A 64,158-nucleotide genomic window follows, 5' to 3' on the forward strand; every position below is an offset into this window, starting at 1 on the left:
GACTGGGGGCAACAGACTGCTCATCTGCCCCACCCCTCCTGGGAGGCCAGGGGCACCAGACTACTCACCCCACATCCCGCCTGTTGGAAGGCCGGGGAGCCGCAGACCCCTTACCAGCCCTGCCCTATGTGAAGGCCAGGGGACTATAGACTGCCCGGGAAGCCTTCCCCACCTGGGGGCTGGGGCTATAGACTCATAAACAGAGAGCTTATTCCCCTTGGCGAAAGGCACTGTGGCCTTCCTTGGAATCTGGGCCCAAGGAAGGGTCGCGACACCACTGGCTGGACCGTACCACCAGCGTACAGGCTGCCACTATGTATGCTGCTAAAGAAAACTCTGGTTTAGGTGCACGAGGCACACACACACACCTACAGTGCAATAGACATGTGCAAGCACTCAGAGAAACACTTTTTCGGTAATCTACATCCATAGATTCTTCAATACCTGCTAGTTGATGGAAAAACATCTATTTTTCCAAAGAACAACTGTTCTACTAGATGTTGCATGCAACATAAATTTAAGAGGGGTTGTAACAGCTTAATATTACACCAAATATTAGTCATATGAATAAGTAATTTCCAAATACAAGCTTTGGGAGTACATTACATATTCTTCTCATTGGTTGGTTGATGCAACTGGTTACCACCAGTTGTATAAACTGTTTCCAAGTGGTGCAAATCATTGTATAGATGCTGCTCCCATGGTCTTGAATGAAATGCATATCACTAATCTATTAAGTGTAATTTGTTTAATGATGTAATTTTTTATGATTTGCTAAATGTTAATGTATGACTTGTGAAATGTTTAAGTAGTAAATAGCTTCTTTGAGCTCATATGCACTAAATTTCACTTTGTAACCCTGAGCATTTAAGGTAACAGTCACAGGGTATTAGTCAAAGGGAGTGTTCTGTAATCTCATTGACTTTAATTTATTATTGTTAAAAAATGGTCATTAAGGGTTGATGTCAGTAGAACAGAGGAATAGACCATGGTCCCAGGATAATGGTCTTCTGCTGATTGGTTAATATTTAGACAGTTATTAAAAATAAAAAATAAATGTTATGAAATTTGAGTGAAATGTATCGTACAATATCATAATGTTCTATTACGGTGACTTTGTCAGCTATTCTGAATGACTAATGTAGATGTTGTCATTGCCTGAGGAATGTTACTACACTTGTTTGATAGTCATTGATATATAAACCAGTTTGAAAAGATTTTTCACAAATTCAGGTTTTAAAGTTTTAAAAGTTTTTTTTCCAAGTTTTACCATGCAAGTATGGCTATGTTGATTTCCATTTGTTTGCAATACTTTCCTCTATTTGTTTCCAACGTTTCCTATATTTTAAATTTTATTTGTATCTAAGTATCAGCCTGTGAGCAGGATTTATTCTGGCTGAAAACGTCAGCAGGATATGGCTATTTGTTTAAAAGGGTGCTAGCCAGAGGCTATGGCCTATTATAGGAGTGGGTGGTTGAAGTTCAATGGCCTGCGATATTCAAGAGGTCAGGGTAGACGATCTCGATGGTCCCTTCTAACCTATGAGTCTACTGGTGTCTGGAGAATGTTGATGCTAAACTACAGTGACTGTAAAATGCTGAATTCAGTTCTGATGTAAGTGGGTGGAAATCTATTGATACTAATGTAGCTGTAGCTGCAAACACTAGGGATGAATTTGACCCAAATTATCTACTACGAATATCTAAAAATACTAGAAGATACCCAGTGTTTCTGAGCAAATATTAGGCTAAGTCCTAAAAAACACAAAAGGGAGTAAACAGAAATGCAGTTATTCTACATACCCCCTCCCTGCTTTAAGGCATTGCAAAGTTATTTCCGTATTAAGAAACACATTCTGATATACTCCTCAACAGGAGTAAGGCTCTTATTCTACAAGAAGTCCAGATGAAGTCACGTGGTACTCTTTTGTGGAGTAAAGTGTCACTTGTCATGAGTAAGGATACCCGAATCTGGTCTTTGGTGAAAATTATGCAAAACACTTTCATCTTTTAGAATATATATTTTCATGCTGCGGCAATTGTTAATAACATTTTGATATATTATATAAATGTAATTCATTTAAGTAAAAACCAATAGTTTTAGCTGCAGCTTTTTAATCACTTAGTGCTAAATACTTTCAGCGCTCTTCATCAGGGGCCAAATACTGTGGTGATTTACAATCTGATTTACATTCTATCCTATTGACTCCAGTGCATTTAAACATACTGTAAATCAGCATAGATTTAGCCCCAGGGATTTCTAAGTGGCATAATTAAGAATGGAGAAAAATCTGCTCTCAGTTAAAACCCCATAAAGGTCAATACAGAAAGAGAGAATGAGATTTGGCCCATAATCTCTTATTTAAACTGCATAAATGGGTTCATGAGTCTTCCATCCTCAGAACTGCATTCTGCCCTCATTTACACCCATCCTCCGGTGTTTTATTCCAGATTCACACCACTTCCATACTGAGCGTAGTATAAGTCAGGTTTTGGCCGAAAAGGGGGCATTGTTAACACGTTGTAATGCATTACTGAATCCCAGCCCAGCATCCTGGCATTAGTTTAAATGAAGGTGAGTTCAAGTGAAAAAAACAAATCTTGCTTTCAGGTGAATTAACTGTTGTGCAGCAGCCTTCCCAGATATCTGAAGATTATGATGAGGAATTGACACACATATATCTGTTAATGTAAAGGTCTCAGTATTGAATACTAGTATTCAAGAACATATGGGACATTAGCTGGAGGGTAATTGTAAAATGAGCAATCCAACAGTACCAGAGAGGCTTGTAATTCACAACACTGAATGACCCTATGTTTGTTGCAGAAAGATTTCCTGCAAATAATAGTATCTCCTGGTTTGATCCATCATATCATATCTATAGACGGTAGGAATTTGTAGGCTAGGGTTTGACACATTTTACTCTCTTTTGGTGATTAATCGGTGGTCACCCAAAGCATTCAGGACTGGTTGCCAATCCAGCTCTTTGTGCTGGCTGCTACATTGTGGCAGGAATAAGAAAAGACACTAATCTGGGTTGTTCTTGAGCCATATGAAAAGCATAGCACATAGATAGATTCACAGCCTTGGAAAACTATATTGGCGCTCCCTGGGCTTTCCTCAGCAAATGTTAGTGCTATTTCTTTGTGCTGTATGTTATCTTTTTCAAACATTAGACAACTGCAATAGTACTATTCATACAGGTTATTATATAATAAACAGAGGAGACCTAACCAATACTATCACTCAGTAGCTTCAATCTGCCAGTAATATGGGAGCTATATTCCAAAGTAAACTACCATGCCCAAAGACCCAGGTTCCTGACTTTGCCCTAGGTGCAAGAGATCAGTGAAATATATCTTACAACAATGTTCACATAGAGGTACCGTTAAAGTATAGGATGCACATCGGCTTCCATATAAGATATGCAGTGTATTGCTGGGTTTTTTGTTTGTTTGTTGCATATGCAAAACATGTACAGCTACATCTCCTCCATATCCAAAAAAGTGTGGAAAGCCCTTTTAACTGTGGAATAGGCAAAGGTATCTTTCATAAGCAGTTTCACAAACTCCATGTAACATGCCATAGATTCTGTAACTGGAGAGATGGGACTGTACCTTTTCCATAGTAGTAACAAGACACAGTGAATATTTGGTGCATCATACTCTATGATGCATATGAAACAGCAACTCAGAGACCAAACATCAAGTCTGAAATGACAACTGAATTCTAGTCTCAAGGATGCAGAGCACTGGACTTCTCATCCTGAGGTGAGGACAAGCAATTTTTATAACAAGTCACCCAAAAGTCTGTCTCTTTTAACTGTAATTCAGAAAAAGCTGTTCAAAGTGAGATGAGAATGTGTGTGCATTCAGTGAATTAAAAAGCCACTTTTGGGTTTGGAAGCCAAAATAATGTGTACTCAGGATGAAATTCACCCTAGTGTAGATTGACAATACAAGGTTTATGCATCGCTCAAAATAAGGATGAAGTAAGACTTAAGTAGCACAAATACCTTGTGTGGGCTTCTGCATGAGGGGAATTTCACCCTCAACAAGATATACTTTATTTTATGCCAGATAGGAGACTCACCATTTGTTTGAGCAGCTAGGGAACTTCATCCACAGGCAGGTTCACAAATGCAAGACTTCCATTGTAGGCAGGGAAAGGGTTAAGTTTGCTTTCCTACACCTGCCCATGTTGGGACACAGGCAGTCGCAGACAACTAAGTAATCTGCCCACATATCTCTCTGACATTGGGTCCAATCCTCCAAGGAGCTGAGTACTGGCTTCAAAGGGAATTCAGAGCATTCACCACTTTGCAACATATGCTCAGTACCTCACAGGGTTCCAGTTTTTTAGACACTAGCCTTTAGCCATTGTTTCAGTGTGTGCAAAAGAGAAATATATATACAAGCAAGATCTTCCTGTAGTCATAGTTTCTAGTATTTGACAAATAAAATAAACCAGTTCTACTAATAGTAGTTAACTCTACAAATCTCAAGTTCTTGAGAAGCTGATCTACAATAGTTGTGTATTACACCTACGTACATGTCAAATTGATTTGTAATTAATATTGTCATTGCAATCAATATCAAAACAATGGACTATGATTAACCTCTTCTTTTGAAGTGTTGCCATTTAGGATGGAATTCACTAGGTAACTAATTCTGAAATTGTACTGGATTAGAATAATTCTGGTTATATTTTTCCATTTTTTAAAAATTACTGAGAAACAAGTTATCGAACCATTTTAAACTCATTAATATAAAAGAGATGGGAAAGTGTAGCAACATATATTGAAATATGCTATCTGCTTCATTAACAATCAGCTCCATATGAAACAGAAAACAGGGAAATAAAAAACAATTCTGCCATAAAACCTCTGTTCCCATCAAAGGTGCTAAAGCTGTTGGTACCTCACTTTAAATGGGAGGATATTTTTGTCTCTGGACTCTACTCCCTCCCATCTTGGTGTGAAACAACTCAAACCTGTTTACCATCAAGGCATGCTGATGCCATTTGTAACAAAGTCCATTTGTTTCCTCAGTCATTAAATTATCGCTAATTGAAAGTGAAAGTACGGTTCAATGCAGCTTCCTTATGTCTTCTTTGCTCAAGTCATTTATGGAAGAGGAATATATGCCTCTCCGCATGCAAATAGTTTTCTTGTTTTCTGATACTTCCTTAATGTTCTTGTCATTTCAATTCCCCTCCCCTCAAATAAATTGATTCTAATAATTTCCACTGACTAGAGCAGTAAGTGGCTAATTTATATATACAGATGTTTCTATATAAAGTGTCTCACTCTCAGGTAACAAGAAAAATTATGCATTGGGGATTCCCTTACCCTGTTCAGATTTGTCAGAAGGAAGCACTGCACTGATGCCAGAACTGTATTTCATCAATGTCTCTGAGACTAGTTTCATCCTTGGCCAGCCTGGAAACAAGCTAGTTTGCTTAATGGAAATTAAATTGTGGGTTACTCAGAAAAAAAAAAAAAAAAAAAAAAAAGATGGCGAATTCATGGATTGACTGTTCAATTTAACACCATTGCTTCACTTCAAGAATCAACTTTTTAATACTAACCAAGCACAAAATTTGTCCTTGGAGGGCTTCAATGGGCTTCAATGGAAATCAGTGAGAGCTGTGTCTATGTAACTGAGGACTACGTTTGACTCTTAAAGCACAATATTCACATTCATCCTTTCTCTCACTCTCGCACGCACACGCGCGCACACACACACACACACACACACACACAAAATAAGAGGCAATTTGGATTTCAGCCTGCCAAATATCTATTCTGAACAAGCCATAAGAGAGCAACCTGATCACTTTTCAGTGTGACATTAGGTATTCAAAAGAGAAACAAAAATGATATAATTTCAAGGGATAACATTTTGCATGCCACACGTTCTGTTTATTATTTAATAGCTTTGGTAAAGCATCACTTCAGTTCTGTGTCCAAAAAAGCAATAAAGCAGAAGTTGTTTTTACAAAGCAGACAGAAAATTGGTTCACTGAATGTTGATCATTTTTCAAATGTAATTCAGTATTTCTAAACTGTTGAATATATAGTAATGGTTTGTTTTGTATTTTAAATAAGCCTCCCAATGAATGGATTGTGGGTGAACTTTGGTTATGAGCTACATATTGATTTTTATTGTGTCTGATTCAACTATCCGTTCCATTGTTCTGTTTGCTCATTTCTGAAAAGTCAAACTCGGAACATTTTTGTCCAACTTTAAATGTATTTTGCTTCTTTTTGCTTACCCCCCAATAAAGTACCATGTAGCTGAAAATAAGGATCTGAATGTAATAGTATATTGCACGTAATTCTCTTCCATTCTTCTTTTGTCAAGTTTTTCAAATTCTTTGAAGGGAATGAAATTTGCATTTTCTTATTAATACTGATAAGAAGTTGGACATTATAGTTATTGAAAACACAAGCCAATTTGGTCTGCCCTTCACACAAAATACTCTTGTATTAGATTTGGCAGCTCTCTGTTAAAAGATTGATAGGTCTGGATGCTGAATTCCCCATAACTGAAAGGTTACCAACAGAGACCATTTATATTAGAGCTGAGACAGAATCTGATGCTACCTGAAGGGAAAAATGTATTGGATATATATGTGTGTATTTTAATTTTAAGTGTTTCTAAAAAAAAACCCCACAAACAGAATTTAGCCAATGTACTCAATGTACAAAAGAGCTTAGAAGTGTCAACTCGAAGGAATTGTTATTAAAGAGTTATGGAATAATGGGGGGAAAGCCCACAAAACTACAAATGGTAACAACCAAAATCTATTTAGGGAAAATGGATTTTATGCAACATGTGATAGATTTTTGTAGCCAAGGTCACATAATTTTCTTAAAAATCAGGCTGATGCCAGATAAATAATCCTCTGATGTCTTCTGAAGAATGAACATCTTGAAGAATTAAAGACGAAGCTGATTCTATTTCTGTTGTGAAGAAATTGTATATTTTATCTGGCAAATATTGATAGACAAAAAAGCATTTTTTTATATGAAATTCCTTCCTATCCTACCATATCTAACATATTTTTCTTGATTTAGGTGTACCATTCAAATAAGACTAATGTGACATTATTTGTTTTAAACTGCAAAATAAGCATTTTTGTTTATTGTCCTGGTTTCCAGTCAAGTAGAATGGGACAAGCAGGAGACTATCTAGAACAAACTGTGAAAGTATTCTACTCCCAAGTCATTGCTTTTCTGTCTATGATTAGCAATACTTCCAGGACAACTTGGATTTTTGAAGTATTTAATTTGAGTGGATGAGGGACAGATTCTCTTGTTTAAATCATCTCAAAATAAATGCCTCTTTTCCCTGTTAAAACAAACCCCTCCCTGTCCCATTCCTACCCCTCTCTCCTCTCTTTGAACACAAACTTATACATTATGAATTCTTTCCTGCAGATATAACCAGGGAAAAAAATCAATGGTCTTATCCTTCTCCCGGTGATGTCAATAAGAGTTTTGACTCTGACACCAATGGAGCAGGGCTGGATTATTGTGTCCATTAAGTCAATTTTTGTCCCTTATGAAACAGCTCTTTTTTTTTTTTTAAAGCAATAGACTTGCATTTCTTGAAAGAAATGTGCCTGAATTCCTTTTTCTCCACTGTGAGTCTCTGCCCCAGGTAAGATTCAGAAATGACAGAGAATCCAGTGTCTCATAGGATTTGCACGTGGGTATGATTTATGTGCAGGTCATTGGTCACAATATATTCTGGGGTGGTACATGAGAATATGTGACAGTGCCCCTATCTATAATGGAGAGAAATGTTTTTATCAGATTATAAGTATGTAGAATTACAAAGGAATAGAAAGAGATTAAACATATCTCTCCTTCACTTAATAGAGCTTTCAATTTAAGTTTAAAGAGAAGATGCATGTATCTTTAGGGCATGGGCATCATGTGGTTTATACTTGGCTTATGTAATTAGCTCTACTGTCTGCTTTTGTAAGCTATACTTCACTTCAAGGACAGTGCTACAGAGGGAGCAACAGAGTGTCTGGTACTCAAATAAGCAGAACATCTTGGTTTGTTGTTTTGTTTATCTATTTAGTATACTTGCTAGTTTTTTTTCCCCAGGTTGACCCTGAAATTCACCTCATTAGCAATGAAATCTATCTGCATAAATAAAGCCGTCTGCTTTGAAAAAAAAATACAATTTTACAGAACAACAACCAAGGAGACCTTTACACATTGATGACCCAGTTCCCGAATACTAGCTCCTTCACAGAGCAGAATGGAACCTTTGCTGATGGTTACAGATGACAGACCAAGGAGTATATTGGCATCTCTTTCTAATCAGTCTCCCAAGCTTCAGTCTCCCAATCTACGATCAGTGATGAACATAGAATTACATTATATATCTATATTTAATATGAAAGATTTCTATTAATTTTGTTCTGCTTTCTTATATATTCTCCTGGAGTTAATTTTTTTCCATATGACAGTGGGTCTATGCAACACATGAATGGAGGAAAGGTAGCAATATTTTTGCAATATATTCCTGGGCTGACTATTTTTTACTGGGCCTTATGTGAAGTAATATGTACAGTTCCCATTCAACTCCCTCAACATCTGTGACCTGGTTCTCCCTCTCCATTTAATTACATCTTCCCCAGCCACCTTCTGCATGTTTGTGACCATCCTTTCTGAAGCAGCAGTGATACCCCTCCCTCCAGCATGTTTAGGAAACAGCATTGTCTCCAGTTACTCCCCCAAGAAGCCAGGCATTGGAACAGAATTATAATTTGGGGCATGGAAGAGGGCAATCAGAGTATTCAGTCTATGCTTTAATTCATGGGGAGCAGCTATAATTCAGCTATATAAGGAATAGAGCATGGTGTACTGGCCAAGATTTCATGTAGTACCCTATGTGAGCACCCAGATAACATAGGTTTAGGCTACCGCTGATACCTGAGAAGTCTGACTATGCTGTGCATGTGTTTTTCTTGGCTTTTAGAGAGTGACAAGGTGGAGAACTTCTATCCTTGTTACTTTACCAGGTGACATTCCTTAACTAGGATCTGTTTTACTGATTGTCTCTTGACCTTTTTTCCCCCTCCTGAACAGTTAATAAACAGGTAGCATGATGCCGCTTCTCTCATTAAAGTCCATGGAACTTTTACCAATGCCATCAGCATCAATGGGAGCCAGAACAGGTTGACAATCAGAAATGTTTTGTTTTCTTGATGTAATATTTACATGTTTACATTTTCATTTTGGATTTAGCTCAGCTTAATTAGATTCAAATTTTTAAAAACAAAGCAAGCTTGTTGTTCAAGTGGATTTTCCAAAATTCTGGTAAAATATGCAATTTGGCTTTTTGATATTGTTTTGGTTTTTAATGACAAAGCCTTCTATACAAAGCCTCTATTCTATAACATTCTGCATTCAGTCAGCTCTATATTAAAGTTAAATCACTCGGTGATAGAGTTTTTTTCAATATCAGTCAGAACCATAAGACATAATAGGTAACTAAAAGTAGGAGTCAAGATTTTGATTGACAGTGAATAGCAAATAATACTTCCAGCTCGATAAATGTCAGAGTGGTTTTGATAAGCAAGATAAACTATAATAATCTCTAGAGAAGAACATGGTACAAGAACAGTATTAAAAAAAAACCCTCAAAATGTAATTTAGGTGAAAGAAGAAAACCCAGGTATTTGAAATGTAGTGATTACTTCTGCAAAATATGATGCACAATTTCAGCTTAATATTCAGAGATGAATTTTGAGGCAGAAAATGTTGAGAATAAATTTTTGTTAATACGCTAGATACAATGAATTGACCTGAAATGAATGCAGAAAGGGGGGAGAGAGGTAGGTTTTAATTAAAAAATAATAATTTTTAGTTCTTTATAGAATTATTAGGGGAAAAAAACAATTTTAACCACCATATAGGCAAAGTCTAAACATAGCCTTTATAAAAAACTATAGTGAAAATGTTTAAAGATAATTTTCAAAAGCTGTGAGGGTAAAAAGTAAAATTAAAGAAATAGTGCAAAAGAAATCCAAACTACATGAAAACACTCTTTCTCATTGCACTTTCAGTTAGTACTGCTGACCATCATTAGGGACAGATACATTTGCTGCAGTTGTTGACATCTATTTAAGTTATTAAATATTGGCAAAATTTGTTAAACTTTAGAAGCTCAGTATTGCTTTGAGCACACAATCTTTTTCTTTTTCTTTCTTTCTTTCTTTTCTTTCTTTCTCAAACACACAAACACACAGCATTGATTTTTAATGTTTAGAAGGCACCATGTCATCTTTTCATTTATCAGGGCTATGGCCAATCTTGGACGCTTGTGAATTTTGCAGTCAGTTCTTATATTTTCTGTCTCTAGAGATCTTCTCAGGGAGCACAGCAAATCAGCAGTCAATATTTGGATTTAGGCATACTTTGATTAATGAAGAGGATTGCTCTGCGCCTCCTAAAACTTGCCATGCAATGCCACCAGTTTGCAAAATAAAACACCAGAATAATAAATCATGTTTTTAAACTGTCTACTACTTTAACTTTTAGAATGTTTCCCCTAGTAAACCTCAGATTTAAATAGTGAATTCATAATTTATTCTCAATTAAACAACTGTTTTTCTTTTTCTACAATATGCCATAACAGATTGCAAATAGAGAGGGTTGAAAATTCTCCATGTGTATGTGTCTGATGTGGGTAGAAGGGAAGGATTGCATGACTGACAGCCAGTTTTGGATGACTGGCATAATAACTTGTAGAGATGATTTTGCAGTGGAAGTACATTATTTATTTCCAGGTGATGTACAGCATTTGTTTGCACTGTGCAAACAATGATAGGAATTGTCTATCAGGTCAAAGTTCTGTGACTATAAAAATCTATAATGAAACAATATTAATTAGGCTTATAATGACATGCTAGTATCTCTGAAGGTTGAGAATGGCATCCCTAGACCTGGATCTAGTTTAAGTAGTTTTTTGTCAAATATTTATTCTCTACAAAATTATATATTAAACAACCAATAGTGAAGGAAACTCACCTATTTCAGCCACCCAATGTTGTTAGAGGGCTGATACAATATAAATCAAAGACATCAGTAATTTCCTCTTGAAATTTCAGATGTATGTACATGTTCTGACAACAATGCCTGGCAGTTATATAGCACATTTCAACTTCAAAGTGCTTTATAAACATTAAGTCAGATTCTTGACCCCATTCTGTTCACTCTTAGCTGTTCTGATGGTATAAAACTGTTGGAAACTTGGCAGATTTGGCCCCTGGGATTCCCTAGAATAGGGCTCCCTGGCCACTGGAATGGACCCTTGTGGCTGTGGTTTCCTTTACATGATGTTAGGAACCAAATTGGTCCCAGGATCAGACAATCACAAAAGTGGCTCTAAGCAATCTTTCTCCCCTTTCAGCCACACTAAATGTACCTTGGCCACAACTGAGGCCCGTCAATTTATTTAGTCTTAGCAACATCCCCATGAAATAAGAAAGTATTATTATCCCCATTCTATAAATGGGAAAAATGAGGCAGAAATTTTAATCCCAGAATTTTAAAGAATGGCACCTCTTAACGAGTGGTGCATCAATTTTTGGGTGCCCATCTTGAGAGACCTAGAATCAGATTTTCAGAGGAGTAGAGCTCCCATAGCTCTCACTGACTTTAAGTAGAGCTGTGAGTGCTCAGTTCCTCAGACAACACCCAAAATTAGTAGCTACTTTTGAAAATTTGAGTTTAAATTACTTTTCCAAGGCCATGCAAGGGAGGACTGCTAAAGCCTGGAATAGAACTCAGGTATTTCTAGCTCTCAGTCCTTCACTGAGACCACTAAAAGTGCCATTCTCTCATTGTTTTATCTACTCGCAGATATTTTAATCTGGAACCCACAGAATATATGCATAATTAATGATGGATGAAGCTGGAGTAGTTGATAGTTGGGTTCTGCAGCTGATTATAATGCATGGGAAATTTCCTGTGCCCTGGGAGGGAGAGTCCTACATACAGTGTCCTTGTTCAATTGCATATAGAAGTGTCTGGTGATTTTCTTTTCCTGACACCAGGGCTATGTCTACACTGGCATGCATACTCAGGTACTGGACCATGCACATATAGGACTTTGTCTATATATCTATTTGTCTATATGGATATGTCCCCCATATTTATGGCGAGTGTCCCCATTATGCTGTGCTGGATACAGGTATAATGCTGTGTACACGTGTATATCATGTCCACACTGTAACTGTCCTTACGTGACGTTAGCAGTGTCCCAGGGCTCTGTGCAGACAGGAACACTCTATGGGCCACTTTGTGTTTTTGATATTGTTCCCCCCACTTCATACATTTGCTGATAGTAATTCCTGATCACATTGTCCCTTCACTTTTATTTTCAGTCAATCTGGGTGGAAGACATGGAGCAATGGGATGATCTGATTCTGCTTCTGCTCCCTGTTGTGGGAAAAATGGTTGTGCAGCAAAGAAGGCAATTGGTGACATGCTGAATGGAATTTGGCCAGAACTTTCTGACATGTCAAAGACAGCTTACCTTGAGCATCACTGACAATTCATTCAGCTCACATGGTACAGGTGTGGTGACTGCCAGTATTGCCACAGTATGGTGGATTGTCGCTTCTGGTATAGGAGAACCAGCATGGTGTGCTGGGATCACATTGCCCTGGGAACTTGGGATGACCAGCAGTGGCTTCAGAACTTCAGAATGAGGAAACAAACATCCATTTAGCTGTGGGAGGAGCTTGCGTCAAACCTCCAGTGTCCAAACACTTGATTCAGGGAAGCCATACTGGCAAAGAAGCAGGTGGCTATTGCCCTGTGGAAGCTGGCATCACCAGACAGATATAGGTCCACTGCAAACCACTTTGGAGTTGGAAAGTCCATTGCCAGGATCATAGTTGTGCAGGCCTGTGAGGCAATTAACACTGTAAGTTACCCATGCGTGGTCTCCATAAGAAAAGTCCCAGAAACAATAGCAGGATTTGAGAGGGTTGAGTATCCTAACTGTGTAACTGTCAATAATACCCATATCCCAATACTTTGCCCACCACAAGCGGTTAGCATGTGAACCAAAAAGGTTACTATTAACTCTTTCTGCAAGGATCAGTGGACAACAGAGGCAGGTTCATGAATGCAAAATGGGAAACAGTGAAATCATGATGCCGGGATGTTGAGGAGATCAGGATTATACTTGAAGGGAGAAGAAAGCACTTCGCTCCACAGAACTGATATTGTTTGATATGGTCTATTGCCAATTGTTATTGTGGGGACTCTGCAGACCTGCTCCCAACTTGGCTCAGGAAATTGTACTCCAACATCAATGACCCTGGAAAAACGGAATTCCATTACAAGCTCAGAATAGCTACAGAATAGTCATGAAGTGCACATTGGTACTGCCTATGCACTCATCTGGATGCCAGTGTGGCAAAAGCTGTTCAAATAATTGTTGCTTGCTGTATATTCCATTACAGTTGTGAGGGCAAAGAGGAGCATCTACGTCCCAAGGGGCTCAGGATAAATCTGATTTACAAACTCTGAAAGGTAGCCAGATCCCAAGCACATGTACACTGGTCCTGGTTCCCATTCAGAGATGCCATATGTGTACACATCTTGGCACAGCAGGTGGCAGAAGATGGCAGATAAAATGATGAGGGACACCTTCATACCCTGAAGGACACCTGAGGGATACCGTCACATCCTATATAGATGCTGGAAAAGCACATGGAGGAACACTGGCACATATCTGGGGGCTACATAGCTTTGTGATGGTTTTGTTCCCCTGTAGCTGAAGCTCATTGGTTGTTCAGTCCTGTGACATTACATATATTAAAAACTATTATAACAGGACACCTCCACTAGGTTATCCAGGGTTCGGTTTGTGCTGTGGAGGGTGGCGGCTGAGTTGTAATACGGTCATTGTGTAATGCTTTTGTATTCACTAGTCACAAACAAACCTCTGTTACTGGGAGCACTCAATCTCTTTTAATGACCTCATCAGCATTTGCTTTGGAGGGGGGCGAGGGGGCATGGAGCCATTCTTTTTGTTAACCATTCATTGTCAGCAATGCTAACTGCACTTAGCAGCTGTTATTGAGCATTAATCCCTACTGAGGTTGAAACTGGTCTAGGTTGGGGGGGAAGGAGGAGCTGTTTAATCACTGGATAGTAGCAGGTGCTATCTTTGCCTGTATTGTTACTGGAATTGTGTTTAAATTTTCTGCATACGAACTAAGCCATAAAAACATTTATCTACCTATATTCTGTGTTAGATTTCTGCTGCATTGAAAACTAGTAGTGCTTTCTGTTAAGCACATAATATTAATTGTACTTTCCCCATCTCTCCCGTATGTCCTTGGAACTTCAGATATTTCTGAATATGGAAGTGTGTATAGGTGTGGGAGAAAAATCGTGACACCAGATAGTTACATCATTCCATTTCATGTGCTGTGAATCATGTGGCCCAATCCTCAACTTGAAAACATCTTCCATTCATCATATTTAGGAAGGAGGGTCCACACACAAATCAAGGAAACTATAATAGTTATTGAAAATATTATATTGAGATGTAATTAAAATATATTTTAAAAGATATGTCAACCAAAAGCCTTTAAAACATTAAGAAAATGAATCTGTGACCACTGAAGAAATATTAATGTCTCTGCTCCAGTCTCCTTATCCTCCCTCCCACACACCTGGGGAGAACAATGAGGGAAAATCTCTCTCGGAGAAAACTGGAGACATCTCCTGCATGGGTCTTGGACGTGGTGGGATTCAGGGGCTCCCATACGCTCATCATTCTCCTCTCGGAAATACAGATGGGTTCCCCTGTGAGGGTTCTTGGATGCTGATGGACTGTGGGGTCCCAGAAGTCATGTAGGCTCTATGTTCTCTTCCTAGTTACATGAGAACGAGTTATAGAAAGAGGTCCTTCAGTTCAGCTGCATCCTGGGCGGTCACTGGAGGAGGTGGTGGTGGTTCATGGTCAGGTATAGTGGCTCCTGCTGCAGGTAGACCCCGAGTTCATTCAGTCATCAGTTCTATGAACCTTTCCATCAGGGAATGCTCTTGTTACCTATGGCATGCCTCCTGCTCCATGTACCAGTTCATCAAAGTCTCTTCCTGCCCAGTCCTTCCATGCCTTGAGGAATTCAAACTGCTTCTGTCCTATAAGCAGATCTTCCAGGGTCCTTCTCCATCTGTGTCTGCTGTGCCCAGGATGCTGCTACTGCCCTCATGGCAGAATGATTTCCTTTTAAGGAGCCAAAGGTCCTTCCTGTTTTTTTTTTTTTTTTGCTTTGGAAGAAGCTGAGAAATCTACCCACCTAACCTAACTTTGCTGGAGAAGGCCACAATTTTGATATTTTTCAGCATTTGAGGAATGTGACAGTTAGACTATATTTGGTTCTAGGACAATTTTTGCAACCCAGAAGGCAGGAACACAGGCTAGAAATGGAAAAAAAAACCCATACTAAAGTTTTTAAAAAATTAAAATGTTCATGGTGTCTTGACGGCAGTAAGGTGGCAGTTCCTTTCGGTTCCTATGTATCAGTTTGCAATTTGTTCTTTAAAGGCTGGCCAACATTTGGAGAACATAGATGTTTTCAAGGTACTGGAACGGAAGAAAGAGATGGCTTTCCAGTCCTGGGGAGGAGATCTGCAAATCTATGCCAGAGAGATGTTTGTGCTAATTGGTCATTCCTTTATATGTTGCTGAATAGAGGGGTTTGGCCAGCTACAAGGGTCCTGAGTCTCCCCTTGGAGGAAGGAGGACAAGGCCTGTGCTGTGTCCACAGCTTGTGCCTGCCTGCATCCTGGAACCCTAATAGTAGCACCTTCTCTTGGAGTGGAATAATCTGGGTTTGGATTATAATCAGGAGTTAGTCTCCTGGCAACCCAAGAAGCACAGCTGGCCTGACGCAGGCTACCTGATGGATTACAGCACTTGATTGGTCAGGAAAGGCTGCTGACTGGCTTTTAGCTCAGCAACAGGGCTCTGGTTGTTTGATGTATTCACACCTACAGCTGCGATACTGCCTGCACCCGCAGCTGTTTGTCATGCCTTAGATCTGACCCTGCCTGTTTCCCAGCCTTGCTCTGGCTCAGTCCTTACTATCTCAGCTTGTTCCTGTTCCTGGATTCTTTACACTCACCCTGGCTCTTGACTCTGACCTTTGTTATGGATACTGGTTTTCAAGACTGGTGCTGATCTGTGGCTTGGCAACTGGTCTGTGATTCCGGCTTTGCCCATGGTTTGACTGTTAGTTCCTGGTCCTGGCTTTAACTTCTCTTGTGGTTGCTGATTCCTGACTCCTGAATTGGATCTGCTTTCTGGTTCTTGCTTTGATCTCTAGGCATGACTCCTGTGCAGACCATTATGTCTGTCTGCCATGACCCAGCCTCTAACAAGGCTCCATGTTCACCTATATTGATCTGCAAAATGCAGTGGAAAGCTGTTCTGGAGTGGCCAGTGCTACTAGTGGTGGAAAAAGGAGGGACAGGAACCTTTAACAGGGTAAGGGTCAAGAAGTACAGGGTTCAGTGCATTCTGGAAATGGGGGTAGAGGACTATTGAAACTTGAGGTCTGGTATATGCCTCTTACCCCTGTCCACACTGCAAATGGACATGGTTTGGGGCCATAGCACAGACTGAATTGTATACTTACCTACACCCCTTAAGCATGTGAGCTTACTCACCTTCTATTCAGCTCCAGATACGTACTTCTGAGGTTTAGGAGTGGACAATAGTGCTAAGTCGATGTGTAAGGAGAAATTACATACAGGTGTCCTACCTAATTCACATGGCAAAAATTGTGTATATAAGCACATCAGTAACAACTCTGAGACTGACAATAGTTCATTTTATTTAGTTAATACCCTTAAATAAATGAGAGAGCGAGACTGGGCCCTAAATATAGGGCTCCTATAGCCATATCTACCCCACGAACATATCTACCCCCCAGATCAAGTAGACCTTAAGCTGGCCCCTCCTGTCCTCCCTCATAAGTATTTTTGGTCTAGTCTAGGATCTGTCAGCACAGAGCTAGTCTTCTCCATTTTAAACTTTCTGAATGACTGGGGTCTGCCTCTACCCTTCTCAGGACAGCTTCAGTATGGGCTGGTTTCCTATGTCTGGAAAATGCTTCTCCCAGGATGCTCTGACTCTGGTCTGGTTGGCCTCACCTAAGGCACATTGGTGCTCCTTGCAGGATAATCACAGTCTGGTCCAGCTTCCCCTTTCTGCAACAGCTGCCCTGGCAATGTGTTAAGAAATCAGTCAAGATTAGTCTTCCTTATGAAGAGTCCCACCTTTGACAGATATGTCAATTTCCTGCAATATGCTGGACAAATGTTATTGATTAAGTTAAATCTTACTGAATTAAATTTAAGTATTTTAGGAGGTCATTTTTTTAAAATGCAATTGTTTGTGTGTCATTGTGGAACTCTGGTGGGGAGGAGACTTGACCAATGTAAACCCTGAAAAGTGTTATGAACTTCAAAGGTCTATTTGAAACAGTGAGATATATGTGACTATAATTCCTCTGGTTATGCAGAAACCCAGCCTTTTGAAGCTAGTCCTTGAGAGGAAACCCATTGTCTATGAATTACCTATTTCCCAGTGAAAAACTCAGATTGTATAAAGGAAGGACTAGGTTATTCATGGGTGTGCTTGTTCTGAGCCAAGGTGATTATGGACTAGGAACCAGAGAAAAAACCCTTAGTGGGGTTTGAAAGCCTGATGATCATTGACCGGAGCCCTGATAACCGGCTAGAGTTGGGATGATAAGCTTATTAGAATGTGTTTAGGTTCTCCTATTGTTTTTAATGTTTCCTCTGTAATACTTTCACCTTAAGGAGAAATGTACTTGCTTAGAAAAATTGGTAACTGATTGGTAACTTATACCTTTGGGCAATTACACTGTTTATAGCCTCTGAGAAGAAGGCAAAACAGGCTAGTTAAGGCAGTGTGATATGCTAGGAAATTCATGCTGTAGGTAGAGAGCTCTGCAGCCTGGAATAAATCCACTCAGGAGAAAGCCAGACACAAATGTCTGCCCAAGAGAAGTGATGGCTGTGAAGCTGGAAGTGTGAGAGTGGGTGCCCTTGTTGGACCATGCAGGGGAATACAGGCGCAGTTGACCTGAACTGTGACACCACCTATGGAGTAATTTCATGAAGGCCATTATACAAATCCTGCTGAAGATCACAGGAGTCTTTCTGTGGATTTCATTGGGCATTGAATCAGATTCCAAATGCTTTAATTGCAAATAATATAGTATACTTATATATGAAATTCTGCTTAGTGGAATATTTCCTAGCAAATAATTGCTAAAGAACTGAAAGCTATTTATATTACTTTTTCCTCCTCACAATGGATACCTGGCTGACTGTAATACTTGCCTGTTGTCATAATCTTGGTATTTTGGATGCTCAGATAACTATAATTACATACTCTTTCCTCAACATTATGAAAATGAGTTTATGAAACAGAACTGAGATCTACTCTCAGTGGTCAGGAGAGGAAAATGAGCTGTGAGCAACGAAGAGAGGCTATGATTGGCAGAAACATAATCATCTGGTTGTTTAAAACCCACCTGTAGGTTCATGAAAACAGAAGCAATCATAGATGTCTGTAAGACTAAACATGAGCAACACTAACAGATAGAGGGGAAATGATGGCACAAGGCTTCTGGGGGAAAATAGCAGGGTTAGTTGTGATGACAGTAAAAGAGCAAAATATCCCTTTTTTTGCCAGCTGAAGTAATCAGATAAGGTACTGTTTTTGTGCCAATATCCTGATTGCATTTTGTTTTCCAAGCTATATAAATGATAATTTGCAGAATTTTAGGTTTTCTAATGCACTATAAGGGTGCAGGGTTTAGCTTCAGGTGCTCATATAGTTAGTACCAAAAACCTACCAGTAACAAAATGAGCCAGTCAGGAGATGTGATTTATTGGACCATGGCATGTAGGGATTAGGAGAAGAGTGAAGTTGAAATAGGGACAATGTGGGAGTTCCAAGGAGCAGAGGGAGTCAGCTAGGGCAAAGGAACATCTTAGTGGTCTACTATGGGAGCACAAGAGAGACACTAGTGCTTCCATAGCTTCTTCCTCTATTGGACCTGATTTTATTCACAACGTTAACATTCCCAGCCACTAACCTCAATAAGTCTATCAGGCAAAGAAGGCAAGGGAAAGTTAGTTTGGATCTTGTAACTTGTGTTAGTGGTTTTATGTAGAGTTAACTATTGTAGCAAACTAGAAGTCACTCACAACTGTTTTCACAAAGGGTGGATTTGAAATTACTGAGAATTGTCCAACTGCACCAGAATGTAGCATGTAAATTAACTAAAAAATTCAACCCCTTTCTTGAATGGTAGAAATTTGGAAATGATCTGTGATGTTTCATGATAATTTAAGGGAGTCAAATCCTACATTAAATATAAAACTACACAAAGCTAACTAAGGAGTCATTAGCATTTCTCCATAATCTGCTAGTGCATAACTGGTGGCAGGCTGTTTATCTTCAAGAAGAAGGCTGCCAAGACAGTACAATACTTATGAGGCACAGTTAGTCACACATCTTATCCCTGGTCTACACTTACCAGGCGATTCGGCAGCAGTCGATGGGAGTTATGCAAGCTACACAGAGCAACTTGTGTAACTCCCATCGACTGCTGTGCTTCCCTTCTGCACGGCATCTTCACTGCACTGTGCCACTTAAGGGGGTTGTTTAACTGCGTCGACTTCTGGATCGACTAAGTGGGTCTTCGCTGACCGTTCAGTTGATCCAGATAGGTTGATCTGATGGTGGCGACTTTGCCGCCGTCAGTGTAGATATACCCTTAGAAACAGCTGAAACTCTGATTGTTTAGATGTGAGCTCTAACCCAACATTGTAGCTTTTTTTCCCCCTGAATGCTTCAAAGACTTTGTATAATTTTTTTTAATTATGATGATTATTGAACAATGTGTGTGAATCTCAATTTACAAATCAGTTTTTTTGAGAAAAGGGGTAATTATCTAGTACTGAAGCTAATAAATATGAAAATGAAAGGGTTCCACATAGGTGGCAAGTACAAAAGCAATATTCATACTATAGCTTAGTTGTACCTGCTTTCATTTAATAAAATTGCTTTTACAGTTGCCGTTTGAGTTTGGTAGAGAGCTTTGGCACGCTGAACACAACTGATGTACTTTGATTTCTTGCCAGTTTCATTTAAAGGAAGAGAGAGAGAGAAATTGACTCAAGCTACAAAATTCAAATCTGAGTTGGGATCTAGATTTTAACACTTCCACCTTCCCATCCATCTTCATAGCTTTGAGGTAGGTGGAAGTGAGTTCTGGTTCAGCCCAGTTGAGAACTAGGCCCCATGCTCTGGGGATATTTGCATTCAAAGTAACGGTTCAAGACTTATTTAAAAAAAAAAAAAAAGTCTGTGAAAAATAGACAATGTTTTGCTGGTATGGTTTCACTAACTTTTGTCATGAAAAACATCTGATGCTGTGAAAAATTTCTCCCAAAAGCAAATGATGGGAATGTAGCCAGGGAAAAGCTAAATATCAAAAGTTAAACATTTCATGTAGAATGACATAAAAGTGTGTCAATGTGTGAAGAAGACACCAAGCACACAACCCACTTTCATTCCCCTGTCCCTTTACTAATTCACCCGAACTGGTGCCATTTATTCCAACACTTCCCCCTGGCCCATTAAATAATACAGCTTTGCTGCAATTTTTGTTTTTGTTTTGCAAATCAACCTATGAATTTTCTTTCTTTTTTTTCTTTTTCTTTTTTACTATAAGCCATTAGTACATGTTGGGGGGGGGGGGGGAACCTAGCAATTAGCAAACAATGGTTATGAAAGGTGTTGGGTTGACTGACAGCACTAGGGACTGCAATCCTCATTTTACTCCAGAGATGAGTTACATCATGGCCAGTGGCAGTGAAAGCTCCCCTCAAATCTCCCTTACCAATATCTTTCAACACTGATGCTGTGGGATCATCTCTATAGGGGAGAAGATAATTAAACTCCATTTCCATCCAGTTTTTGCCCTCTCAGTTGAGATTGTCAACAAGAATGGCAATTAATGTCAGTGGTTTATGTGGTGTAGGCATATGTCAGGGATATGGAATGGAATGATCAGACGGTTTGGTGGACCAATTATCACATGATATTAATGACCGTCTGTCAGTAGTAACCTCATTTATATTCAAACCAATGACTCAGATGGGATTTTTACACAAAAAGCTAAATATGGACTTTCACTCTAGATTACACATATTATAGATAAATTTAAAATAACAAAGAAAGAATAAAAATGACATCTCCATGAGAAGAAAAGAATGTGTCCTTTAGTCTGCAAGGTACTCCATCTTGAATCCCCATACCAGCTCCGTTGTCAAGGTGTAGGTCTACACTGCAATTAGACATCTGTGGCTGGCCTTTGCCAGGTGACTCGGGCTTGTGAGGCTCAGGCGAAAGGGCTGTTTGTAGTGTAGACATACCCTACTAGTTAAGCAGGAAGATTTCTTGTGTTTAAAGCTACAGAACACATACAATCATAGCAACATGTAACACAAGAAATTCTTTCTTCCACTTTACTCTTGGACATGGAATGCCCTCCCTGGACTGATCCGTACGGTATACGTATGCTTTTTGAAATCACTTTTCAAGTCTGACCTCTTGTGGCACCTTCAAGAAATCTGCCAACAAATGATGGTTAGGCTTGGGAAAGAGGAGATGTAAAAGAAGGTATATTTGTACATTAAAATGTGTATAAACCCTGTGGTCTGAAGATCTACAGAATAAGAACCTCTCTGTTCCCATCTGTTGGTAAACAGGCTGGGGAATAGCTACTGAGAGAGCTTTGTTTGCCTAATCTTTCTACCCACATTTCCTCCAGCAACACTTTGGAAGTCACTATAACTGTACTTAAACTCAGTATTGGTTATGTAGTAAAACTGAAGTGAAAAGGGGGAAAAGAGTTCTTGCTTTGTGGCAATGTGTACAGCCCTTGTGGAAAGGATCCTATAAGCTACTCGTTTCCATGTTAGTTTTCTTCTGTTGACAGAACTCTGGGAGATGACACCGGTGAACTCTAATTAGGGTTCTCCTATGTAGTACCTAAATAAATCTTACATCACTACATCTAGGTTACTTGATACAGCCTCAGGACAGGATGAGGCAGAACTTCCCAAGAGAGAGCAAACAGGCCTGCCTGCGTGCAGCTCAGATTTCTGGGACTATGCTACTCACTGACACCAAACTGAGAGTGGAGTTTATTGGATAGGGAAGGAATAAGTAACGTTAGAGTCATTTCCTATTGGATGTTCACACTGGCAAATGGGGAACCCAATTAATATTGCTGAAGTTACCATGGGGAACTCTCTTAGTTATCATTCATATAGATAATATTGTTTCTGTGTTACCTTTCCTTTGGGATTCACCTGGCAAAGGCCAGCCACAGAAGTCTAAATGCAGTTTAGACATACACCTTGACAACAGGGCAGGTGTGGGGATTCAAGATGGAGTATCCTACAGACTAAAAACACATTATTGTCTTCTCATGTAGATGTCATATTTATTCTTTCTTTGATCATCCTCATTCCTCAACCAAATAAAGTTTTCTTTGTTTCATACTCAGACTCACTGTTTATGAGTGGGGAAGGATTGTCTATTAAGGGTACCCAGAGAAGGTATTTAATGATTCCAGAAATTCTCGGTGAGGCTCAGACTGATAGTTTCTTAATTGTAAGAGGAACCCCTGGGTAGCATTTTTAACCCAGTTCAATGGACTGCCAACAACACCTGACAGAAGGGTTACATATGTGCGTGTGTGTGTGTGTGTGTCTATATACATTGATATATATTGTAATTGCTCCAGGAGTGTTCTAGAGTCTCCAGGAATTAAGGATCAATCTTTAGTTAAAGATTGTCATGTGATGAAACCTCCAGGAATACATCCAACCAAAATTGGCAAACCTGTCCCTAGCCCCCACGCAGGTGTTCCTTATTTTCTTATACTGTAATTCCTTCAGGGCAGGGAGTGTGTCAACCCTTGTGTTTGTATACTATTTAGCATGATAGAATCGTGATCCTGAATGGAGTCTTTGGATGCTACTACAATATAGGTAACAATTACGATGATGACTGTGTACCCTGAGTAGCAAGTAGAGCCCCGTTATATTACACAATATGCAAACTATTGCTACTATTCCTAATACAAGAGGCAGAACGAATAACATTCAGCCATTAATTCCCAGTCATGAACCTAATTGGGTGTGTTAACTGGATATGATTATTTTGCAAGTTCCTTTAACTTTATTGTTCATAAGAATGTTTGATGTTGTACTTTAGCAGCACCTTGGACTCCATTAGGAAGCCAGGTTGTGTGTCTTTCATCTACTATTCATTCAGGTGTTCCTGTGCTCGGGGCATAGAATTTTTAAAGGTTTAAGAGAGCTTTGAAATCCCTTTGTTGTCCTGAGGCTCTCTTGCTTTCTACCTTGTTGTTCTGTGAAGAACCGTTTAGTTTAATTTTCTTTTTTTCTGTGTTTTACTATGGTGGATCCAGAACAATAGAAGGCAGCTTCTGAAGTGACCTATTTTTAATCAGACTTTAGAGGGCTGTGGATAGGATTTTGATTTTGGAATATATTGTTCTGCTATCTGCAAAACATATTTTGGCACTTCCTTTTTAAATTTGCCATAAAATTAGCTTCCTTGTGAAAAGTATCACATATGATCTTTATTCATCCTCTACTAAAGAAATTGTTGCAGATGATATAGTGAGGTTTAATAAGTTGTTCATTAATAATTGCATTCCTTAAATGATATTGAATGATTTTTAGGAAAGAATGTACCACACAACATGTAGTGACAATTGATTAATTATTCCTGATTGCTGCTTTTTTTTTCCTTTGAAAGGTTTGCTTTCAATTGCATATTAATGTATGAATTCTGTGTGCTTTGCAACACAAATGATACAAAAAACTACAAAGCCCTTCAGTGAACTAATTACCCACAATTTCTAACAAAAATATGAAAATATATTCTTTCTTACTTTTTACTCTAAATTGGAGGAAAGTATAGCTACAATTTCTAATAAATTAAAAAAAAAAATATCAGTAGCCATACATAAAAAAAAAATCATCAAAATAAGCACCCAAACATCCACATAAAATATTTATTAGCTTTTAAATGTGTTTTAATTTGTAATGTTTTCTTACTCTATAGATTTTCTATGTATTCATATATAGACTCATTTTTACACATAATAAGAGGGCAGGAATTACTGAGTGAGGTTCCTAGGTCTATGTTACATAGGAGAGCACACTAGCTAATTCTAATAATTTCTGGCCTTAAAAATCTATGAAGCTGTAAATGACTTTGAATCATGAAATTACACACATGAGTAACATTACTCATGATAATCCCATTGACAGTAACTGTTTGCAGGATAATGTCTATAGATTGCAAATTCCTTTTGAAAAACAACAAAATACACATATCAATTCCCATCATCTCCAAAAGTAACCTAATTCAATCATCTGTTAATCCTTCATTTCATTATAATGCTATTTCTATCATTTGTAATCTCATAAGAACACTCATACTGGGTCAGACCGATGGTCCATCTAGCCCAGTATCCTATCTTCTGACAGTGACCATGGGCAGGTGCTTCAGAGAAAATGAATAGAACAGGTAATCATCAAGTGTCCCATCCATTCGGCCATTCCCAGACTCTAGAAAACAGCAATTCCTGCCTATCCTGGCTAATAGCCATTGATGAATCTATCCTCCATGAACATATCTAGTTCTTTTTTGAACCCCGTTATAGTCTTGGTCTTCACAATATCCTCTGGCAAGGAGTTCCACAGGTTGACTGTGAGTCATGTGAAGAAATACTTCCTGTTGTTTGTTTTAAACCTGGTGCCTATTAATTTCATTTGGTGACCCCTAGTTCTTGTGTTATGAGAGAGAGTACATAACACTTCCTTATTTACTTTCTCCACACCAGTCATGATTTTATAGACCTCTATCATATCCCTCCTTAATTATCTCTTTTCAAAGCTGAAAAGTGCCAGTCTTACTAATCTCTTCTCATATGCTTTTCCATACACCTAATCATTTCAGTTGCCCTTTTCTGTAGCTTTTCCAATTCCAATATATCTTTTTAGAGATGGGGTGACCACCTCTGCATACAGTATTCAAGATGTGGGCGTACCAGGGATTTATAAAGAGGAAATACAATATTTTCTGTCTTATTGTCTATCCCTTTCCTAATGATTCCCAACATTCTGAAAGCTCTTTTTTTTTTTTTTGGCTGCTGACATCCTCAGCCATGAAGACTGATGCAAAGAATTAAGTCTATTGCGGACAAACTAAATTATCTTCCTCAAGTGCTCCTTTACCATCTCAATCATCCAGTCGCCCCACTGGTTAGTTAGCAGGCTTCCTGTTTCTGATGTACTTTAAAAAAAAATTTGCTGTTATTTTTTTAATCTTTGGCTAGCTGTTCTTCAAATTCTTTTTTGGCCTTCCTCATTATATTTTTACTCTTCATTTGCCAGAGTTTATGCTTCTATCTGTTTTCCTCAATAGGATTTAACTTCCACTTTTTAAAGGGTGTCTTTTTGCCTCCAGCTGCTTCTTTTACTTTGTTGTTTAGCCACGGTGGCACTTTTTTGGTCCTCTTACTATATTTTTTTAATTTGGGATATACATTTAAATTGAGCCCCTATTATTCTGTCTTTAAAAAGTTTCCATGCAGTTAGCAGGAATTTCACTTTTGGCACTGTACCTTTTAAATTTTTGTTTAACTAACTTCCTCATTTTTGTGTAGATCCCCTTTCTGAAATTAAATGCTACCATGGGGGCTGCTTTAGTATTTCCCCCCCCACACACACACACACAGGGATGTTACATTTTATTATGAATAGTCGCTATTACCAAGCGGTTCAGCTATTGTCACCTCTTGGACCAGATCCTGTGCACCACTTAGGACTAAATCAAGAATCGCCTCTACTTTTGTGGATTCCAGGACTAGCTGCTCCAACAAGCAGTCATTTAAGGTTTCAAGAAACTTTCTTCCTGCATCCTGTCCTGAGGTGTCCAGTCAATATGGGGATATTTGAAATCCCTCATCATTGAGTTTTTTTAATTTTCATAGCCTCTCTAATCTCCCTGAGCATTTCAGTTACTATCACCATCCTGGTCATGTGATTGGTAGTCTATCCCTACTGCTATATTATTATTATTCAAGCATGGAATTACTAGCCATAGAGATTCTATGGCACAGTTTGGTTCATTTAAGATTTTTACTACGACTATATGCTTTTTTTCATATATAGTGCTACTCCCCCACCAGTTCCACCTATTCTGTCCTTCTGATATGTTTTGTACCCTGGTATTATGGTATCCCTCCTTCCACCAAATTTCTGTGATGCCTATTATATCAATGTCCTCATTTAATATGAGATACTCAAATTCACACATCTTAATATTTAGACTTCTAGCATTTGTATGTAAGCACTTAAAAAAAAATTGTCACTTTTTAGCTGCCTGCCATTATGTGATCTAATTGAATAGGATTCTTTTTCATTTGACTGTTTCTCATCAGATCCTACCCATATTTTATCCTCTTCCATGCTCTCCCCCTTACTAGGATATAGAGAATCTTCATTAATAGATCCTCCCCTAAGGGATGTCTCTGTCTGAATCAAGTGCTCCTTCGCACCTGTTGGCTTTCCCTCAGCCCTTAGTTTAAAAATTGCTCTACGATCTTTTTTAATTTTACGTATCAGCAATCCAGTTCCATTTTATGTGGAGCCCATCCTTCCTGTATAGACCCCCCCCCTTCCCAAAAGGTTCCCCAGTTCCCAATAAATCTAAACGCCTCCTCTCTACACCATAGTCTCATCCATGCATTGAGACCCTGCAGTTCTGCCGGTCTAACTGACCCTGCACATGGAACTGGAAGCATTTCAGAGAATGCTACCATGGAGGTCCAGGACTTCAATCTCTTACCTAGTTTGGTCTCCAGGACCTCTCTCCCATCCTTCCCTATGTCATTGGTACCATGTCATGTACCACAACCTCTGGCTCCTCCCTAGCACTACACATAAGTCTGCCTACATGTCTTGAGAGATCTGCAACATTTGCACCCGGCAGGCAAGTCACCATGCAGTTCTCCCGGTCATCACAAACCCAGCTATTTATGTTTCTAATGATCGAGTCCCCCACTACCATGGCCTGCCTTTTCCTAATAAATGGAGTTGCCTCCCTTGGAGAGGTATCCTCAGTATGAGAGGATACCATGACATCATCTGGAAAGAGGGCCACAATTATGGGATTGTTTCCCTCTGCTCCAGTTTGGTGTTCTTCTTCCCTGAGACTTTCATCCTCCTTAACAGTACAGAGGCAGTCATATCATGGGTGGGACCGTTCTACTGTGTCCTGAAAAGTCTCATCTACGTACCACTCTGCCTCCCTTAGCTCCTCCAGTTCAGCCACCATGGTCTCCAAAGCCCATGTGCAGTTTCTGAGGGCCAGAAGCTCCTTGCACCAAATGGATACATATACCACCTGCCCATAGGGCAGTTAATCCTATATGTTGCATTCAGTGCAATAAACTGGATAGCCCCCACGCTGTTGCAGGACTTCTGCCTGCATTCTCTTTTTTACTCCTGCAGCTCTTTCTTTTATTGTTTCTTTTTTACTGGGGAAGGTTATTGTCTTTCATTTACAGAATGTTAATGAAGTGTATCTACCCCCCGCTGTCCCACTCCTCTTCTATACTCCCTCACAAAACTTCTCTGTTAGCTACCCTGGTTACTAGCTCCTCTTGTTGCCTAGGAGTGGGCTTTTTAAACCCTGGCTGCCCCTAAATAGCCCCACCCTCTGGTTAAGGATTGATGCATGCTAAAGGGCTTGGGGATCAAAGCCTTGTTAAGATGTCAGCCTTGCCTAGTTCATGATGAGAAAAGAATACCAAAACAAGACAGTTTTATATTAATTCAATCCGAAAAGCACACAAAATATGTTATCTACATTAAGCCAGCCTCTGTGACTCTCTTCAAATATTTAAAATTAACAAAATTGATACACAGTGCTCCAGAAGAAAGATGGGTAAATTTTAGTCATTAATACTCATACTGGCCAATCCTGTATTATCTTTCCAAATACATTTTAACTTTTCCCCCATAATTTCCTGAATACTTTTCAAAATCCAATGGGATCCAGTCCAACTATAGCAAAAGTATACCATCTAAATATTTTTAGCATTCTTCATAAACTCTGAGAAGATATTTTATGTACCAAAATTTTCAGTTTTACAGGATCAAATCCTCAGGTTCCTCATCAGTTTTTACTCAATCTATATGCAGGCAAACTCCCAATCACTGGGGCAATGAAGGCCAAAGTTACATTCCCCTTCCTCTGATCTAATCCTAAAATTAGCAGGTCCAATCTCTGCTTTCTTTTTTTCTTAACTAAGATTCTACATCTTCTCTTCTAGATATAAATTTGAGAAGGTAAACTGATCACTATGGTTAAAAGTGTGCCACCAATTTTACCTAGAGATCACCTGTCAGATAAAGTCTTTGGAGTGTGTGCAAACAATGACCACAGGTTCCTTGACATTTTAGAAGGAGCACAGATCAGTTTGCAGTTGTCTCCCAAACTGTGACTGATAACACTAGGGTAGCCACAAGCTCCTTCTCAGCCAGCTGCCTCCTCTACCTCTGGCCATAGGAAGAAACAGCTCAATGGCACATGAGGCTGTGTGATGTAGTGAAGCAGGCACAGGATTGAGAAGAAGGGACCCCCGCTTCCTGATCCCCGTTCTGGCACATGACTACCTTTGTGATCTTAATCAAATTATTTCACTTTACCTACGAGTACCTCAATTTCTCCTTCTGTGAAACAGGAATAATACTTACCTCACATGAAGAAGGATTGTAAGGCCAGATTGTAAACCCCATACTTGCAATGTTGAGGGCCAGAAGGAAGTCAATAAGGTGGCTTATGTAAGTAATCACTCACCAACACGTGTAATGGGTTAACATTCTGGCTCTAAATAATTAATGTGTGTAGAGTGCTAGGTAAGTGTTAGAATTCATCAGAATGCCCACAGAACTATTCAGTAGCTGGAATGCCTTCCAGTTTATTCAGACAGTTGTTGCTTGAAAAATATTGCAAGCTACAAAAATCCCAGCATGAGTTTTATGTCGTTAGAGTCTGGGAGAACCTAAATCACCCCATAAATACTTCTGGGATCCACTCCTGCAAACCTATTCTACCAGATGTAATGCTATTGATTGAATTAAGTTGGACTATGCATGGGAGCGAAGGTTTGCAGGACCATGCCCTTTATGTAAAATGAGCCTGTTGAGTTTGAGGGTGTATCCCACGAATTGTCTTATTAAACATCCCCCAGATCTTACAGCCTGTCTATAATGGTGAGTCAGGGTGAACAGTTATCACTTATCTTTGGTGTAAAGAAACAGAAAAATATTGTTTTGCTTCCTAATTAAAAAATGGTCTGTTCAGTCAACTAGCTTTTCTTCTCTTTATTTCAATGGGAGTTCAGTGGCTCTCAACCGTTCCAACCTACTGTACTTCTTCAGGAGTCAGATTTATTTTGAGTACCCCAAGTTTCACCTCACTTAAAATCTACTTGCTTATAAAATCCGACATAAACATACAAAAGTGTCACAGCACACTATTACTGAAAAATTGTATACTTTCTCATTTTTAGCATATAATTATAAAATAAATCAAATCAATTGGAATATAAATATTGTACTTACATTTCAGTGTATGGAGAAGTATAAACAAGTCTTTGTCTGTATGAAACTTTAGTTTGTACTGATTTTGTTAGTGCTTTTTATGTAGCCTGTTGTAAAACTAGACAAATATCTAGATGAATTGATATACCCCCTAGAAGACCTCTGTGTATTTTCAGGGGTATGCATATCCCTGGATGAGCACCACTGGCCTAGACCTTAGAAGTTATCCTGTAAAGTTTAGTATGTAATAATTCTTACATTTGACCAATTACTGGGCTGCCTGGTACTATCCATTTTTAAGCAGAACTCCAAGGGAGTGAATAAAGCTTCTAATATAGATGAATTGTGGGAGCCAAATCAGAAGATCTATGATTCTTTTCATTTTCATAAACGGCACATCTTTTTCTTTGCCATTTTCACATTTTTTTATCTTTATTGGAAATAGAGTGAAAAATAATAATCATCGTCTTCCCAGATTGCAGTTAGATTTCAACTCTTGATGGTAAGTGGCAGAATTCTTACTTTCTAATCCATGATATGATTTATGAAATTATTAATTAAGATTTGACATTATTTGGCTGGGTAAGAAAAGCTAAATTTGAAATATTTCAGCATTCAAGGCAATGAAAACTTTCTCTAATGTTTCAAAAGTTAGCTTTAACCCTTTTTCCGATTAACCAGTCCTCCCCAATCTTTTCCACAAAGTTGTAAAATTAGAGCTTTGTGAATTATTCTTAAAGTATTCTGGCCATCCATCCATAATTATACATCCTTCAAACAATCTGGACTCTGGTTCCTGTTTCACGGCAGGTAATCTCACTTCCAAACCTTTTAATTCTGAAGTATGTACGGTATATTTTCCAGGGATATGTGTATGAGTTCTTTTGGTTTTAATTGTACCCAATAGATAACTTAGGTACTGAGCAACAAAGACTTATGCATGTGCACTTTTAAAGTCAATAATACTTAATATTAAGTAAAGTATCAATGAGATAGTATATTAAGTAAAGCATACCTACACATTTTTGCAGGGCTGATGTATTTTTGTGTATTTCACATGAATGAAGAGGGAGCATGCATATAAAATATGGCCTTTGACCAAAAAAAAAAAAAAGGGGGGAAGACATTGATGTTTGCCAATGGCCATCCTTGTTCCCAATAATAAATGATACAGGGATGTGAACAGGGAGTTGATGTAGGTTTTGTGTTATAGATAAAGGAAAGCAATTCAGAATTCAAAGCTTTTAACATTTCTTCTTGAACATACAGATAATTCAATTTTTGTGAAAATGCCACTAAAGTATGTACATTTTTATGAGTCAAAAGAAGCCCATCAGATCCAGTTACATTCGGTCAATTTCCAAGCAAAACCAAGCTAATGTCTATGAAAAAATGGAGGAAAATGAGCCCTTTTTTCTGAGTGAAGTTTGCTTTTTACCAACACCTGAAAATGTACCTCTTTTGTAAGCTTTTAATGTGGAAATGACCATTTAACTGAAATTGTGACTGAAGAAAAATGTGCAGGGATGAAATTGTTACTATTATTCTTATTATTCATATTATTCAGAAGCAACAAAAGGAGCCTAGTCATGAATGAAACTGTTTCTGCTCCAAAGAGTTTACAATGATCTTAAAACAAAATGAAACAAAACAAAAGCCCATGAAAGTGAGAAGTTCCACAAATCAAAAATTGTTTATTTCACTCAACTCTAGTTGATATAACTCTGGAGAGATGTTCTCAATTTGATTGCAATTAAAAGTTAAATTCTAGGCCTCTTTCAAATCCTCATTTATATATAGCACAAAATTATTGCCCGACTTGGGACAATTTGGCTTTTTCTGCTCAAGTGAGGCTCAGGACTGGAATATTAGTTCTGAACAGCAAAGAAAATTGCACTGTTCTTACCTCAAAACAGTTAGTTGCACAGTTTTGTAAGCTCTAAACATTTATTCAGAATAAAGAAAAAAAGAATAAAATAAGATAAAAAGATATAGGAAAATAAATTCCTCCAGGAGGCAGATGTGGATTCTAGATCTGTAAATAATTTATTTTGCAATTGAACCAGCAAAATGAAAATCAGGGAAAATATTTGACTATTTTGAAAATGTTTGAAATTGTCAGCAAATTGGAAAACTTCATTTCCGGATAAAAAATGTGTATGTGTGTCCATGTCCTCTTTGATCCAGTAGTTAAGGCACTTAGCTGGAATACAAGACTCACATTTGAATCCCCACTTGGGAACAAGAACTTGAACTCAGAGCTGACCTCACCCCCAATCAGAGTGCCCTATAGGCTATCCTAAGGTGAGCCACTCTCACTCTCCCCTGCTGAAGCTATTCTACTTTGTATAAATATTTAAATATTCACTGGGCCACAAAAAGGCACTCACCTAGGAGGTAACTGTAAATTCAAATCCCTCCTCTGACTTAGGCAAACCTTTTACATATTTATCAGCACAACACCTACTTTCTCCACTTTACAGAGAGGGAACTGAGGAACACAGAGACTAGGGGTGGGATTCAAAAGGATACTTAGGCCCTAACTCCCATTGAAATCAAATGACTTGTCCAAAGTCACACCAGTGACTCTGTTCCTGGCTTATGAATACTGCTTATGCCCTTATCCTTCTAACACTTATGCAGATGTTTAACTTTACCTTGACTTCAGTGGCATTTCTTGGATGCTTCAAATTAAACGTGGGCATAAGTATTTGCAGGTTCATGGTCTAAATAGTATTTTTTGTGTCTACAGAATACAACAATCTGCTGAAATCCATAATCACAATAATCGTCATCGTATTAATAAAAATCTTACAATAACACTTGGAAGCCTATAATTCTGGTAAGTTACTCTATTAAATAAACAACCTTCTATAACATACATATCTTAAAACAGAATCAAAGAAAAATGTCATTTCCGCTCTTTTGGAGTCAACAGGATTTCAATGAAATAGCATTTGAATTGATACCATTTTATTAGCATTTCTGACACATCAATCATGTAAAGCAGAATGTTAAAGGAGGTCATTTCCTTGTGCAGAAATACATTGTATTATTCTAGTACTTATTTTGATCTTTAATTTATTTGCTTTAAAAAAAAAAATCACTGACAGATGTGTTGATTCAGAGCTGCTGCTAGACTAGTTCTCTGAGGCTTATGAAAGGAAGTCATGTTTGAAAGGTAAGCTTTTTCTTTTAGAAAAGAAAGAAAAAATCAAAAGTCAGCTGCAATGCCAATGTTTTTTTCTTTAAAACCCTATTTGAAAATTATCCCCAGAATTTTAACAATAGCAAGGATGAAGCTTCAAATAGTTTGTGTAACATCTTCAAAACAAAAAATTAAAAGGCTGTATTTATACATATGTATAAATTAAAATATGATGGCCTTAATCCTGCAAATTTATGTGCAATGCATAGTACAGAGCACATTGTTGGTCCTAAGGCCAACTGGAGTGGAAGCTACTCATGGCCACAGAGGTGATTAAACACTATGCTCTTGATTGAAAGCCCTCTGAAGTCATTGGGAATCTTTTCTCCGATTTCAAAGGGCTACAGATCAGGCTCAATGAATAGGCCCTTGTGAATTCTATGATTATGGGGCCTCAGAATTTGCAGAAGACTTCACCTCTTGCCATAGACTAGTGCTCCAGAACCTCAGATTTCGTTATTGAAAAATTGTTTCCATCCATCCTGGTTCTACAGAGAAGCTTACAAATGAAAATCCATGATGAAGTGATGCAGTGGTGTCTTCATGAGTTTGCAGACCGCCTGAAACATAACTAGCCCACTCATTTTAAATGGTCATTAACTCTGAAACTTAAGAATGGTGATCTGCAGCAGACAGGAAACTGAAAATGTGAGGACAGCATAAAATGAATGTAATTCAAAATCAATATAAAAATAAATACCACAGAGGCTACTGCAGTGATTGTATTGTTCATTTTCATAGGCAAGCAATTCAAATCTTCCATTTAAAAAGATTTCCTGAATCTGCACTTCCCTCTTTGGCCATACTGCTGTTACTTATTAGGCCAAGCAGCAGCAATTTCATTAATGCAAAATTCCATAGTCCCCATCACTAAATTATTCCTTCCACATATGTACACAACACTATGCTCTCTGTACTGAGCAAAATCAATCCTGTATTTTTCTGCATTTGTCCTACAGCTTTGTGGAAAATTACTATTTTTTAGTATTTGTGTGAGGGCTTTGGGCGGGAGGAAAGGAGAAGGAGAAAAAGAGCAGAAGTTAGGAGGCAAACAGAATATTTGTTGGTGGGAAGAAAAATCCGTTTAGTATCTTTAGCACCCGATAAGGAGTGTACTATCTCTTTATTTGCTTTTATGTGTTTGCTAGGACAGGAAATGAAATATTCTCTTGGAGATGGCAAGCCTCAGCTGTGATGTGGAGAAAAGCCTAGAGAATGCTCCTTAGGTCCCGCTGAGAGGAGAAGCAGGAGAACAGATTGTGCACCAGCTGCCTTCCCCAAAGTAGCGCAACGGAAAAGACTCTAAGAGAATATTGGTGATTGAGTGAAAAGACTTCTATGTTCTTCTGAAGTGTGGAATCCATTTGCCAGTTAGTTGTGGCTTGTTGGAAAAGATCATTTTTAACAGAACCAGCCTTTGGTTCTGTAAAAAAGAATCTCAGCTTTTTTTCTTGAAGGAAGAAAGGAAGGAAGAGAGGAAGGAAAGTTTTCAGCTCTTTTTTTCCTTGCAAAGATGAGACTGAAAACTAATGCAAATTGATGACTGAGACTGAATGGATATCCAGCTGGGGTCTCATTCTTATAGCAAGAGGGACCTCTTCCTCTCTCTCCTTTCTTCTCCCAGGTAAGATGAGTCTGTAAAGTTTGTTAACCAAGTATCTCAAATCCTTAATATAGCCCTCTGCAGTGCAGTGTGATAATCATAGATATTAATTGTTTTCACTGAGTGCCCCCATTATTGCCCCCAGTAATGGAACAGCTACTATAAGTGGAATGTCTGTCTTGTGTCCTCCTCCAGTAAGTGATGCCAAATCTCATGGTATTTGCTGCTTTTCTGACCACTTCAGTTTCTAGTGTCATGTGAAAATCTCAGCTTTTATAAAAACAAAGTGAACTTCTAGCCCTGAGATATGCAGTTAAAAGCATTAAAATGTACCCTAAGAATCTAAAACCAGAAGGCCAATAAAAAGATTACAAATGTATTACTTTTTGAATAAGACTATTGTAAACCCAGTTCATTATTTTTGGGTGCCTGACTCATAAGTTTTGTCACTGGGGTTGGCAACACTCCAGTGCCACTAGGTCTGCAGGGGGGGCATGCTTCATAGTCCATGTCCCTATTCCAGAAGCATATGAGGACAGGAGATGGGGCCATGCTGCTTCTGCACTGACTAGAAGTCCGGAAGCCACTGCAGCACATCACTCTCTGGCAGTGCCTGCCCACCTAACCTCATCTTGTTACTCAAAGGCTGCTCAGAGCCCTGCTCCCCGAGGCAACTCCCTCCCTTTCCTCACATCAGCCAGGGAAGTCATCCAGCAGTCATAGGAGCTTTGTGCATCTCAGGAACCAAAGGTGAACCATTCCCCACATGGCTATTCGTGCCAGAGGGGACTCATTGTCCAACTGACCAATTACCCAACAGGCAGAGACTGCCAGACACCAGCCTACTACTATTGCTCTGAGTAACAGCTGCCAGTTAGGAGAGTCACCTCGAAGAGTATTAATGAGGTACTGCTGAGGGGGAAACTTGTTAGTCTGAGAGGTACTAGCCCAGAGGGTGAGGTCTGGAAGAATTGATAGGTTTTGGAGCGGAAAGTGTATGGGATAGATGGGGTGGGGTTTTTTAGAAGAGTATTTTATAGAGAATATTTCATACATCACTGATGTGAGTGGAAAGCGATAGCCTATTAGTATACTGTTTGGGATATCTGTCTCTTTTAGAACCTGATGTTTTTGTGACCTTTCACTGTACATCCCTTTGCCTCTGTGAGTGAATGTACAGGGCAGTTCCTTCTGGGCATCTATGAGGCAGGGAATCTACGTAAGCTATTCCTGGAGCTACCTAAATCTGGATCTGCAGTGTCCCTATGTCCCTGCTGCAACAAAAACTTTTGAGAGATCCCCTTGTTAAACTCAATCGTGTGCTGCCAACATTTTATCTAAGAGTGGTCTTTTAAATCATCACCCTAGAAGCTCACAGCTTCTAGTTTAACCTATATGCAATGCAGTAGAATAATTATGTTTGGTAGAGTGGATGTCCTGTTTTTAATGTTTAGATGACATATACACCCATCCATACTATTTTCCCTCTTACACATGGAGAATAAATGGTCCAAGGAAAGTCCTTGTGGGTGAGGGAAAAAGGATTCAGGCTGCATATGCGGAATATGGATGAGCTGAAAAAGCTGAATCAGAAGTTGCTATATGCAAGCAGAGTTGGGCTGGGACAGTACTTGAATAGGAAACATTCAAAGAAGGTTCACAGTTGATAAGGCAACGAGTAGTGCTGGTTTTCTATTAGGTGGTATATTTTTTGCTGAGTCACAACTGGACCAATGCCCAGCAATAAAGTAGGAGTAGTGTGGCATTGAGGATGCCTTTTGGATGAGATTTCAAACCAGAATCCTGAGTGTTTCAAGATCGTTGGATATCTCAAGGCAATTTTTGTAAGAGTTGGGATTGACCTTTGTGTCCAGAACAAATGTAAACTTGCAAAAAAATCTTCTTCAAGTGAACTAAACTATTATGTAGCTTTCTTATGTGTTGATAAATTACTGTTCTGTCCACGCTAGAGGTGACTGCATTTCAGTGGTGGATGAAGTGAACTTTGTTTAAGTTGTTGAGTTTGTTAAGTACTTCGCATGATCCTTCAGATGATTGTACACATTTAAGATATTTTGATATTATGGCCTCTTGATCCTTTTCTTCATTCTTCCTCTGGGGTTGGATGCTAACAACAGATTTCTCTTACAAGCTAGTGGGGATGCTATATTCTGTGTATTATTGTAATGACATCTTTCTCTTGCATACTATCAAATACTTATGCAATAACAATCAAAGAAAAATAATGTTCTGTATAGCTGTACATTCAGCTAACTACCGGATCTGAAAGAAAGTATAGGATGGTAAATATTCTTTTGTCTATTACAAAGAAGAGGAGTGCAGTAGCACAGAGGAAAAAGATTACTGATCCACTAGGAGCTTTTTTTAAAGGCCATGAATGAAAATAAAGTATGTACAAGCCTCTTCAGCATAACTAGCATTGACCCTTCACACACACTCTGGGAGATATATACATTTTCACAGCTACTGCCACATCTGCCACCCTTATAATATGATGATGTCAGATGCTTAGCCAGCAGTTCCTACTGGGTTCTGGCCCCACTGGCAGATGGAAGAGCACTCTTTGGGAAGTCTGGAATCTAGTTCCTGTTACTATGTTCTTCTTACTTTATCATGAGCAAAGGGTGATATAAATGTAACAGTGGCACTATTCTCAGCAGAGTGCCTGAGCAATCATACAGCTGATTATGCTGCATTAATGAATTGTTCTCCATTCAAATGCTGCACGTACCAACATATTATTTCTTTGGCTGACACAACCTGTTGTGCACTTATACCTACAATGCCACACTAAATTGTAGCAACTAGAAGCTGTTGTGTCCATGAATACTGGCAGCTCTTTAAATCAAGATATTGTGATTCAATAGTGAGGTCTCTGTAGCTACAGTGTGAGCTTCATTAATCATGTCTGCATTGTGGAAGGAGTCACAGAGCATTCACTAACCACCCAGGGTCCTGCCCTGTGTATACATTGAGGACAAGGGGAGAACTGTATCCCTAGATCTGAGTCCAAGGGAGACTGTCAACATGTAGGAGTCCCTCCAGCTCTGCAGATGGGGGGCTCAGCCAGCTCCAGTGCACATTCCCTAGGACCCTTCCATAAGCACTTCTCTGATCCCTGGGTCCACATAGAAGGATGAAGTGGGGACGGGTGACTTGAGGAAGGAATGGATGGTCTGGAGGCCGAGTCCAAGGGAACACACACCCCCTATCTGGCTCCACAGAGATGCCCAAGACAGGCTTAGGTCTGTCTTACCTCTTGTGGAGCCTCCTTTCTTCTAGTAATCCTTCCACAAGCAGGATGAGTCACTGGGGCAGTTGCTACCAGAACTGGGGAAAAGGACAGTTAGGAGTCAGAGTCACTAAAGAGGTGCAGGAACTCCACATGGATTATCCTAGTTTCCCATTGATCTCCTGGAATCTGCAAGGTTTGAGGAGCAGGAACTGTGGGCAATTCCAGTGAGACAAATCCTGCCCCCAATGAAATAATCCATGAGGAACTCTGTGAAGGGATCTTTGCAGAGATTTCCTCCCTCTTAGACTCCTCAGCAGCTTATGAGGAAATCTCTAGAATGGATTCTATTCTGTAGCCATTTTGAAGTCCTGGTCTGGTATCTAGAGGGGATTTCCATGACACTACAAAAGCCATGGTTTCTGATAGCCCATTTCTTCCTCTGGTCATCTGGCCCTGGCCTCTTCTCTGTCCCATCATATAATCTCCCCATTATCAGTGTGAGAGCTTTCCCTTCTCCAGTTCCTGTCATGTGGAGCAACCACTCTGCATCTCTGAGCTTCATCATTTCTTCACCATCTCTTCCAAGTGGCAGGTGAAAACGTTTTTTGCTCCATTGCCTATATCCTGAAATCATAGCAGAGGCAGAGAGGCATTTTTCTCAGTAATTGTATTATTTATCTCTACAAAAACTTTGAAAGACTGTGAAAGATGCCATATAAAATAAAGTTGAATTATAAAATGGGATTTCCTTTTAATGTGAACTGTAAACAAAACTCATTCTGTTTAAGGGAAAAATAGTATGAGCCTGATTCTAATCTTATTTATAATGGTACTAATCTATAATAGTTCTCTTGAAGTCACTAGTTACAGTAGTATAAATGAGGCCAAAATTGGGCCCCTTTTTATTTTTTGTAAATAGGCTTTTCATCTGATCCTTTAAGCCTGTCCATTACAGGACATCAGAACTGCCATTGGCACAAAAGATCTTGTGCAACTTTTTATACAGTGTATGGGGCTCTTCAATAGTTTTGCTAACTACTTTGAGAAATGAGGAAGTTAACATATCCTGGAAAATAAGAACATATAGTGGCATATAATTTCATATTGGACCACATAATGCACATAGCAATTACCTATTTCAACAGACCAGTGTTTTATCATGTCTGACCATATCCATTCTCAGATACTTCAGAGTGAGGTGCAGGGACATCTCACAATGGACAACTATACAGTGACCTGCCCCAAATAAAATTTTCATCACCCTAAACAGTTTGTAACTGATTTATGCTCTGAGCCATGAATACCTTTATAAAGTTGTATCCATCTGTTTGACTGTGCATGTTCTCACTACCTATATAAATGACTAATCCTTTTTAGACTATCCTAAGATCTTACACTTCATGACATCTAATGGCAATGAATTTCATAGGTTAATTATGGGAGGGAAGGGGTCCTTTAAATAATTTTTTAAAAAATTTATGCCTTTCATTTTCATTGAGTCCCTCTACTGTATAAGAGAGTTTTTAAAGGATCCTCCAGTTAACCTTCTCTATACCACTCATTGTTTTATATACCACTACTCTTTCCATATATGTCCCCTTTGTTCATCTTCCTGCACACTAAACAGTCCTATTCTTTTCAATCTCTCCATAGCGCTAATTTCTTTTTATAATTTTTGTTTTCTGCTTCTGTTTTCTATGTTCCTTCTATATCCACTATAGAATGGAGCACAGTATTCCAGCTGAGGTCCAGTATTCCATCAATGAGTTATCAATAGTATAATGTCTTTAGTATATTTTCTCTGCCACACTACATATACCCTAATATTTTGTTTGCTCTTTGTCCCACAGTTATGGCCAGAGGTGAGGCGCCAACTGTAAACCCCAGCAATTTTGGGAAAAGAGATTAAAATAAATGTCTATTTTAATCAGAATCCTTAGTGCTTTTAACAGCTGCACTGTAGTTGAAAGATGTAGTCATAGAATCCCTTCTTGATCTGGTGTAACCATACCATCTAAGCAGATAAGTATCCTGACTCCTAAAGACCTCAGGAGAAATCTACTGGCCTCATAATTATTGTGAAAACTCCTGGAGCAATCTAGAGGCACGACTACATTACACTCCATTGGTACAATACTTCTTTCCAGGAGAACCTCAGGAAATCTGGTAATTTGGATGGATAAGAGTGTTGATACAAGCTTTGATGAAATCTCTCTTGGCCAGAAAATCCACATTGCAAACTGTAATTTTTAACTCCTTGAAACAGTCTGCAAGACAGATACTATCAAGTTATCTATGAGCAAAGTGTAAACTTCAGTTCAGTTTCTTGGGATAGGTACTTTCTGGAGGAGCTATGAGAGAGCTTGGGAAATGGGGGTTGAAGGTGAGTGGAAAGGAGGAGGAGGATATCATAGGAAGACTGAGAATGAAGATAGTCCAGTGCTTATGGTGCTGGCCTGGAATCTTTGGTTTGCCTTAGGCAAGTCACTTTGTCTGTGTTCCCTTCCCCATTTATGAAATGGGATGATAGCACTTGCCTACATCCCAGGGTGTTGTGAGCATAACTACATTAAAGGTTGTGAGCTGCCCAGGGGGAGGCATGCATTTTTGTATGCATTAAAGGTTTACTTTTCAATCTGAAATTATCACAGACACACTGGCAAAGGAATAGAGGAGAATTAAAAAGTCAACAGAGCAAAAACATGATTTTTTTAAAACTCATGTATTTTGGGGGGTAATCACATGGTTTTAAGGGTCCTGAGGTTGGCAATACTTAAACTATTTGCAGGTCTCCTTGAGTAACTGAACACTTCTTTCGGTTACCTCAGCGTAAATCTGGAGTTACTTTGTTGAAGATAATGGATTGGCTTCAGGTTCACCATGCGCTAACCAATCAAAAATTGGCCTTGCAACGCTAAGCCTGTGTGGACTTCCTCTACTAGAGGCAGGACAATATCTTTGTCTACCTTTACTTGTGCTGGGCCAGGCACTTGCGCCAGATTTGAAGTGAAATAAAGTTTTAGCTCTCTGACATCTACTTCACAACTGACAGTGGAATGTGAAGTTTTGCTGTATATGAGCACACAATTGTAGCCTGCCATTGGCAGTGTCCAATTACTGAGTCTTATATGTAGCAGTTTGGTTACAATATATTACATGATAAATTGGGCCTTTTTTGTACATCCATGTGTCTTTCACTGGAGAAAAGGAGCGTAGAAAATACATACCATAGCTAGAATCCTTACACTAAGGCAAACAGTTTGGGATTCATTGAAGGGAGGCTGCATCTCAGGCCTAACAACCCAGAAAGGACCCTTTTAATATAATATTTTGAAAGTATTTCTCATGTCTTCTAAAGTCAGCCCAATAACCCTTTCTTCAGTGGAGGAGTCTAATTCCTTTTGGATGTTTTTATTCATTTCCTTGAGCTTCCCTTGGGCTAAAATTTGAGTTCTAAGGCTAATTTTTAGGTCTGGGGACATTTGTTTTAAAAACTACATAGTATTTGTGACTTTCAGAGTAGAGATAGCATGGACAATTCATTGAATGCATAGTTGCCTATTTCACAATAAATGGAGGAAAACGTACAAGACATTGGACATTTATTAATATATAATCACTCCCAAAGTGTGAATCACATTTAGGAATACAAATGCTCTTAAAATCATAATTGTGTACAAGGTGTATGTGTGTGCATGATATATATAATCAAGGTCTTTCACTGTTACGATATTATTAAAACTCTTGGGCAAATTTCTGTAAAGAAATCCAATGCTTCCCTTTCAAATCCCATGGATTTTATGATAGATCAATGATGTTTACTTGAGGTAAATTTGAGATAACTTCAAATGCCCAATACAGTTTTAAAACAATTTTTATTCGGTTTGCCAGGAGGATAGTCTTGATTTAGATGACTCTGCTATAATCACTACAACAGAAGGAAAAAAAGTGAAATGTACTAAAAACTCTGATTACAGCACACAGCAAAAAGAGAGATGATTATAGATTTTAAAAAACCACCTGTCTAATTAGTCAGCTTCTGAAAAGATGCAGAAAAACACACAATCTTCATAGAGATAATTTAAAAAGAAAGGGAATAAAAATATAATTCTAGAAATTATTGTATATTCTCTTAAGAGCCTTGTCATCTTGAGAGACATGCATAACTCCCATTAATGATAAATCGAGCTGTTCACATGCATCAATGAGAGAACAGACTTTCAAAAAAAGGCCATTGTGTATGAGAAACTAATTATTTTTGATGTCACCCAATGTTGTCACTTCTCATTTCATAAAACTACAGCTGGAATCTTTCAGTTGCACAGTTACCAAATATTTAGTTTCAATATCTATAACTTTTTTAAAAGGCAACTCAGCTTGTGCAGACCCAGTGTTTGGCTGGGTTTTTTTTACTTAATTTTATTTCTCACTTTTACATAGTTCTATAGACAGAATGTCCCAGGTAGAGCCCAGTCCTAAACTTCAGACTAGCAAATTTTCCATTTGAGTGATTTTTATTAGGACCATAGATTCAGGACCTTGCATTAGTCACACTTGAAATACCTGAATAAAATCCAGGCTAAGGGGCTAATATTACCCACCTTTCCAAGTTCTGCTGATGGTGAGGAGAAGGCTCCTTTTCTTTTTTTAGAGTGAGGTGCCTACAGCTCCCTAGCAGGTTCCCTTCCATTTGCCCTTCTACCAGGTTTGAGCTATACAAGTTAAGATGATTTCTAGCAGGAATGGGGTGCAAGGAGCAGCCATTCTGTGGTATTCTACCCTCGGATATCTTCTAGTTGATAACTCCGTGGGTGTTTGTGCTGCTCCAGGCAAAGTAAACTCCCACCCTGTGCTTTACTTTATGCCAGCAAAAGCAGAGAAGCTAGTGGAAAAGTGCTTCCTGTAGGACACATGCTGCGGTTGGGAGAAGATTTTGTGCAACTAGTTCCTCTAATCAGTGGCACTTGGATCATACGATTTGCAGTAGGTACCGTGGCATAGGTGTGATTCAAAGACCTGTCCTCCCTTGACTAAAAGGATGGATGGTCCAGTGGTTAGGATATTAGCCCCAGAACTGGGAAGAGCTGACTTCAGTTTCTTGTTCTGCCACAGACTTCTTGTGTGACCTTGGCCAAGTCACTTAGCCTCTTTGTGCTTCAGTTCCCCACCTGCAAAATGTGGATAAACAACACTTCCTTATCTTACAGGGGAGTTATTAAGGATATATTAAGGATTGTGACATGCTCAGATACGAGGGGGACATATAAGTACCGTCAACAGAAAAGAGAGACAGTATTGCAAAGTTTCTAAACTCTCTCTAAGGATGCTGCAGAAGCTTCTCACGTTGTAACAGAGTTCTTTGGCAATTTTTACTCCTTCTGTGGGATTTTTCTGGAATAAAGGAAAATATGGCCATGAGAACAGAAAGAATTATAGAGAGAGAGACTCTGAGAGATACTGATACAATGTTATTTATATCTTAGGTGCATGTATTGTTTAAGAACAAGTGGGATGAGGCAAGTTTTACGGCATAGCAAGTGTACATATGTAATTGAGCATGGCATTTATCACAAATTCAAGATCCTATATAACAGAATAAATCAGATGAAATAAATAGTTCCTGTTGGAGCAGGATAGAGCTCTTACTATGTAAACTTCATAGGCTTTTATTTAGTTTTTAACATATTGTGCAAGGGAAAAAATAGCAGAAATAAAATTGGAGTTTTTAGATTTTCAATTTGAAATCTTAAACCCCAGTCACGGAGGCAAATCCAATAAATGAGGAACTGGGCTGCAGGTCCAGAGAGCAGTGGTGGAAAATAATTAGAGCTCTGGCAAATAAGAGCTTTTCTTTTTTTTTCTTTTTCTCCATATAGCTGCTTTTGCCAATATATTCACTATTTCATCATCCTTTTGATAAGGAACCATTTTTGCATCCAAGAATTTACTGGCCCCATTAAATTAAAATAACCATATAGGGCCAAATTTTGGCATTGACTATGCATACAATAGTGAGAATGTGAGGTGAGAGCTTAATGTTGCTGTCTCCAAAGCACACAGAAAAACATCTCTGAAAGCTTTCCACAGCAGAAGCTACGAAGATATGTTCTTGAGCATATCTTAAAGGTCAGAGAGTGTTATCTGGCATTCATGAGTATATGACTCTTGACTCAACATTTACCCCCTGTTCCCATTTATTCCTGTTCCTGGGCTGGAGTTTGGGCTCTGAAGCCTGGTGAGAGGGACAGGTCCCAGAACCCAAAGTCAAGACTGAGTGGGAACATCTACACTGCTATTTTTAGTGCTGTGAGCCAAAGTCTGTAGACCCAAGCTCTGAGATTCACTGCCATGGGGTTTGATTTTGCAGTTTAGACATAAACTTAGTGACCTGCACAAATCACCTAGCAAGTTCTTAACACAGCCATGTTAGGAACTCAGGAGTTTCTGGCTCGTAGTCTCTTGCTTGATCTACTAGACCATGCTGCCTCTCAGATTTAAAACTTTGGCTCACATATGTAACCTTGCTGCCAGTTGCAGTTGGCAGCAACAAAGGGCAGATTCAATATATCGAGGTTCCTTTTCAACAATACAACACAAAACCTAGCCCCCATCCAGTAACCTGGGACAATTACTCCGAAGCACAGAGTCTGAGTGTAGAAAATAAACTTTTATTAAAAGGGGAAAGTAACCCAGCATTAATTTGAGAAAACGCCACAAGCAGGATTAAAAAACATAAAACCCTGAGCAAAACATCCACCCCAGAGTTAGTTGCGCAGTGTCCTTTTGCCTCAGGTCCAGCAACCAAAAGTTCCTTTAAATTGCCCCGCCCTTCACCGCACCCCACTCTCAGTTGTTGTCCTTAGTTAGTGAAGACCCAGAGTTCAGAGGTGCATCTATAGAGTTCACCTCCCACCTGGGGATGAGGGGTCTTGCTCACTCCATTGTCATGGCACTTGCTCTGGTGTCTGCTGCTTCACTGCTCCTGGGGCCCTGCCAACCATTCACTGCTCCGCCAGCCACTCCACACCTCTGGCTGCTCAGGGATGTCTTGAAATCTCACTATTTAATACATCTCTTAGTAATTTTGGCTATTAGTGGGGGATCCTCACTGCTAGAGCAGATTGAGCAGTCTCTTCCATCAGAGATACTGTCAAAGCACGTCAAATGCTTAGATCTGGTTATTACTGATTTCAGCTCTGTTGTTCTGCAACAAGTCTCTCAATTGAGCTCTGTTATTACACAGTAGAGAGAGAAAAGGTCAAATGGTGTCTGGGACCCTTAGGCAGGGCCCTACCCCCAGGTACAAGTGCTTATCCCCACCATCTCTCAACTCCACTGGGCTCTGGCACCCACGTCCCCTGCCTAGCGAGTGCAGTTCAGTTGAGGGTGAGTCCCTCAAATGGGGTATGCCAAGCACAGGTCTGCTTCCTTAATTCACACAATGAGGGTAACAACCCTTGAGTGCCCCTGCCCCCAACAACAAAGTGACCATGATGCAACACCAGCCAAAAGTGATAATTTGGGTTAAGCAGTCCCATCGTGTCAAGCACTTAGGCAGAATGAGTGTGCCCATTCAAACAAGTTCAGCTCCTGAAGTCCTCTTCCCCAGCTCATCACTAGATCTCCGGGGCAAGCTCATTCAGAACCTGCTTACACATAAATATCTAAATTTTTCAATTTCTTATCCAAAGTTTATTGCAAACTTAACTGTGCTTCTTTGGCCTGTAAATCAGACCAAATCCAAACAGGTTTGAAGCAACATGAGAGTAGACTTTCCAGGTGAAATGAAGAAATACAGAAGTATGTGTGACCCATTAGTGCCTAAGGTAGCCATCTGAAACTGCCAAGGTGAGGCCAGGCTGCAAAAGGAGAGCAGATTCTCCCAAACTGGTAGCTAACAATGCAGTACATTCTCCAACCCATCACAAACTGTGTTCCTGATCCCCCACACTAGTTATCAAGAAGCTAAAAACAAGAAGTTATATAGCCTCCTTATTGCATTTCAGTCTCAGGCTCCCAGTCAGCCACTAAGTCCAATAAAGGGATATGTTATTAAAACGCTATTCCTGTTATCAAAAAGGTTCTCCTGATCCCCAAAGGGTTAGCCACATTACCAGATTAATATAAATGTGGATCTTGCCCAAAATACCACACTGTCAGCCAATCCTTTAGTAACTAAAATGAAAGGTTTATTATAAAAGGAAAGAAACAGATGAGGGAAATGTAAAATGATCAAAACAATCAGATACATTAAAATGATTTGAAAGTCTATAAATGATCAGATTCTCAGCAGAATTGTGGAGTTTGCTGACTTGTACAACCCCTCCAGTGTATATCCAGCACATGGATGGGATTAAATCCTTTGTTTCACAGCTTCAGTAGCAGATGAGTTGGTAGAGGTAGGAAGCAGGAGTGAAGACAATGTGGAGTTCATGAACCTGCATTTTATAGTCTCTGGTCTGCCATGAGGGTTGGTTCAAACACAAGCCCACAGCACATGGACAGGGCAAGGCCTTGCAGACCCCCAGTCTACCAACATGTCTTTACATGTCCTGTTGACTTATAGGAGCAGTCCTTGACTCATTGTAAAGAAAATGGACCTCTATGAGTCATCAGTGCTGACACTAATCTGCCTGAGGGGTAGCCCAGTAACACAGCACAAATGCTTGGAAATGGACGTATATCATATATATCCCTAATTTACAGTACAAAGATATTACATGCACACAAACAATATTACCATATTTAGCAAATTTTAACCTTTCCAACCGTACCTGATATGGCATATCTAGTACAAATTATTGTAATTTTGCATTATTTATATCAATAATATTATGATTGGTCATTCATATTCCACCCAGCATCACAGCATGCAAGAATGTTTTCAAAACAAACGTGGTGGTTCAAACTACTTTTCAATTATAGCAAAGCTTCTATATGAGTTAAGTGAAGGTTAGTGTCAGTTCTTATTTTCTGGACCATTTTTTACCCTTACCTGTTGGGATTTTTCTTTAGTCCTTTTCCAAACCAAACACAAAAACAATCTGAATATGTTATTGCAGATTAATTATCAATGCATGCTTTTTTAATTATGTTGCGCATTTCTGCCTCCTAATTTGAGTGCCCCTTGAGTTCACAATGGTATGTGCCTATCTTTCCGAGCAACAGATCCAAATACAAATCCCATCTCTATGTCCTAGCTTTTCTTTGGCAATAACAATATAATAACTAATTCAAAAACTAAATTGTTTTAACTACCATGAGATGGGATGAGAGAGAGCAAGAGCCATGTAACAGTGAACCACCTGTTTATTTCATTGTAAGGTACTCTCATACCTTGATGATGAGCATGCTATGAATAACTCCCCCTTGATAAATTTCTCCATCCTCATTTTAGAAAAAAATCATGGGTTCTAGGCAAAAGATATATTCTTCTTTTCTTCCTCTTGCTCAGAATCCCATATATCTATTGTTACTAGGAAAAGCTATTGCTGATCCTGCTATCCAATACATTTTCTCCTCCTTCATCTAATGCCTCTCTAATTCCCAATATGCTTAAACATTTACTTTAAATATTATCCATAATCTCTAGTTTTCTAGGAAGCAGGGGCAGGATTTAGTCTCTCTGTGAAACCATCCTCCTGATTTCAGAGTCTTAGGCCCTGTCTACACTTATCTGTGAGATTCGGCGGCAGTCGATGGGAGTTACGCAAAGTATGCAAAAAACGTGCGTGACTCCGTCGACTGCTGAGCTTCTCTTCTGCACTCCATCTGCACTGCGCTGCACTACTTGTGTAGCTGGTCTTAGTACGTCGATTTCTGGATTGACTGAGAGGGTCTGCACTGACCGCTCAGTCGATCCAGAGAAATCAATCTGAAAGCGGCGAATTCGCTGCCATTAGTGTAGCTGTAGGCTGAATTTAACATTTCTGATTGTTTTCCAACAGTTGCTATATTTTTCCTCCACCGTCAAGTTTTCTTTAAAGGTCAGCGATGATCAGAGCAGATGGTTTTCTGTTTTGCCTTTGCATTGCTGTCAAGACTGTTTTCAGGTTTAATGTTACATTTTCTTGGTCCCCCTTGGAGACAGCTGACCAGTTTTGGAGCTAACGGTCTCCTGATTTTCAGGTTAATTGTTGACTGATTTGTGGCTTTTGGAGAGTCTCTAAAACTTCTACCCACAGTGCTAGGGGTGCTGCAAGCTCCCTGCAAGCAGCTGGTTTGCTTACAGCTCCTTCTCTTAAATGGAAGAGATTACTTGCTCATTTACAGAGTGCTTGGAGGGCTGCAGGAGGAGGGAAGGTTGCAGCAGACTGAATGGCCTCCTTCCATGTAGTAATGGCAGCAGTCCTGCAGTAAGGAAGAGGATGCAACACAGTTGACAGAGAAAGGGTGAACCTAAGAATCTAAAAGCTAGTTCTTGCAAAATATTCAGTACCTCTTTGTATGGGTGACTGGTATGGAATTTTATATAGGGAGCAGAATCCCTGTGGCCAGCTCTCTGTGATGGAATTGTTCAAGAAAGTCACTCTTCATTTGGTGTCGAGGTAAATGCATCAAATGATGCATACCTTGATGATGCATCACTTATACTGGGGCTATAGCATAAACAGTGCTGCATGCCACAGTCACAGAAAGTGCTTTCCCACACCTTTTAGGTGAACTACGCTAAGATTCTGCTGGACTCGAAGTAGGAACACCATTGTCAGACTTGCATCCCATTGTAGACAAAGAAGAGTTACATATCAGTAAGAGAGAGACAGAAATAATTTTAATTATGCAGGGTGAAATGCAATAGTAAACTCAAAGACACGGGTTTTTTGTTGTTGTTGTAATGTTAAGCTGGATGTGAAAAGAATCCATAAATAAATGATAAATCACTGATTGCTTTGAAAGTTTACTTGAAACTTCTGTACTGTGCTGCTGATAGTGAATGTCCTGAATTGGCCTAAGAAATGCAACTTAATGCAGCAGCAAACAGGAATTTAACAAAATTATGGCATTGATATTCATCTGATAGCTGTAGCGTTTAGTATGTATTTTCCAAAGTACTAAAATTATTCTGTCTATGAAAATAAAGCAGATTGCATAATCCATTTTAAAAGTTTGTAGTTTGCACGCTGTTAAATAGACAACAGTATTAAGTTGATGGGAATGAATAACCATATAGGATCAGTCAGTGAATACTGTCTGTATCTCAGTAAGCACACAAAAGTGAGACTGAGTGGAGTCTTTTGTTGACTTTGATTTCCACATGTTGAACTATGGTAATTTATGTAGGAGAGATCTGTAAATTTTTAGCTAGTCCTTACTGTGTGTATCTTTATTCTACATTATATTATATATGCCCTCTCGTATATATGACCACAGAAGGAATCTTTTTGGAAGAGGCCTGAACTAATTACAGTGTGTGGCAGATAGTGGGCTTGTTGGCCTGATTTCAAAATTATTCCTACTCCTCCTGATTTGTATTTTCTACCATTTTAACAAGGGATCCATTGTCCTTAATCAGTTATTTTCTTCTGGCTATTGTTATGTTGTCTTCAAATCTCTCCTGTGGGGATTCTTGCCCCAGAGCTGGCATTCCCAGGCTCCTGGCAGGCTAACAAATCCTATCTCTACAGACAGGCAAGGTGAGCCTTATCTACTACAATTCAGGCCAGTTCAGTTTATTTAAGCAATAGTATATCTGTGATACAGTACCATTTGCGGACCAGTTGTACATTATAGAATGTGCTAAAAATAAAGTGAATTAATGTGCAGCAACAGAATGTGATGGGAAACTAATAATTGAAGGTGGGTTTGCATTATATTGCAGTAAGTGCAGCTCTTCAAGCTACTTTTAGAGTTAGGGTCTGCCAGTCCTCATGGGAGCCCTGCTTCTGTCCAAAAGATGTCAGGAGTAGGAGCAGTGGAATTCCACATGACAATTGGACTTACGCTCCCTCCACATGGTGCAGAAGGTAGTCAAGGCAAGTGGAAAAAGTTTTGCATAGAAAGCAAAAGCAACTACATGGTAACATCCCGTCACTGTATCAGATCTACTCCTTTAAAGGCCATCCATCCATGGACTTCAGCCATTCTCAGGGAAAAGCAAACTACATGGAAGGGGAATACTACCTCCAGAGATTAATTTTCTGGATTTTTGCTCTGCTGCATTGTACTTTCTGGACAGTGGTCTGGTATTGGAGTGGAGCAGCCAGAAAGCATGGCTGCCCATTTTAAGAGAAAGCCAAGATCCACATGAACAACAGGGCCTGGTTCCTTAGATTCTGGCCAGTCCATATTCCCCCTTGAATGACAACAACAATGGTAGTCCCTGGTGTGTTAACAGTGCTTGGCCCCATTGCTGCTTGCATGCATGTTCATACTCGATCAATTGCTTGCAAAAGCCATAAAAGGAAGATTTACTGCTGTCTTCAGCAGTAGTAATTATGATGCTTTTTACATCTGATGTCATTCTGAGTGTGAACATGTATCTAGAGTAGCTGCTTCCTGGATCTTCTCCCATTTCCTCCAGCATAATAGTCCACCTACCTTTCCATGCACACTGGCTCACCTCTATGCTGCGTATGACTCATAATTAGAAGCAACCAAAACTTGGGATAGATGAGTTATGAATTATGCCAGGCAACAGACATTATGCTGCTCCTACATAGCACCTAAGGGTAGGTGGAGTAGGGTAGGCAGCAGTTCTGCAGAAAAGGACCTGGAGGTAATAGTGGATAAGAAGCTGGATATGAGTCAGCAGTGTGCCCTGGTTGCCAAGAAGGCCAATAGCATATTGGGCTGCATTAGTAGGAGCATTGCCAGCAGATCGCGGGAAGTGATTATTACCCTCTTTTCGGCATTGGTGAGGCCGCATTTGGAGTATTGTGTCCAGTTTTGGGACTCCCCACTACAAAAAGGATGTGGACAAATTGGAGAGAGTCCAGCGGAGTGCAACAAAAATGATTAGGGGGCTGGAGCACAAGACTTATGAGGAGAGGCTGAGGGAACTTGGCTTGTTTAGTCTGCAGACGAGAAGAATGAGGGGGGATTTGATAGCAGCCTTTAACTACCTGAAAGGGGATTCCAGGGAGAATGGGGCTAGGCTGTTCTCAGTGATAGTAGATGACAGAACAAGGAGCAACGGTCTCATGTTGCAGTGGGGGAGGTCTAGGTTGGACATTAGGAAAAAGTTTTTCACTAGGAGGGTGGTGAAGCACTGGAATGGGTTACCTAGGGAGGTGGTGGAATCTCCATCTTTAGAGGTTTTTAAGCTGCAGCTTGACAAAGCCCTGGCTAGGATGATTTAGCTGGGGTTGGTCCTGCTTTGAGCAGGGAGTTGGACTAGATGACCTCCTGAGGTCCCTTCCAACTCTAATATTCTATGATTCTATGAGTGCAGACACATCAACATGTACTGATTCTGCTGTTCTAGGGACTTTGATCTCCTGTCACAATGGCTGCCTGAACTCGCTGGGTGTTCCATTCATTCACTTGCACTGCCACCCAGAGGAGACAATGCAGCAGCACTGTGGCCCCACAAACTGCAGGTTACTATTGGGGTTAGTGCTGTTACAATGTGACGTGCTTGAAGATGAGCGTATGGCCCTTTCTGAAAAGGAAATAAGGGGAGCAGGACGTGGTAGATGAGGAGGATGGTGCAGGATGCCATTCTGCAGCCCTAGAAAGAACGCCAGTTTGTTTCTTGCATCTAATTTGGGCCCCATGGCTGCCAGAATTGTGTTAAATAGATTTCATTTTCTAGACATCTTGCCTTTGAGCCCTCTGACCAGATCCTGCAGTCACTGTGTGTGCCATCCTCACATTGCAGACAATGGGAGTTCAGTGAGCGAAATGTGATTGCAGGATCCAGCCCTGCAATATGTAAAGGCTGAATAATGCCATTTGATTTATGAAGGAAGGAAGTTGCTGAATTATTCATGATTAGGTAAGAGAAATCAGCCTGTTGATTTCCATCCTTAGCCTATCTCACATATATAACAAGCAAGCACAGATCATGCTAGCATTTTTTCAGATCAGAAGCTCAGACTTTTAAATGAAAACTAGCAGTCTACGATGTTGTTTTGTTTTTTGTTTACAGAGATTTAATTTCTCATGACGATCAGACATCCCCATCCCCTTATAACTTTTTACATTACAAGCAGATTTGGAGCATGGGAGTATTATAACAACAATTTTAGGGGGGTTGGATCCCCAAACATCAAAAGAAAGAAACAAAGGAATGAAGATCCTCTATGAAATCTTGTTGAAGCCCTGTTTGAAAAAGATTATAGGAGACATCTCTATACTGGCAGTGGGGCTGGGTTGGGTTGTTTCTTTGTTTGCAACTCTCTTTCACCTACCACCATTAATCATAGGAATCTTCTCAGGAAAAAAAATATACCTGGCCTTCAGATCAAACTTATTCAGAGGAAAAGAACATTTGGGCTGCTATGGAAGCCAAAAAGGGAGTTAAAAGCAAACAGCTCCACTGCTGATACTGTGACACTGATAGAGAGATAGAAAGCTGGTAATGTGAGATTCCTATTTTTAAACAGTGATTTGTTTAATCATTTCTTTTGCTTTGGGCTGAGACTAAAAAGTGTTGCTCTCGTATATCATTTTGTCTGCAGGCAGGAAGAAATAATTTGTTCACACCCTCTGTAGGCTGCATAAAGGACTGACAGTAATTTGACAAAGAATCAAAATATTAAATAAAAACTTTGAATGAGTTGGACATGGCATCTAAGTCACCAGAGGTCACTATGTTCCACAATGAAGTCTGCCATCTCATCAAATATTCTGTTAAACAATGTGTGTATCTCTTTCCTGTCTCTATTTTGCTACGTTGAAGGTAACAGTTGGGGGAGATTATCTGCCTGGCATCAAACAGATATGTTACTTCTGAAGGTTCATATGTGATTGAATGGGTGGGTTCTCTATTTTCCTCTGATGATCTGAGATATGGGGGGATTACCTTGATGTTTCCGTGATCCTCTTCATATTCTTTAATATGTTCTTTGTGCTCCTGATTGCTTTTTTAATGGCTGATGTGTTTATTAGTGACTTCTACCATGCAGTGTCTTTGTATAACTCCTAAATAGCAGTGGATGTTGACTTGCAAAATTATCTCACCTTAGTACCTTCAATATTCAGAAAGATAATAGAGCAAATAAATTTGCAAACACCTAGAAGATAAGCAGGTGATAAGTAATAGTCAGCATGGATTTGTCAAGAACAAATTGTGTCAAACCAACCTAATAGATTTCTTTGACACAGTCAAGAACAAATTGTGTCAAACCAACCTAATAGATTTCTTTGACACAGTTACAGGCCCTGTGGATGGGGGAGAAGAGATAGATGTGGTGTATCTTGACTTTAGTAAGGCTTTTGATACTGTCTTGCATGACCTTCTCATAAACAAACTAAGGAAATACAATCTAGACGGAGCTACTATAAGGTGGGTGAATAACTGGTTGAAAACCACTCCCAGAGAGTAGTTATCAATGGTTCACAGTCAAGATAGAAGGACATTCAAATAGGGTCACACAGGGATCAGTTCTGGGTCTGGTTCTGTTCAATATCTTCATCAATGATTTAGATAGTGGCATAGAGAGTACATTTATAAAGTTTGTGGCTGATACCAAGCTGGAAAGGGTTGCAAGTGCTTTGGAGAATAGGATTAAAATTCAAAATGATCTGGACAAACTGGAGAAATGAAGTAAATAGGATGAAACTAAATAAGGATAAATGCAAAGTACTCCACTTAGGAATGAACAACCAGCTAAACACATAAAAAATGGTAAATGACTGCCTCAGAAGGCATACTGCAGAAAGGAATGTGAGAGTCATAATGGATCACAAACTAAATATGAGTCAACACTGTAACACGGTTACAAAGAAAAGCAAACATAATTCTGGGATATCTTATAAGGAGTGTTGTAAGGAAGACATGAGAAGTAATTCTTATGCTCTACTCCACACTGATTAGGGCTCAACTGCAGTATTGTGTCCAGTTCTGGGCAATACATTACAGATGAGATATGACCAAACTGGAGAAAGTCCAGAGAAGAGCAATAAAAATGATCAAAGGTTTAGAAAACATGACAGGGGATATGATAACCATTTTCTTGTACATAAAAGTGTGTTACAAGGAGGAGGGAGGTAAATTGTTCTCATTTACTTTGAGGATAGGACAAGAAGCAATGGCTTAAATTGCAGAAAGGACAGTTTAGGTTGTACATTAGGAAAAAGATGGAGGAATCTCCATCACTGGGGATTTTAAAAAGTAGGCTACCCAAACACCTGTCAGGGATGGTCTAGATAATACTTAGTCCTGCCATGAGTGCAGGGGACTGGACTAGATGACCTCTCAAGGTCCCTTCCAGTCCCACAATTCTGATTCTATGACATGAGATACACACTTGACAGCATGAGAATGGCTCAACAACAAACAGTGGGTTGAGCTCCTTCAAAATTCTTTGTCATCATCAGGAAAAGACCCTATTGCTGTATTAGGACCCCTCAACATTGCCTTATTGTAATACCTGGACCCTAATACCTGTATTGGGACCTATCAACATTGCCTTATTGTGATACCTGAACATTTATTTACAATACAAGAACTTGATTTGAAATGCATTTAAATTGTCAGTTAGAATTAATGATTATGTTGTAGTGAGGTGTTTGCTGGGACAGGCTGGAGGTATATAATGGAGGTCAAATTCTTTGCTGGCATAACTCCCATGAAATAAATGGAGTTATGTCAGCAGAGAACTTGGCCCAATATTTAAAGTAAACACTTACACCACAGACATATGGAGTGGAATTTTGCAGTTGACTTCAGTGGGGTCAGGATTTCACTCATGGCTGGTTAGTGGTTCCCCTACCTTTCAATCGCCTCTCTGGCTACAACTTCATTATCCCTGCCGGTGATTACTTTTAAGTTGTGGCTCATAAAAATACTTTGAAAAGCAAATAGTTTTGTCTTTGGGATACACCATATTATACCAGGTATCTGTTAGTTACCAAATCTCCTCCAGAAAGACACTAGCAGTCACTTTGTGAGCTCTTTACTTCCCCATTTCAAATTATTCCAGCTGCTTCCTCTGCTAAATCACTATCTACAGTAGATATTTTCAGAAATGAAGTATAAACTTTTCTATCAAAGTTGGCTTGATACATTTGTTGGTTAAGTGGTTTTGCTTCTTTCTTTGGTTATGATTTTGTGGAGGCATTTTTGTTTACATGAGAAAACAAATGAATAAATTCCCCAGTGCCTGCTTCTCTCCTCTGCAAGCACAGGTCCCTCTGGGATACAGGGTTTATGACAGGCTAACTGGGGAATATTTGAAGTAGCCCTGTGTTAAAATATTGGCAGCAAATCCTTGCTCCAGTTTTAGGATGTCTGCAGTTGCTAAAAAAAAGAGAATTATAACTGGCTTCCAGAACTGAGGGCTACAAGATGCTTGTGGGTCAATAACTACTGCCCTTGTTCTCCCAGCTGATTTTCTTTTGCAAGATGAAAAGAGGAATCAGTTTCACCTGTGCCAATTTGCACCATAGGTTGGTCTCCTTTTTTATTCTTTCTGTTTCTCTTTCCTGGCTGGTTTTCTTTATTTTCCTACTTCTTGTTTTGCTCATTTTTTAATATTGTTATTTACTTGCAACCCTTCCTTGCTCCCCTGTTCAGAGGAAAGCTAAAAGCTGCTGGGGGTACATGTGAAGTGACACTTTGGCTGATGGAGTTGTTGTATGAACCTATGAGGTGCTTCATGGTTGGCTGTATTAGAGGGGCTTCCATAGGGGTAAAGAAGGATGTGAATCTTTCACTGAGCTGCCTGCTCTTCTGCCCTGCCATTCAAGAGTGCATTTACAGTGTGGTATTGGACAGATGGTAGTTTTCCATGCCATTGCTGCTCCCCACCTCCACTATGCTTTTGTCTCTTTAGGGGCACTTCTCTGAGGTTCGGAAATATGCTGCTAGACTGAGCTTGAAAAGGTGAGTGTTTAAATCACAGATATACAGTCTTGAACAACATGCTTCTGTTTGTGTGGTGAAGAACAAACAATGTTATTAGGGAAATGGGACTGGGAGGAAGGAGACTTTCTTGCTGCCCTACTGTATAACACCTGCCAGTTCCACTCCAGCAATAATGTATCCTGTGTGCAGCGTGGTGGGCCAGAAAATTGGTAGTGATAGGAAGCAGCCATTCTGTGTCATATTTTCATAGCAAGCACCTGTAACTAGCTGGCTGGAAAGTATGCTGTTTCATCCAAATGTATAAGTTTTGATGAAGTTTTCATCACAGAGAGAGAGAGAAAGCGAGAGAGAGTCTCATACTCTGTAGCCTGGTTGTTGGGGCCTGGCATGGGACGTGAGAGACCTCAGTTCAAGTTCCAGCTGCTTAATTCAGAGTGATCTGTGATGAGGAAACTAGCTAACTCTGAACTTCCTGCCTTCTCACATGGTGTGGAAATCTTAAACCTTTTTTTTTTTAAAAAAAAACAAAAAATAGTATGTGTGCATGCTTATAGCTATGGTTATGTCGGATTTCTTATTTTGAGAAAAATGCCCCAACTATGTCACTTAGAGAGACAAGCTGGACAATATCTTTTAATGGACCAACTTCTGTTGGTGAGAGGGAGAAGCTTTCAATCTTACCCACCACTCTACCATGTCACTGCAAGTTATAAAATCCATGTGTGGGATCTATCTCTAGTAGCTTCAGACTTTACTTTTAAAATTGTTAGAATAGTAGCCCTTCTGCCATCTAACAAAAAAATAAAACATACATGAAAATGCTTATCAACTTAAATGACCAAGATAAGCAAGAGACATTTTGGAACTAACTTGTTCCTTCTTCCCTAAGATTTAACCCCCCTGAAATTCCAAAAAATAAGTTATGCTGATGTAAATACTGACTGGCATTATAGTTACCAAAATCGCTGTAAATATTCTTTGCCATTCTTCTAGCTTATTTTTATTTGTGATTTACAACCATAGTTCTCCTATGGTCGAAAAGGATTTCATTTGTATAACTTGTTAAAGTGATAATTTGAGAAGTATCCTATAGAGGGCACTCAGCTACCACAAACAGATGCTACTATTTCCAGACTAGTCAGATTATGTTTAGATGGAATGGGGCAGACCTTGGAGCACATTTTCACATTACCTTTCATACAGAGAACAAAAGTGAGTAAAATATAAACTAAAACACTCTTTGTCATAGCCCTACTATTCCCCAAAGAAAGACAAAGCCATATTAAAAAGTGCATTTAAATGAAATTCACAGCCTGATAATGCTAGAAGCATAAAAGCGTGGTAGTATAGACAGCTGAGCTTGTCTGCATTTTAAAATTCTAAACAAAATATCCAATACATTATGTTTCAGTAGTGGGTACAATTATTATTCTCCTGCTGAGTGTTAGGACTGTTTTGAATGCTAAAAGGCAGGCATGTGCCTTGTTCTTAGTCATTTCATTTAAAACCATCTATTCAAATTTCCTTTTAAATAAACTTTTCAGTTAAGAAAAGCGTTTGCCCACTATGTAGTTACAGCTGGTTGCCACAACAATAATTTACACTGACATCCTATAGCCTTTATATGATGACAAAAACCTTGCATCAAATATTTCTTTATGTGAACTGTTTTATGGTTAATAAGATATAGCCCAAAACCTGAATGAAAATCCTGCTGTAGCACCTGGTTGGCATCACACAGTGACTTATTTTGAAGCAGGGGGGAAAAAGGTTCCCTTAATCTTTGAAATGCTGTAGTACAAATTTGCAAGTTTCTGTTTTGTTATGTTCTGTATCAAGGTAACATGAATTTAACAGTTTCCCACAGGATAATGGTCTAAACAGCTTTAAACAAGTTAAATACTACTAATTTACCCTGAATGCAAAAAGAAGTTTGAATTCTAAACTATGAAGCTTTATACATACTGAATGTTGATTTTTCTGAGCTATTATTAACCAAATTACTAAGAATTTAAGGTCTCAATCCACTGCACCTCCACCAGGGCTAAGACCCCAGGTAAATTAAAGTGTAGTTTATTCAGAGTAAAGTGTGTGCATGAAGGAAAGAATTAAATGGTCTAGTTCAGTAAGTCAAGCACATACACCTGATGTTCATCCTGTGGGGGACTTTAGTGGCCTCTAGTGCTGATGAGTTAACCAGCACAGAGATATGTTTGTGAGGAGGATTATCTTTTGGGGGAAAAGCGCATTGCACTAAGAAAGCTGAAACTTTGGCTAAAGTTTCCTAAAAACATAGGTATTCTTTGAAAATGTAGGTAATATACAATGCTTGTGATCTAATCTGATCAGTGATGATAATTATGGTTTTCTATACAAAGAAGGGAATACAAGCTTCAGAGTTGAACTTTTTTCAAAAACTACATTTTGAACTATTATTTTAATTATTTAATTATTATTTGTATTTAAATCTACTTTTTAATCCCAGTTCGAGAGAGTGCTTTTAAAAAAATCTGCCTTATTCTGACTACAGAAGCAAACCCATACAAGACACTAGCAGATTCAACATGTAAATAGAAATGACTCCATAGTTTAAAAACACTGCATGGGGAAGCATGCTCAAATATCTATTAAATTACATTTCTAATTTTAAAATCCATTATCTACAAAATATGAAGTATGGCTCCAGGACGTTAGTGCATTAATGGTCAGTGAAATATCTTCCTTTTTCCTATGGTTAGTATAAGTATGTCTGTTTGCAAATATTCCTAAATACTCCCATGGATTTTAGCATGAGTCTGACAACTGCCTTAAAATCTTCTGAATGGTCAGCAAAGGGGAGTTTAGGAGCTTCAGGTGCTGTGGTTGCAGGTTCTGCACCCATAAAAGTGACATAAATAGAAGGGAATTAGAAAGGACTTTATATTCTGTAGAAGAGGTAGTTCTTGAGTTTCACCCTTGTGTGTATTCTTTGACCCTTGTGGATGTTAATTTCTTGTTTAAAAGTATAATTACATTTATTTTATTTTAAAAAGAAATAAAATGTAAAGTGACTTTTGCACATTCAGGGAAGAGACTCTCAAGCTTCTCAGTTTCCCTAACTTGGGGAGGCATAATTGTTTAGTATATCATCAATCTCTTTGTGATTTGTTTCATGATGTGAAATACATGATTGATGCGTGGAATTACTTTTCTCTGATTTAATGCTATCACAAAATGAGACTTTTTTAAAGCAATTTTTTTTTTTAAGACTTGACTTCTAGCTACCATTTTTTTTTGGGGGGGAGGCGAAGGGGGGGTTGTGCATGTGCAACATCTGTAAAATTTTGAGAATTGTCACAGGTAGGTCCAGTTATGGAATTGGACAACAAGGCTTATTCCCACTGAGTCAATGATCAAACTCCTGTTGACTTTTTTGGAGCAGGATTTGGTTGCAAGGACTCTAGCCTGTCTCTTAGTTCTATACTTAAGATTTAGCAGGTAGAAAATGTATATGAAACTACAAACATTTACATGGGGAAATTGATATTTTTAAAAATTGTTTAACATGGTCCAAGGCAAACACTCTACAGGGCAAATACTGTGCCAACCAGCAAAAATGATTTGATACAAAAATGATGAATTGAACAGTAAGTAAACCCCTGTGGAACTGAGAGTAGATCCCATGTGAATATTAGAATCTATGCACATTCATTGTTGATAAAGTAAACAACTTTTTGGAATAAAATGAGTTTCTGCTTGTGGGTTCTAATTCTAAGCACAATCCTATAATGAATTAAAGCGCTATTCAGCAAGGTGCTGAGAATTCTGGTCTTTTTTCCAGCGCCAGAATACTTAGAATCCAGTCAGTCCTCATGGAGACAGAACTTGTATTGGTGGCCATTAAAGGTGTAGTCATTTCATGATAAACTTACCATTAGACCATAAAATAGTTAATTCTGGTCTATATGTAGCTCCATAGTTATGAGGTTAAATTTTACATGAGATCACGTTTTGGTGACAACTACTGTATTTGACCCTTGCAAATAAGCTGAATTCTTTTTTCCAGTGTTTTGAAATATTCATGCCCAGCACATACATATATATACACAATTTTCCCCACATGTTGAATTTATCAAATAAAGATACTGCATTGATTATTGGATAGTATTTTGATTTTCCTCTCTCTGGCTTTATGTTGGGCCAACTTCAATGGAGTTGTTATTCCTGATTTACACTAGTACAAGATTAGATGCAGGCTCACTGTATGTAAAATTATTTTTATATTGATGATAAACTAACTTGAAAATACAGTGCTTTTTGAAAGAGATGATTCCTTTTTAAAATTATCCTTTGATATTGTTAAAATAGTGAAGATTCCTTTCTTCTTTACTTCCAAGGGTTTGTTATGGAAATATTTTCAGAAAGAAACAAACATTTCAATCAATATCAAGAACGTCTATTGTTTTTTCTTTTGCAAATCTATAACCAGCTAACTGTAGCAGTTACCCATTATATGAGATACTGAACCAGATCCTCAGCTGGTTAGTGTCATCGTATTTTCTTCAGTAGAGCAATGCTAATTCATCCCAATTGAGAATATGGCCCAGTATTGTGTGTATCATTTAAAAACAAGGATCAGCAAAGTGATGTCTTGTGTGAAAAGCCGCTAAAGTATAATCAGGAATATTTCAAAATCACAATATTTGCCAAGTTTAGGACTTCATGTACTCTTAAATGTATTCATTATGTTTTCTAGCTTTTGAAGCAGACAATTGTTTCTATTTACCATGTATCTTTTTTAATACTTTACAATTCATGTATTAAAGCCATGCCAAACTGTCTTCGATGCCAGACAGTGATTTCCATCCATGCCACTTGGTATGCAGATATACACATTACAGTTCAGTCATGAAGAACTTTTTCAGCAGCTGTTGAAGATGCACATTTAGGATGAGATAATGAGTAATGATGATAAACCATAGTGCTTTAGGAACTGGAAATTCCTTAAGAGATGTTTTCTCCAAAAGGGTTTGCTTGTCTCATAATGTACAATATTGAATTTAGATAAATAATCTAATCTTTTTATAATTGTTGGTCTCTTTCCCTTTTTCTCCTTATCCTGTGTCAGCTGCTGCCTGGCAACTTTTCTATATCTGGGAGGACAGGGCAGGGCACCCGGCTGCCTCCAGAGCTGCTGCCAATATCATTCCCTAGCAACCTGGTTTTTCAGGCCAACTCTTCCCTCTGAAAAGCTGCATACATCACCTCTGTGACACAGTCCAGAAACCCTGGTATGTACAACCACAAGTTTTCTCCTTAACTTATGACCTGAGATGGTGGCAGGTCAATTATTAATACCAGTAGTAACAGGTCACCTCGTCAAATATTGTAGCAAGCACTCAATATGAAATATAAAAGTTTAAAAAAAAAAATACACATGATTTTTCACTAGTGCAATCAAGACATTTACATAACTGCTAATGTTAGAATACCTCTGGCTGATAATTAATATTCTTGTGTTGTTTTATACTAGCAAGTAAAAATGATTGGTTCTCCTTTGTTTAATTTATCTCAATACGAGATTTCATAATATTCTATAGCTTGATGACTTAATTTATTTAACTTGTCAGTATTAATAACCCCGATTAGTATGAAGAAGTTATAATGCACTGAAGGAAAAAACAGATCTTGAACAGCATTTATAGCTTTAATTTCTCTGTTCACCATTAGTTCATTCTAATTCCCCATTTAATTATAATGTTTGTTATAGTGAAAGAATATTTCTAGGTACCCAGAGAGTCATTACCCAAACCCTGTTGGCCGAATGCTCTCTAGCACTTCTCATTTGAGTCATTCACGTGCGAAGGTTGAAACCTTCAAAAAGTAGGATTATGCTTTCCTGACTCTTGAACTATTTCTACAATAGCTACCACATCCATTGATGATGATAGAGAACCATGCCGAAGTCCTTATGAATATAGGTGTAAAAGGTGAACTTTAAAAATGATGGCTGTGAGGGGGGAGGGAGGAAATCTAATAAGCGCATCTAATTCTTTTTAATGAACACTGGCGTGGTCTCAGAGAAGTTAAGTAAAAACCTATTAACAGGTGACCATTTACCTTACTTTATCCATCAAAGTACAAGTAAACAGCATCTTGATATTTGAACTTTGTGTTATGTCTCAGGGATCCTTTGTTACTCATTCCTTCCCAGTATTTTCAGGTTTATTCCTATGCTGTATACTATCCTTTTTATACCGAAAGAATCCATGTAGAGGAGGTTTTAGGTGCTGATTTATTGAAGGTAGAAAGAAGATATTAAAGTTAACATTATTCATATATATTTGCACTTCTGATCTATATTGTTAGAGTAGTTTAATTTCATCACACAGATGTGACTTCATAGTGAATAATGTTTAATGGAAATGAAATTGAGAGGGAAAATGATTTATTAAAGGTCAACTTTTATTTGTTCAATGGCCTATATTTTAAAACCAGGCTTCCATGATAATTACCATCTCTTTATAGCACTATTTTAAACCAAGATTCATTTATGGGTGGCTATTTGACAAATGATTACTTACAGGTAATTGCATTTTTATTTATAATTCTGGGTGCACACATTTTTATTTATAATTCTAGGTATATTGACAGCTTATTTCCTGGAAATACAGAATACATTGACTTTTATTTCAGAAAAGTGAAATGCCTTTTTTTTATTTTAATAAGTTTAGATGCATTTGTGATCTGCAATATTGGAAGTAAGATCAATTAATTCCTCAAATACTCTCATAAATGTTAATGTTTAACATGGGTAGTAAATTGCACTTTATCATTAAAGCAAATTATTCAAGCAGAGTATCAAAAAGCTGTTAGACAAGTATGGGGTAAAACTGAAAATTAGTAGTAAGCTTCAGCTGGTTGGAAATATGTTTTTACTGGAAATGATTTTGTAAGAATGATTAACTTGTAAATGGACAGCATGCCAATTAACAGATAATGTTAAGGCAAACTTATGACTGCCTTTAACAGTATGCACTTTGAGACCTATGCACAGAATGCAGTTTATAAATTTGAAAAATAAAATGGACTGCTGATAGATATTGAATAAAAAATATTCAATTATCATGCTCAATTTGTGAGGGGAGGAGAATTCAGTTAAAAATACATGGAAAGATTATATACTACCCATAGTAAGAATGATAGCTTTGCCAACAGTGTGCTGAGATAAAGCCATGCGTTATATGGGTCATGCATTTCTTTATGACATGCAGCCCAGTTTTGCAGGCCTTCCATGTGGAGAAAGCCATTGCCTTCAGTGGGAGTTCCCATGTCCAGCCTGAGTCATTTTGCATTCATACCTTTTATGGAATAGAAAGAAAAACATTCAGATTGAAGACATGTTAAAAATGTAGTAAGACACAAGCTATAACTATATACTGTAATAGCTATATAAATTGAGTATTGTGATTTAAGGAGAAAAGTGACACTCTTGAAATGGTGGAATATGGAATAAATAATGTAACTTCAATATATAAGTTCCTATTTTGCCTGGGAAGTGGGGAAAAAACTGATTTCATAGGACCATAGAAGTTCAAGGTAGAAAGAATATATTTCATCATCTAATTCATCCACAAGTTGTCATATGGGATTGTTCCCTGTACTGAGCCAAGTCCTGTGCTCAATTAAATGGATGTAAATTTTGAGTGATGTTAGTGGAATTATTCAGGATTTACACTAGTGTAACCAAACGCAGAATTTGGCCCAATAGAACATTCTCCAGTCTGATGTCTAAGCCAATATTAAATTACTCAAATGGTAGGGCTCTTAATATTCTCTGGTGAATTTTGGGCCTGATCCTGATCGTAAATCAGTGGTAAGAGGACTGAGTCCTTAATTTCTTAAACAGCTATCTCAAGTTACCCTTAACTGATTTACATCATTTTATTATATATGATTAAAATATTCCATAATTCTCACCAACCTGTGTTGTTAATCTTTGTTTGCATTAGACTTCTCTTCCTCCACCTGCCCCCTCAAATCTTCCGGGTGTGTGGTTTCATATAAAATGTATTTTAGTCTCTGTGTCAGGGACTATAAACGTAAAGTTAAAAGGACAAAGGCTTTGCCCTTGAGATGTAAAGGTCTTAGCTGACAATTTTAGCTTTTTGCTACATTCTGATAAAACAAATATCTAAAAGTCTATATAACTGGTTTATCACCTGCTGTTTTGTTAAAAGTGGTTTAAGTTTTATAAAAAGGTAACCAAAACTGGTTTTAGCTTCTGATAGGTTAGAGTAAATACTGGTTTTGGAA

General features: G+C 38.7%; 1 long non-coding RNA gene across 1 annotated transcript; it reads left to right on the top strand.

Moving 5' to 3' along the window:
- The first annotated feature begins 16,190 nt into the window (after nt 1-16,190).
- Nucleotides 16,191-35,026, top strand: LOC137154211 (uncharacterized). Its single transcript, XR_010920157.1, has 4 exons — nt 16,191-16,545; nt 30,271-30,327; nt 32,578-32,667; nt 34,182-35,026. It is a non-coding gene; the product is annotated as an uncharacterized lncRNA (long non-coding RNA).
- The last annotated feature ends 29,132 nt before the right edge of the window (nt 35,027-64,158 follow it).

The sequence above is a fragment of the Emydura macquarii genome, unplaced genomic scaffold, assembly GCF_026122565.2.
Source record: "Emydura macquarii macquarii isolate MOO-44397 ecotype Brisbane River unplaced genomic scaffold, CSIRO-AGI_Emac_v2 contig_1253, whole genome shotgun sequence".
In the NCBI taxonomy this organism is placed as follows: domain Eukaryota; kingdom Metazoa; phylum Chordata; order Testudines; family Chelidae; genus Emydura; species Emydura macquarii.